This window comes from Bos mutus, chromosome 6, assembly GCF_027580195.1.
Source record: "Bos mutus isolate GX-2022 chromosome 6, NWIPB_WYAK_1.1, whole genome shotgun sequence".
Lineage (NCBI taxonomy): Eukaryota > Metazoa > Chordata > Mammalia > Artiodactyla > Bovidae > Bos > Bos mutus.
The window spans coordinates 84,094,607-84,166,695 of NC_091622.1; the positions used below are offsets into that span (position 1 = coordinate 84,094,607).

General features: G+C 37.5%; 1 protein-coding gene and 2 pseudogenes across 5 annotated transcripts; 1 reads left to right on the plus strand and 2 right to left on the minus strand.

Moving 5' to 3' along the window:
* The first annotated feature begins 17,335 nt into the window (after nucleotides 1-17,335).
* On the plus strand, nucleotides 17,336-55,530 carry YTHDC1 (YTH N6-methyladenosine RNA binding protein C1). Of its 5 annotated transcripts, none has more exons than XM_070372480.1 (17): nucleotides 17,336-17,685; nucleotides 28,434-28,535; nucleotides 28,901-29,022; nucleotides 29,354-29,780; nucleotides 34,887-34,976; nucleotides 35,444-35,497; nucleotides 36,075-36,169; nucleotides 38,295-38,403; nucleotides 38,513-38,630; nucleotides 45,573-45,657; nucleotides 46,835-47,001; nucleotides 49,525-49,607; nucleotides 50,757-50,793; nucleotides 50,866-50,929; nucleotides 51,033-51,095; nucleotides 52,577-52,711; nucleotides 54,525-55,530. In XM_070372480.1, exons 1-17 carry the CDS (start codon nucleotides 17,658-17,660, stop codon nucleotides 54,747-54,749), a joined length of 2,004 nt encoding a protein of 667 aa, XP_070228581.1. In that variant the 5' UTR covers nucleotides 17,336-17,657; the 3' UTR covers nucleotides 54,750-55,530. The 5 variants fall into 5 exon arrangements, with proteins under 5 accessions (XP_070228581.1, XP_070228578.1, XP_005908560.2 ...); XM_070372477.1 differs by having other exon boundaries at nucleotides 17,337-17,685; nucleotides 28,901-29,229; XM_005908498.3 differs by having other exon boundaries at nucleotides 17,337-17,685; nucleotides 28,901-29,229; nucleotides 50,890-50,929.
* A 146-nt stretch (nucleotides 55,531-55,676) lies between these two features.
* On the minus strand, nucleotides 55,677-56,950 carry LOC138988231 (large ribosomal subunit protein eL33 pseudogene; annotated as a pseudogene).
* A 12,151-nt stretch (nucleotides 56,951-69,101) lies between these two features.
* LOC102278018 (UDP-glucuronosyltransferase 2B15 pseudogene) overlaps nucleotides 69,102-72,089 on the minus strand; it is a 4,154-nt pseudogene continuing 1,166 nt past the window's right edge.

The following is a 72,089-nucleotide window of genomic DNA, read 5'->3' on the forward strand; positions in this document are numbered from 1 at the left end:
TCTTGTTTGGTCTGGTCCATTCATTTGACTTCCACTAAAGGTTTCTCAACTTGTTTACTTTCTTTTCACAGTACTTGAATTTTTCCTACTTTGGTATTTTCTCTTATGTCTCTTAGGATCTGGAGTAATACCCAAATGATTTAATAAGCAGACTTCATGGACTAATCTTAATAGAATTTTGAACTCATTTGAGCAGATGGATGCCCACTGCAATGACCATATATAGGCTCAGTACTGCATGTCAGCTTAATCTGAGACTATCAGCTACCTTTGCTAGTTATAAGTACTACTATATCCTGATTAATAGCCCCAGATTACAAAGTTCTTGTACTAAAAATATCCTGCCTAGTGTCCCAATGCTGATTTTGATTTTCTTTAAAATTGCTTGGTAATATATTTTCTAAACCTCCTTGCAACAGTTAAAATATAATTTGGCATTTTCTTAAGAACAATAAGATTTTTAAAGTCATAAAATATTTAAGATGTTAAGAAGAAATGCTTTCAAGATAAGGCCTGTAGTTACAAATATTTTGTTTATCATCCCGCAAGAATTTTCATTTCCAAATTAGATGTGTTGACACAATATCAAATTACAATCATGGATTATTTTACATAGCATTTTAATTTATACCAAAATTTAACAGAACAGTGGTCAGGTTTATTTGATGCTGTAAATACTAACTGTTCTCTTTTTTAAAATATAAATTTATTTATTTTAATTGGAGGCTAATTACTTTACAATATTGTATTGGTTTTGCCATACATTGACCTGAATCCGCCACGGGTGTACATGTATTCCCCATCCTGAACCCCCCTCCCACCACCTTCCCCATATCATCCCTCTGGGTCATCCCAGTGCACCAGCCCCGAGCATCCTGTATCATGTATCGAACCTGGACTCTTTTTTAAATAATATTTCGCTTTAGCATTCAAGTGTCAGAGTATTTCTTGCTTTCAATTAACCTATCTTGCCACTAGATGGAGAGTAATGACCGTTTAGGGACTTGTGGTAAACAGCTTTTGTGTTTAGTTGCTTAGTCATATCTGACTCTGTGCAACCCCATGGACTGTAGCCCACCAGGCTCCTCTGTCCATGAGGATTCTCCAGGCAAGAATACTGGAGTGGGTTGCCATGCCCTTCTCCAGGGGATCTTCCTGACCCAGGAAACCAGGGTCTCGATTACATTACAGGCAGATTCTTTACCAGCTGAACTACCAGGAAAGCCCTCAAACAACTTTTAACGATAGCTATTTAATGCCTTTGTACAGAGTCTTGTCTTAATCTGGTGAAAAGTTAATATTCTAGTTTCAGAGGTGAATTTATAACAAGTTCTTCCCCTTCTAATTCACTAAATATTAATAAAACAAGCCATATCTTTAATGCCTTCACTAAACATCCCTATGTTTATTTTGGGAAGAAAAGAGAGGATCTTTAACCTCAAGAATAGTAAGAAATCAATCAATTATTCAATCTCTTACCAATAGGGACAGAATAAAGGAACAAGGTGGGTGATTAGAGTTAATCCCACTAGGGGATTGTAAGTACAGAAAATATGGGAGACTCTATAAGTTAATGATTACTCAAGAAAGCAAGTTTGCTTAACTGCAAAACCAAGTAGCCTTGCTTAGCAACAAAACCAAGCAACAGAAGCATGAGACATGCCCCCAAACAATAAAACAATGGTGGCATGAGACATACAGCCTGCTCAGTGAGCTCAGTAGGTTAATGATCCCTAGGACATGCTCTCTGCACACATAAAAAACAATAATCTAGCTATAATAATCTAACAATAATCTAGCTGTGTGGACCTAGCTTGACCACACAGGGACAAGAAAATTCCCCTGCCCAATCTGGAGGAGGAGTTGATGCTGGAAGCACGATGATCACTCAAGAAAAAGAAGCTCTTCTTCTCTTCCCTGCTTTTCCTTTGATTATTATACTATAGCCCAGGAAATTCTCAAGGTATGGCACTCTTTCGCTTGCCCACTTGAAATCCTCATAAGCGTCCTTTTCTGATAAATCACTTCTTATCTATTGCTTTATCTCTTGCTGAATTCTTTTCTGTGCTGAGACATAAAGGACTCTGGTACCAGAAGCTCTTTGGAGCCCCTGGAAACGACACCAAAATTTTCATTACCATTTCAGAGTGCATGCTGTACATGCTACTTGCTGGAAGAAAATGATGTGGGAACCAGTATCCTGACAGCCCAAGGGTTCCTGGGGAATTCATCATGCCACTTTAAATCACAGAAGGGTAGTGACTCTGTCAGTGGATTCTAGCTGATGGAATGACCTTGGACCTTTCAGACCTCCCTGAGCTGTAGACTGCTTCCTCACAGAGCTTCTCTCCTTCCATGGTTCTTACTGCGAATGGCAAGAATTTCAGAGCCTGGACGTGTAACCCACAGATTTCATAAAATTCTGAGATACATATACTCATAATTATATATATATATACATATATATGTATATGTATGTGTGTGTATATATATATATATATATTCATCATATACTTATATTGGTAGGGACTTCTCTGGCAGTCCAACAGTTGAGACCCCACACTCCCAATGCAGGGGGCCCAGCTTCAATCCCTGGTCACAACCTGCAACCAAGAGTTTGCATGCTGCAGCTAAAAGATCCTGCATGCTGCAACAAAGATCAAAGATTCAGCATGCTACAACTAAGACCCCCACACAGCCAAATAAGTAAATATTAAAGCAAAAAAATCATATTGATGGATACTCAGATACTTACAATTCAAGTCTAGTACTCGTACCTAAAGTGGTTGTATCATAATCAAGTTATGATCTACAGGCTTTGTGTGAAAGTCGCTCAGTCATGTCCTACTCTTTGCAACTCCATGGACTATATAGTTCATGGAATTCTCCAGGCCAGAATACTGGAGTGAGTAGCCTCTCCCCTCTCCAGAGGATCTTCCAAACCCAGGGATAGAACCCAGATCTCCTGCATTGCAAGCGGATTCTTTACCAGATGAACCACAAGGGAAGCCCAAGAATACTGGAGTGGGTATCCTATCCCACCGAGAAATACTGGGGTAATGGGTAGTCTAAGGACTTCATTGTACTTCACCTACAGTAAGAACTGAAATGTTCAAACTTACTAGAAAAAAAATTAGAAATTTTAAAATGATGTGTCATTTTCCTTTTTAAAGGAAATTAAATTATGGAACAGGACGGTTGGAAAGAAAAAAAAACTGGTATAAGTTTTCAAAAGGGGAATTTTGCAATAATTATAAAACCTTGAAAAGTATACCATTTGCCTGAGATTCCACTTAGAGGAATTTATTTATTTATCAAATAGATAAATATGTAACAACCTAAAAGCCTAAAATTTAAGGAATTTAAGTAAATTATAACAATGTTCTACTTGCATTCCAGTCTGCTTCTAGTATTCTTCCTGTGCCTTCGAAGTTGGAAAGTAAAAACTACATTTCCCAGATACCCTAGCTGTTGGAGATGGGATGGGTTTAGGATCTGCCACTCAGAGACCGGAGATCAGTGAACTGCCGCGCAGCCCAAGCTGGTTTTGATGCTGAGAACCCTGGCGGAGCCTGTATTGTTCTGTACCCCACAACCTCGCGCTTTGATGATTTCCTAATGGCAATGCTACTTGGGAGTAAGGGTTGGCGGTGTGGTTCTGGTGAGTGGAAGTAGTCCTTCCCGGAAGCTCCCGGATGCCAGAGTTTAAGCCACCTAATACCGGGTAATAAATTTCTCCTACTTGGGCCAGATAGAATGGTATGCAACCATAGCCAATAGCTCATTCATACGATGGAATACGACACACATCAATTTAAAAATTACATAGTCAAAATTTGATCACATAGGAGTAAATTCTGTAATTTTATTTTTACGGCTCAATCGTTCATTTTTTATAGCTTAATCGTTTGCCTCAAAAACTGTTTACTTCAAGGCCCTCTATAGCGTTGCTGCTGCTAAGTCGCTTCAGTCGTGTCCGATTCTGTGCGACGCCATAGACGGCAGCCCACCAGGCTCCCCCGTCCCTGGGATTCTCCAGGCAAGAACACTGGAATGGGTTGCCATTTCCTTCTCCAGTGCAGGAAAGTGAAAAGTGAAAGGGAAGTCGCTCAGTCGTGTCTGACACTCAGCGACCCCATGGACTGCAGCCTTCCAGGCTCCTCCGTCCATGGGATTTTCCAGGCAAGAGTAAGAGCTAACAATTGAACGTGGTTGTAGGAAAATTAAAAATGATTTTTTTAACACAGCACTTTAAAAGAGTTCCCTTCTGCTTTTCAGCTAAGCCACGATTCTGTTGCTGTACCACTCACTTTCCAACAAAAGCATTTGTTTTTAGGTATCTGTCTGTCCTGTATCGTTCAAACAAATTTAGCTAAAATCCACATAAATGGTAGAAATACTGCTCTCCTCCATGTTGTTTTTGCTCATCTAATTCTTAGGAGAGAGAAGGAATGTGGAGGGTAGGTTTAATTTTTTTCTGAATAATTTATCGGTGTTTTTTCTGCTTGTTCTCTTGTGTTAAATTAATTAAACAAGGTGACCGTTAGATGTGTGAGTCACTCAGTTGTGTCTATAACTCACTGCGACCCCATGGACTGTAGCCCACCAAGTTCCTCTGTCCATGGGATTCTGCAGGCAAGAATACAGGAGTGGGTTGCCATTTCCTTCTCCAGGGGATATTCCCAAACCAGGAATCAAACCTGGTTCTCGAACATTTCAGGCAGATTCTCTACCGTCTGAGCCACCAGGGAAGTATGTCCTACTCTTCTTCCCTCTAAAAAATAAAACTGTGGTAAAACTACTATCAATAACGACAAGAACAACAACAATAAGGACTTCCATTTTTTAAGTACTTACTTCTGTAAGGCCACATATGCTTTACTTGCTAAATCTGCAAGGTAACTCTTTGAGGCAGATACTGTATTCTGATTCCCACATACCCTCAACATTAGGACACAGAACAGAAAGGGGTTAATTTAATCAATAGCCAAGTGGCAGAGTCTGGATTATAACAGAGAGCCTGATTCCAGAGTTTTTAAAGAGAGAAAAATTTGTAGACTCAGGCCCATTGAAAAACAAATTACTAGATAGATGCATAGAGAAGTTGATAGATTTATCATATTTAAAACGATCCAATCATGTTATTCCCATCAGTCACTCAAGATGCCTGTTAAAGTTTCAAGTTCCCAGGTTTATAACAATCTCCCGAATCTGATTTCTGGGTTCGAGGCCAGGAATCTACATTTTCAATAAATCTTCCTTATGAATCCTATGCACAGTATACTTTGAGAACTCTAGATCAAGAGGGTCAAGTTCAGACTCTGTATTTTGGGACAAAAACCAATGTCTTGGGCAGGACTTGCTGTGTAACAGACGTACAATAAATACTTGTGGGAAAAAACCGAAGGGGCAAGGAGGGGAGGAAGTAGGTTCGGCTACTTAAGTTTTGGATAAAACTAAGGCTTAAAATGGAGATAGGAAGATAGGATTTCTTGCCGAAATCCTATACATATTCCAGGATTTGTTTTGTGTCTTGTTTTTCTTTCTCCAAAAGATGGTAGCCCTTGAAAAACAAATGCATTAATTTAAGCATAAATGTAACTACTTACTTTTTAAATGCCTTTCATTCTATTCCTTTTTATTTCCCCTTTCTCTGCTTGCACAGGCATGCAAACTGGTTGTTCCGGTCAAACGAGTCAGTTTGGATGGAAGCAATGAGCTACGGGAGCACAGCTTGTGTTGCCATCCTGCTCAGACATTTACGAAAGTAGTGACTGCAGTCACTACTATTGTGCAGTCACTACAACTAGAACAGTAGGCCTGTTCTAGTTAGTCCATGGAATTTCTAAAATGTTCCTGGACATTTGACCTGAAAGGTGTTTCAGAAAGGCTGGCACAATTTTAGTCCAAACTTACCCAACTAAAAACTGTCCCAGTTATCTTGACTTTATTATTATTTTTTAAATATTTATTTGGCTGCACTGGGTCTTAGTTGCAGCATGTGGGATCCATTTCCCTAATCAGGTGTCAAACCTGGGCCCCCTGCTTTGGCAGCATGGAGTCTTAGCTGCTGGGCCACCAGGGAAGTCCCTAAGATGACAATATTATTTTTTAGAGTAGTTTTAGGTGCATAGCAAAATTGAGAGGAAGGTATAGAGGTTTCTGTTTAACCCTTGCCCACCCACATGTATAGTGTTTCCCATTATTAACATTCCCCACCAGAGTGGTAATTGTTATAATTGATGAATCTATACTGAAGCATCATAATCACTCAAAGTCCATAGTTTATCTTAAGCACATCTTCAGTGTTGTACATGCTTTGGGTTTGGACAAATATGTTAATATAATGACATGTATCCATCATTATAGTTTCAGATAGAGTAATTTCACTGCCCTAAAAATCCTCTCTGATCCACCTAGTCATTGTTTCCCTGCCTTCAACCCCGGATAGCCACTGATCTTTTTACTGTCTCCATAGTTTTCTTTTCCGTACAGTAGGTAGTCTTTTCAGATTAGCTTCTTTCCCTGCCTTCAACCCCGGATAGCCACTGACCTTTTTATGATTCTTTTACTGTCTCCATGGTTCTCTTTTCCGTACAGTAGGTAGTCTTTTCAGATTAGCTTCTTTCACTTACTAACACGCATTTAAGATTCCTCTGTATCTTTTCATGCATAATACTTCATCTTTTTACAGTGCTGATTAATAATATCCATTGTCTGGATGTACCATAGTTTGTTCATCCATTTACTTACTGAGGAATATCTTGTTTGCTTTCACATTTTGGCAATTATGAATAAAGTTATTATAAACATCCATGTGCAGGTTTTTCCTTGGGCATAAACTGTCAACTCCTTTGGGTAAAAACCAAGAAGGATGATTGCTGGACAAATGCCAAAGAATGCTCAAACTGCCGCACAATTGCACTCATCTCACACGCTAGTAAAGTAATGCTCAAAATTCTGCAAGCCAGGCTTCAGCAATATGTGAACCGTGAACTTCCTGATGTTCAAGCTGGTTTTAGAAAAGGCCGAGGAACCAGAGATCAAATTGCCAATATCTGCTGGAGCATGGAAAAAGCAAGAGAGTTCCAGAAAAACATCTATTTCTGCTTTATTGACTATGCCAAAGCCTTTGACTGTGTGGATCACAATAAACTGTGGAAAATTCTGAAAGAGATGGGAATCCCAGACCACCTGACCTGCCTCTTGAGAAATCTGTATGCAGGTCAGGAAGCAACAGTTAGAACTGGACATGGAACAACAGACTGGTTCCAAATAGGAAAAGGAGTACGTCAAGGCTGTATATTATCACCCTGCTTATTTAACTTATATGCAGAGTACATCATGAGAAATGCTGGACTGGAAGAAACACAAGCTGGAATCAAGATTGCCGGGAGAAATCTCAATAACCTCAGATATGCAGATGACACCACCCTTATGGCAGAAAGTGAAGAGGAACTCAAAAGCCTCTTGATGAAAGTGAAAGTGGAGAGTGAAAAAGTTGGGTAAAGCTCAACATTCAGAAAACAAAGATCATGGCATCTGGTCCCATCACTTCATGGGAAATAGATGGGGAAACAGTGGAAACAGTGTCAGACTTTATTTTTGGGGGCTCCAAAATCACTGCAGATGGTGACTGCAGCCATGAAATTAAAAGACCCTTACTCCTTAGAAGGAAAGTTATGACCAACCTAGATAGCATATTCAAAAGCAGAGACATTACTCTGCCAACAAAGGTCTGTCTAGTCAAGGCTATGGTTTTTCCTGTGGTCATGTATGGATATGAGAGTTGGACTGTGAAGAAGGCTGAGTGCCGAAGAATTGATGCTTTTGAACTGAGGTGTTGGAGAAGACTCTTGAGAGTCCCTTGGACTGCAAGGAGATCCAACCAGTCCATTCTGAAGGAGATCAGCCCTGGGATTTCTTTGGAAGGAATGATGCTAAAGCTGAAACTCCAATACTTTGGCCACCTCATGCGAAGAATTGACTCATTGAAAAAGACTCTGATGCTGGGAGGGATTGGGGGCAGGAGGAGAAGGGGACGACAGAGGATGAGATGGCTGGATGGCATCGCTGATTCGATGGCCATGAGTCTGAGTGAACTCCGGGAGTTGGTGATGGACAGGGAGGCCTGGAGTGCTGTGATTCATGGGGTCGCAAAGAGTCGGACACGACTGAGCGACTGAACTGAACTGATAGTAAGAGTATGTTTAATTTTGTAGGAAATAGCCAAACTGCCTTCCAATGGCTGTACTCTTTTGCATTGTCACCAATGTAAAAAGAGAAACTGAGGCAAATTAAAAATCCTTAGTTTATTTGAGCAAAAAATAGATTCAAACTGCAAGTAGTTAGGAGCACTTGGCTGAAAAGAGTCAGGGGAAAGACTTTATATAAGAAAGCACAGAAGCAAAGAAAGGAAAATATTTGACCGCTATAGCTTAAGGCCTAGATGGTTATTTGTGATGGGTTGCACTTAGTGGTTTGATTTCGTAACCTTGAGACATTTATAGGTTCAGGATTTGGTTTGCTTACATCAGCCCCTATGGTGTTAGAGCCATCTAAATATAATGGCTTCCTTGTTTAATTAATTTCACAAAGGTAAGATTATCTGTCCAAATGCAAGGATAAAATGCAGCCAAGTCTCAGAAAGAATTGCAGCTGAAAACTAGAATGCTGTAAGACAACCACGATGGGTATTTTCCTTTTCTGCTTCCCCTTTGCATTCCTTCCTTATTAGAAGATCAATCTTACCTGCTACTCAGTCCATGTTATGGTGATTAGATCAAATATTCAAGTGTTAATTATAGCTCAGTCACACAAAGAAAATGACCCTCGGTCTTAATTCACTCCTAAATCCTGCTTTACTCGCATCACCTGTGGCCAGGAGCGACCATGACATTATACAGAGATAGCCACTGGGAGTTGTATATGTGAAAGCAGTGGTTTGTTAGAATTGGCTTATAATGACTTATGTGCGTGTGCTCACTCAGTCATGCCCAACTCTTTGCAACCCTATGGACTGTAGCCTGCCAGGTTCCTCTATCCATAGAGTTTTCCAGGCAAGAAAACTAGAATGGGTTGCCATTTCCCACTCCAGGGAATCTTCCTGACCCAGGGATTGAATCTGCATCCCCTGCATTGGCAGGCATATTCTTTACCACTGAGCCACCTGGGAAGCCCTATACAAGAGCCAATTGTGAGATTTTCAGAAATTTTGCAAGCTGGTTGTTAAAGGGATTATTTAAAATTAGATTATATATGGAGTCCTTCAAGACTGTATATTATCACCATGTTTAACTTTATGCAGAGAACATCATGCGAAATGCCAGGCTGGATGAATCATAACCTGGAATCAAGATTGCTGGGAGAAATATCAACAACCTCAGATATGCAGACAATACCACTCTCATGGCAGAAAGTGAAAGGAACTGAAGAGCCTCCTGATGAGGGTCAAAGAGGAGAGTGAAAAAGCTGGCTTAAAACTCAACGTTCAAAAAGCTAAGATTAGGGCCTCAGGTCCCATCGCTTCATGGCAATAGAAGTGGAAAAAAGGAGAAGCAAAGACAGATTTTATTTTCTCAGGCTCCAAAATCACTGTGGAAGGTGACTTCCTGCCATGAAATTAAACATACTTACTCCTTGGAAGAAAAGCTATGACAAACCTAGACAACATATTAAAAAGCAGAGACATCACTTGGCCGCCAAAGGTCTGTATAGTCAAAGCTATGTTTTTCCAGTAGTCACGTATAGATGTGAGAGTTGGACCATAAAGAAGGCTGAGTGCCAAAGAATTGATGCTTTCGAATTGTGCTGGAGAAGACTCTTGAGAGTCCCTTCTCAACAAGGAGATCAAACAAGTCAATCCTAAAGGAAATCAACCCTAAATATTCATTTGAAGGACTGATGCTGAAGCTCCAGTACTTTGGCTACCTGATGTGACAAACTGACTCAATGGCAAAGACCCTGATGCTGGGAAAGATGGAGGGCAGGAGGACAAGGGCTGCTAGAGGATGAGATGGTTGGATGGCATCACCGACTCAATGAACTTGAGTTTGAGCAAACTCCAGGAGACAGTGAAAGGGAAGCTGCCTGGCATGCTGCAGTCCATGGGGTCACAAAGAGTTGGACACAATTTATCAATACTGAACAAACAAGTTGTAAATAGATTATTTTAAAAACAAAAGTAATAAATTTCAAAACTCACCACTTTAATTCTTTCAACCTAAAGTTAGTGCCGTCTCTGTTCTTGGGCTTATTTATACTTTCATGTATTGCATCTGTGTTGTGGAAATACTACGCAATTGTGTTACTGCACACTTTTCAACTGAACATATCACTTTGTTCATGATATGGTCTTACTTTGGTAGCTTGAAATAGGTCACCATGGAATTATCTATACCATAGAAATTGGCAAACATTTTAAAGATAGTTTTCCCTTCTGGAGAGCTGGTTGTTAAATATCTACCAGCTCACCACCAATTAAAGGAATCAAAACCCTTTATTACCTCCTTCTATTGTACTAGAAGACAAGTTCTTTCAAACTAACTGTAACACAATTGATAATACAATTGATGCTTTTACAGTTTTTTAAATTATTTTTTTAATTGAAGTATAAAGTGAAGTTGCTCAGTCATGTCCGACTCTATGTGAACTTATGGACTATAGCCTGCCAGAATCCTCTGTCCATGGGATTTTCCAGGCAAGAATATTGGAGTGGGTTGCCATTTCCTTCTTCAGGGGATCTTCCCAACCCCAGAATCAAACCCAGGTCTCCTGCACTGCAGGCAGACTCTTTACCTTCTGAGCTAGCAAGGAAGCCCAAAAATTGAAAATAAATGGAAGTATAGTTGGTTCAAAAAATAAAATGGCGGTTTTAAGGTTGTTACTGCTAAGAGATGACTATGAGTTTGGATAGCTAGATAGCAGTTTGCATAGCCATGTTCACAAGTGACCACAATGAGAACAGCAAGTGTCATGGGACTACAGGGTAGACAGTGATTACCTGAGACAGGCTGGGTGATATTTAAAAAAGAAAAAAAAAGGAATATATAAATGTTTGTGCTCAGATGCTCAGTCATGTTCAACTCTTTGGGACCCCATGAACCATAGCCTGCCAGTCTCATCTGTTCATGGGATTCTCCAGGCAGGAATACTGGAGTTGGGTACCATTTCCTTCCCCAGGGAATCTTCCCTACCCAGGAATTGAACCAGTATTTCTTATGTCTCCTGCATTAGCAGGTGGATTCTTTACCACTAGCGCCACCTGGGAAGCCCAATATACAAATAAATACATAGTTTTCCTTTATAGGGTTACATTCCCTGGTGGCTGAGATGGTAAAGAATCTGCCTGCAATGCAGGAGACCCAGGTTTAATTCTGGGTCAGGAAAAGTCCCTGGAGGAGGGCATGGCAACCCTCTCCAATATTCTTACTTGGAGAATCCCATGGACAGAGGGGTCTGATGGGCTACTTCAGTCATAGCTGGACATGACTGAAGCAACTTAGCACACACACATACATGTATACTATGAAATGATTCCTGCAATCAAGTTAATATGCATCTCTATCCGTTCACATAGTTATAGTAACTTTTTTTCCCCTTTGGTGTGGTGAGAATACTTAAGATCTACTCTCTAAGAAAATCACAAGCATGTGTAAAATACTATGAACTATAGTCACCATGCTGTACATTAGATCCTAGAACTTAGTCATCTTAAAGCTGTTGTAGCTCTCCTAATATTGTATTCTCTTATTTTATTAAACTTCTTTTTTAAAATATGTGTGTATGTATGTGTGTTAGTAACTCAGTTGTGTCTGACTTTTTGCTGCCTCATGGACTATTTAGCCCACCAGGCTCCTCTGCCCATGAAATTCTCTAGGCTAGAATACTGGAGTGGGTATCCATTCCCTTCTCCAGGGGATCTTCCCAACCCAGGGATCGAACCATCTCAGCCACCAGGGAAGTCCCTTTTTAAATAGATGTATATATTTGTATTTAGCTGTGTCAGGTTTTTATTGCATCACGAGAGATCTTTCGATGAGGCGTACAGGTTCAGTAGTTGTGGCTCACTGGGTTTAGTTGCTCCTCATCATGTGGGATCTAGTTCCCTAACCAGGGATAGAACCCAGGTCCCCTGCACTGCAAGGAGGATTCTTAACTAGTGGACCACCAGGGAAGTCTCAGTTATACTAAACTTTTTGATGTTATTATTTTATAAAGATACATCATGCTTACCAGGCATAGGTGAAGATGGGAAAATACAGAGGCAGGAGCATCAAATCAGGTCCTATTAGATTGGCTCACATAGTACTTTACAGAGGCACGCAGGCTGGCAGTAAATAGAAAAGAGGGTGGAGGGTGAAGGCACGCTAGGCTTTATGCATCTGGAAGTCCAGATAAGCATTTTAGTAAAAGACACAGACTCCTATCTCCTGCTCTCCTCTCACCTACATGCACTTGCTTAGAAATAGGAAATGTTCTCGTCTGCATCAAACTCTTCAGAATGAGCAGAAACAAGGCCTCTAGTGGAAAAGGCCTCGAAACAATGACAGTGGAATGCTCGACTTCTTTACTACTGCCTTGAGCAACTATTTTAAACACAATTGCATGATCTGTTCAATGATAAGTTCAATTTAGAAATTTGCCTAAAATTCTTCATATGTAATTTTTAAAAATGAAATATTTCAAAGACACTGAAGACAGTAACGTAACCCTCATATTAATGTATTAATAATTAATAATACTTAATGTAGCATGTGTTAATGTCATTGCTTTGACATGTATTTCAGTTCTTTCTTGTCTTTAAATAAAGCATATCTGATGAGCATTAAATCCTCCTTATACCCCTTCTCAGTTCTATTCCTTCCTCACGTGCCATAATTTTGTATTTTTCATACATTATTTCTGTATAAAATAATACATTACTTTTATGTGTTTTTTACATTTAAACAATATTACAATAGCGATCTGAAAGCTCCTGTTTCACTTAACATTATGTTTTTGAAATTCAGCCATGTTTTAAATGTAGCTCTTGTTCATTTTTAATGCTGTATTATGTAACTGTGTATGAATATAACACAAATTATCTAGACATTTAATTCTATATTCCATGCCTAGGTATGATCATATCATACTTTCAGTTCAGTTCAGTTCAGTCGCTCAGTTATGTCCGACTCTTTGCAACCCTATGAATCGCAGCACGCCAGGCCTCCCTGTCCATCACCAATTCCTGGAGTTCACTCAAACTCACGTCCATCGAATCAGTGATGCCATCCAGCCATCTCATCCTCTGTCGTCCCCTTCTCCTCCTGCCCCCAATCCCTCCCAGCATCAGAGTCTTTTCCAATGAGTCAATTCTTTGCATGAGGTGGCCAAAGTATTGGAGTTTCAGCTTTAGCATCATTCCTTCCAAAGAACACACAGGGCTGATATCCTTTAGAATGGACTGGTTGGATCTCCTTGCAGTCCAAGGGACTCTCAAGAGTCTTCTCCAACACCACAGTTCAAAAGCATCAATTCTTCGGCACTCAGCTTTCTTCACAGTCCAACTCTCACATCCATACATGACCACTGGAAAAACCATAGCCTTGACTAGACGGACCTTTGTTGGCAAAGTAATGTCTCTGCTTTTGAATATGCTATCTACATTGGTCATAACTTTCCTTCTAAGGAGTAAGGGTCTTTTAATTTCATGGCTGCAGTCACCATCTGCAGTGATTTTGGAGCCCCCAAAAATAAAGTCTGACAGTGTTTCCACTGTTTCCCCATCTATTTCCCATGAAGTGATGGGACCAGATGCCATGATCTTCGTTTTCTGAATGTTGAGCTTTAAGCCAACTTTTTCACTCTCCTCTTTCACCTTCATCAAGAGGCTTTTGAGTTCCTCTTCACTTTCTGCCATAAGGGTGGTGTCATCTGCATATCTGAGGTTATTGATATTTCTCCCGGCAATCTTGTTTCCAGCTTGTGCTTCTTCCAGCCCAGCATTTCTCATGATGTACTCTGCATATAAGTTAAATAAGTAACTTGACAATATACAGCCTTGACGTACTCCTTTTCCTATTTGGAACCAAACTGATCTATTAGTCTATCTGTCTTACTTTACCACACTGTGTTACTATAGTTTTATGATAAGTGTTGAAGTCAGGTAGTGCTAATTCTCCAAATTGTTCTTGTTTTCCTAAATTATTTTGACTCTTCTAAGTCCTTTTCACTTCCCTACAAATTTAATTTCACCTTGTCAATTTCTTTTAAGAAACTCCACTGGGATTTTGAATGAGATTGCTTTGAATTTACAGATCAATTCAGGGAGGGTTGACATCAATAGTGAGTCCTTCAATGCATGATGAGTATCTTTTCATTTATTTAGGTCTTCTCTAATTTTCTGTCTACACTGTTTTATAGTTTTCAGTATTCCTAAGTATCTTATATTTTTAATGCTATTGTAAATGTTTTTAAATTTTATTTTCCAATTGTGTGTTGCTATATTTAGAAATACAATTGACTTTAACATATGGCATTTTATATTACTTCTCTAAGTGCCATGTAACAACATACCCTCAAGTTTAGTGGTTTCAAGAACAACCTTTATTATCTTTTGTCATTTCTGTGGGTCAGGAATTTCAGAACCATTTAGCTGGGTAGTTCTGGCTTAGGAAATTGAGGTCAGATTAAGGCTGCTGTCATATGAAGGCTAATCACCTTGAACTTCTGTAGGTTGCATATTTATGTTTTTTAATCTTTTCTAATATGAAAGACTCAACTTCCACATTTTGTTTCCTCTTGTGGCTCATTCTGGACCTTGGTTTTAGTCTGTTATACAAATTAGCAACCATTAATAACTACTGTCTTGATCTGTTTATCTCATTCATGGTTATAAAATGATGACATCCTAACTTATAACATTGCTTTGCCCTGGACACATATTAGCTTGAATACCTCCCTAAAGAGAAACTTTCTTTCATCAACTACTTGCCTGGTAACCATGAGATACAGTTCTAATTTGAAAGACAGGTTAAATGATTACTTCTCTTGTTTACCATTTTTCAAAATAATGAACTGGTTCCCTAGCATAACCCAAAGGGGACTGAGAGATTTTTTTGAACTATGATGAATTCAAGGATTTAAACATATTTGGTATATTTCAGTCCACTGCAATTTTATCTTTACAGCTGCTCAAAATGCCTCATAGTTTGATAGGGCCCTAGCATTCTCTCTCTTCAGAGAAGGCAATGCCACCCCACTCCAGTACTCCTGCCTGGAAAATCCCATGGATGGAGGAGCCTGGTAGGCTGCAGTCCACGGGGTCGCTAAGAGTAGGACAAGACTGAGGGACTTCACTTTCACTTTTCACTTTCATGCATTGGAGAAGGAAATGGCAACCCACTCCAGTGTTCTTGCCTGGAGAGTCCCAGGGACAGTGGAGCCTGGTGGGCTGCGGTCTATGGGGTCGCACAGAGTCGGACACGACTGAAGTGATTTAGCAGCAGCAGCAGCAGCAGCATTCTCTTATTACTCCTTTCTAATATGACAAAATGTTCTAGGTTCATATTGTATATTCCCTTTATTGATATTCTCTAAGACTCTGTACTGAGTTTCCTTTACTCTTCACTCTACATAACCTTCCCAGAGCAACAGAATCCAACTACCATTTTTTTTTTTTTCTGAATCCACACACTTCATAGATACATACTTCAGTCAGTAACACTGGACAAAGGTAAGGCAGTTGAGAGGGATGGTGGAGGAAGTCTTACTGGAAAGTGCCTGCCCCAATTAAAGGAATTAAGCTTCAATAAAAGCACAGAAACACTGATGGTTCAAGATGTCTTAGGTTAGCAGGCACCAGTTTGCAACGTGTTCTATAGGACCTGGCCCTGGTCTGATTTAATAGTAAACATTGTGGAAAATGTTTCAGAGATGTTTAAGATTTTGCTGTTTTCCTCCTAGGTGTGCTGCTCATCTTGAACTTGTGTTGGCTTATTTTCACATTTTATAGGTGTGGATCTGTGGAAAGCCAGAGGTGTTTTCCATCTGCCTCCAGTGGGCTCACCCCTGAATTTATGTCTCTCTGTAGATACTGAGCTGCTTTTGTTTTTGGTTGGGTCCTGATTAGGCCCTTACTCCTAAAGATGTGGCCTGTTTCTCAAACATTATCTCAGCCACTTGCTCTCTCACTATCTGGGTGGTAGCTCAGTGAAGTTCTTTGTGGATCCTTGACCACACCAAGGCCTCCTTCCTGATCAGAGCCTTTGGGTGTGCTGGTCTCTGCCTGGAAGACCCTTATCTCCACCTTTTACTGGGTATCAGTCTCAACTTCATCTCCTTAGGACTTTATATAAAAAGCCTTCACCTAAGCCCCCTGCCTTGCCATATTAGCTTTTTCTTTCATAGAATTCATCATGATTTTTAATTTTTTACTTATGCTTTGTCTTCCTCAGTAGAATATAAACTCCTTGAAGAGAGAAACCAATCAAGGTCAAAGAACAAGGGAGCATAGATCCTGCCTTTCTTTGAATTTGTTATTAGTTTGATTTTATATCTTAACAATGTTACTTTTTTTTTTTTTTGCGTTCAAATTTTCTTTCCCTTGTAAACTCAGTTATGGAACAGTGAAGCAAAATTACATTTTCATCCCTTTGACAATGAACTTTAGGCAAGTGTCCTCAAAGATCTTACTCTATCATGTAAAATGATTTTTGGTCACTTTCGTAGTTTTAATTTCTCAAGTCTATTTAACTCAACTGTGTACCCTAGGAGCTCGATACATGTTTAAATCAAATTTACGTGACTTTACAAAGCTATTTTAAAATACAATACAATTCCTTTCCCCAGTAAAAAACACAACTAGCAGGCTTTTGTTACAACTGAGCTGATCGCATCCTGCGCTGCCTTTCGGTAAGCCTTCAGCACCAAATCAGAAAGTACATCTTGTACTTAGTGTAGAAAGTGGTGGCCGCACAGGGGCTGGCCCAGACTTGTCCTAAATAAGCCTTCAATTTTCAGAACTGAATCAGGTGTCCTGCGGAGAGACAGGAAGCATCTCTGTCTTGAGGCTGGAAGGTACTTTAATAGGCGCTTCAGGTGAGAAAACAGAAACCTGGGAGTACGCAAGATAGCATGTAACTTGGAATACTCGATCCCTAGAAATGAAACTCACTCCAGAGACTTCCGGGGTGCAGGGGGGCGGCACGACGTGCGGACGTTACGTCACGTTCCCTCGTCCGTCCCGCCTCTTCGCCCCTCTCCGCACTGTGACGTTCCCAGGGAGGAACGTAGCGTAAACAGCGCAGGGCACTTCGGGAGCTGGATTGTTTCACGCAGGAAGCAGGCTCCATTTTAGCGCCGCCCGCCGTCGCCATCTGTTTCCCTCCCCCCAACCCCCGCCTTTCCCCTCCTCCCGTCTCTAAGCCCCAACGGGAAGGCTGGGCCTAAGCTGCGGGTGGCTAGAGTGAAAGGAGGGAAGGGGAAAAGAGAAAGGGAAGAAGCGGGGAGAAAGGGTGAATCGGGAAGGGTAAGTGTAGAGGCCACGGTGCCGAGCGCGCAGCCCAGCGGACGGACTGACGGACGCGCCTGTTTTGCTGCCGCGCCTGCGGCACCCGCGCGAGTCGCCTCGAAGCCGCGGCGGCGGTAGCAGCAGCATCGGAAACAAGAGGGGAGCAATGGCGGCCGACAGCCGAGAGGAGAAAGGTTAGTGCGGAGAAAGGTGACGGGCGGAGTCGGGGCTCTGGAGTGGTCGCCCGAACCGTGGTCGTCATTGTGAGTTGGGGGTTGAGGAGGTTAGCTTGCTCCGCGCGGAGCCGGTCTCTCCATGGAGACACTCGAACTCACTGGCAAAGACCAGGCCTGCCCTTTCGTCCTCGGTCTCCACATGACCCAACACTTCATCTAGCCTTGGATTTTTTCTTTGATCCTAATTTCCTTCTTCACGTAACGTTTATCCGTCCTGGGCGCGGCTGAGAGAAGGCCTTTCTTGAGTTGCAGGCCCTTGGGTTTATTTCCTGGTAGTATTATGCGGAGGTAATGCGTATTTTTGGAAGTCTTTTCTCTTAGGCTGAATTTCGAAAACCCTTAATGCCACGATTAAAGCTGGTAGTCTAGTGGATGTTTAAGACGTGGTATAGATAGATGATTAGTCCGGGGAAATGTCGACAAGTAATTTCTGTTCCTGTTAAGTAGGCAGTGGCAGGAATGGCCTATTTGGTTACATATTTACTTATTTTGGGAAAGGTAATGTTTGAAAAGAGGATTATGTGGTTCAGGCCTGGTAGAAAAAATCTTGGCCGCTATTCTGAAAGACACACGTTTTGCGTAGTTACTGGAGGGTAACTAGGAACAAATGTAATTTATAGAGTCGGAGGGATACAGTTGCTTTGAAATCTGGGAGGAACTGATGTTGCCAGAATGAAATATCAGGTCTTTTGAAATACTGGCCTTCCGGGGCCTAGATGTAGATCCAGACTCAATACAAGTTTGAAGAGTGGTCTAGATTGGATGGTGCGTTAAGGTTTTTTTTACAACCCAAAGATTACTATAATAGTTTTGGGAAGGATATAGCTGATTATTAAAAAATATATACATATATGGCCAGCTGTTGCCCTTTATTTCTCGAATCTACCCTTTTGTGTGGTGAGGGGAGCAATTTGTTAAATGGACTGCAGAGTCAAGTTCCATTAGATTTGTGATCTCTAATTTTGCTCCTTAAAAGAAGAAAGAGTCAATGAACTGGAAAAATCAGTGAACTGTTCTAGGGAAAGGGACAACCTTGAGAGTTGGACTGGGTGGGAATATGTTTAAGATAACTGCTCCTGGTTTAAGCAGGAGATGGTGACTGGGTTTAGTAGTTGAATTTTCCTTCCTTAAAGGAGTCCTAAAAATCCTCTCCCCTGCTTTTGAGCAATCCAGAAGGAATGCAATCATGGGATTGATTAGGTTTTAGTAGTTTAATTTTCCTTCCTTAACGAGCTCTAAAAATCCTCTCCCCTCCTTTTGAGAAATCCAGAAGGAATGTGATCATAAGATTGCATGATGTTAGTAAATAAAACAAACTGCTTTTAATTAGAAGTATAGTAGTATTAAATAGATGATTTTAATCAGTAAGAATTAACTCAGTCAACGATTGTTTCAAGAGTGTTATCTATGAGCTGTGTGTGTGGGATGGTGGTTGAGGTATGAGAGATGAGCTAGATGAAAAATGAGTAAAGCTCGGTACTTTCAAGAGTTCATTGTCTCAAGATGAACATAGTTGTAAGTCAGTTATGGAGTAGACACAGTTGTACAGGAGGAAAAAGAGGTGCTATATTGAATTTTTTGCTTTAGAAATGGATTTAGAGGTGAAAATGTCTACATGAACTTTGTCACTTACTGGGAAGTAGTAATGCTACCTAAGAGCAATACTTAGGATAAATTGTCCAGCTTTTGAAAGGCCTCACATTTGTGTAGTTTTTAAAAACTTAATTTTCATAATTCAGCTTATTTCAAAATTTATGATAAAAGTGCTTATCTTATAGTTTAAGATTGTCTATAGTTTACTGGCAAAGCTAGCAGATACATACCTACTGGAGTTGCTTATATAATTTTGAAATGGGAAGATTTCTAGAATAGCCTACTTTGCAAATAAGGAAATTGAGGCCTAGGGTGTCTTACTTTCTTGATATTTGTCAAACAGCTGGAAAATAGCTAGAATTAGAATTAATACTTGACTTTATTTTCACAGTGAACAAGGAAAAATGAACAGCAGATGTCTTGAATGAAACGTTAAGAAATTATAAAGATAAGCCCTGTAAGAATCTTAGACATGCCCACACACCTTAGGCCTTTCTTTAAAGATTCTGTAAGTGGTGTAAGATCTTGATAAGAAATGAGTTTAAGTTGCAAAAATTTGCTGTAAATAACAAAACAGTTAAACTTTGGTCATAAACCCCTTGTATTATTGGGCTTTGCACATTAGCTATATAATAAGCAGACATTACCTTGTATGAATGCTTATGTAATACCTGTACTTGAAAGCTCAAGCCTGTAATTGGAGAAATTGCCTGCTTAATTCCTGTGGTGATTATCCAAAATGGAGATTTGGAAGATGTTGAAATGTTGGTGGTATTATCGAATGTTATTTGCCGTTTTTCTGTATAAACATCTTTGCATTTTATTTCAGTTCTTATAAAGTTCTTTCTGGAGAACAGTTACACAAGTTTAATATATCTAAAATGTGGATAATTAGGTACCACTTTAAAAAGTAACATGTTTTTTGCGTGTTACCCAACTGGAAGCTCCATGAGGGCCAGGAATATGTCTGTCTTGTTTACCCGATTGCTGGTGTACAGTAATTGTCTCAGTACCTTGAATAAATGATTTAGAAAATTGTAAATCGTTAGTTCAAAGTTGGACTTCATTAAAAACTATTTATGTGATATTTGCTATTGATGTCCAAAGTTAAGAGTTTCTCAGTTTATACATAACACACGTTCATGCAAATACATACAAATATGTGCATTTGGTAACACACACACACACAAACACATGTCCTCACTCTAGTAAGTCTTTAGGGCTAGATAGTGTTCGTTCACTTTAGGGCTTTATAAAGCGTAGAGTATGTTTGATATTCCAATATATTTGTTTTATCCATAATAGAAGTAGGACAGAAAGCTACACATGCTCTCCGTAGACTTCAGTTGTTTGTTTTTTGAGAGGCAGGAAGTTTGGATGGGACGGGAAATCCAAGTCTCTTCTTTTAGAAGAATGACAATTTGAATGACAAAAAAATAACTGAGAGACTGGTCTAATCTAAAACAAAACAGAATGGGAGGCTCCAGGAAATGTTGCTCCATCGCCAAACCCCACTATATTAACTGAATTAAAATAACAACTGTAATGTATTGGTGCCCTATGTTAGACACAAAATGCACAATATATTTAACTGCTCAGTTTTTTTTTTTTGTCTGTTTTTCCTCCCTTTAAATACTTAAGGTCTTAGTCTGAACCTGGATCCTGAAATAAACAGTACTCTGTATCTCCTGATCCAGAAGCTTCCAGAGTCCAAAAAACAAACAAAAAGCGAACCATTTCTCAGATAAATATTATTTTCAACACTGGTATCCCTGGAGTTAAGGATTGTGGCCTTTCAGGCCAGGAGTTTCAAGGTTGAGGTGTAATTCTGGCACAGTGGAAAGAGTACTAAATTTGGATTCAGAACTGTGAGATTTTATTCACAGTACTTGAATTTATTGGGCTTCTTTTTGGAATACTTGTTTCATACATAACCTTCTAAAGGTTAGAAACTACTTTGAAAGCCAGTTAGATTTTAAAGTTCCTGTGTTTATCTTATCCAAACAAATACTCCCATCTACAGAAGACAAGCTTTGTTGACTAACACAGTTTTGAACAGGTTCTCTAAAAACAGTGATTTTTTTCTTTCTTTGTTTTGTTTCCTGTATTGTGGATCTGTATATTTATCCCAAAACTCAGTTTGTTAATAGTTTGTGATGGTAACATAAGATTATGCTTGTTTAACCAGTGATGATAATGAAGTCCATGTATGAGCATCATATATTGCGAATGCAAAACGTTCACAGATGATTGTATTTCCATAAAGGAATCAAGCTAGCAGCAGCCTGCTTTGTTTTGTTTTAAATCAAGGAGTATTTGAAAGTCAGACAATTCAAGTAAAAATCTGAATTTAGAAATCCTCTTGAAAATTTATAAGATCTGATAGGGTACTTGGCATTTCTCTTAAGACAGTGAATCCACTGGAGTTGAGTAGGCTTGTCCCCTGTAGCATTCCTACTCTTTCACAAGGTATCCTGTGTAGTAAAAGTATATATGTTTGGTGTTCCTGTTACCTCAGTGTCTTGAATTGAACCATAAATTTTTTGGTAGTTACTTAATATCAGTGTTGTTTAAGAGTTATGGGCATATGCATTCTAGGGTCAGGCAGATAAAATGCTTTAAAAATAGATGTGTGTGTGTGGCAAATAGATGGAGAAACAGTGGAAACAGAGGCTGACTTTATTTTCTTGGGCTCTGAAATCACTGCAGATGGTGATTGCCGCCATGAAATTAAAAGACGCTTGCTCTTTGGAAGAAAGCTATGACCAGCTTACACAGCATATTAAAAAGCAGAGACATTACTGACAAGGGTCAGTACGGACAAAGCTATGACTTTTTCAGTAGTCATGTATGGATGTGAGAGTTGGACTATAAAGAAAGCTGAGCGGTGACGAATTGATGCTTTTGAACTGTGGTGTTGGAGAAGACTCTTAAGAGTCCTTTGGACTGCAAGGAGATCCAACCAGTCCATCCTAAAGGAAATCAGTCCTGCATGTTCATTGGAAGGACTGATGCTGAAGCTGAAACTCCAATATTTTGGCCACCTGATGCAAGGAACTGACTCATTTGAAAAGACCCTGATGCTAGGAAAGATTGAAGGCAGGAGGAGAAGGGGACAACAGAGAATGAGATGGTTGGGTGGCATCACCAACTCAACGGACAGGAGTTTGAGTAAACTCCGGGAGTTGGTAATGGACAGGGAGGCCTGGCGTGCTGCAGTCCATGGGGGTTGCAGAGAGTCGGACACGACTGAGCGACTGAACTGAACTGTGTGTGTCTTAGTCGCTCAGTTGTGTCTGACTCTTTGCGACCCCATGGACTGTAGCCCACCAGGCTCCTCTGTCCACGGGGATTGTCCAGGCAAGAATACTGGAGTGGATTGCCATGCCTTCCTCCAGGGGATCTTCTCAACTCGGGTCGAACCCAGGTCTTCCATATTGCTGGCAGATTCTTTACCATCTGAGCCACCAGTGAACCCCTATTTAATACAATAGGTAATGGCAAGTACGGAGAAGGCAATGGCACCCCACTCCAGCACTCTTGCCTGGAAAATCCCATGGATGGAGGAGCCTGGTAGGCTGCAGTCCATGGGGTCGCTAAGAGTTGGACACGACTGAGCGACTTCACCTTCACTTTTCACTTTCATGTATTGGAGAAGGAAATGGCAACCCCCTCCAGTACTCTTGCCTGGAGAATCCCAGGGACGGGGGAGCCTGGTTGGCTGCCATCTATGGGGTCGCCCAGAGTCAGACACGACTGAAGCGATCTAGCAGCAGGAATGGCAAGTATTGAGGTAATAGAGAATAGAGGGATAAGTATGGTCTATGTTCAGGAAATACTGGTAAATACCCTGATGTAAAAAACATAAAGCTAGATTGTCTCATGCACAACTTTGACATAAATTACCTTGTGTGTGTCTTTACCAAAGACTGTCAGGACTGCTCCAACTGGTAGTTTTCAGGTAAAAACCTGGGACCCTAGGGAAATGGCCACCCACTCCAGTGTTCTTGCCTGGAGAATCCCAGGGATGAGGGCGCCTGGTGGGCTGCCGTCTATGGGGTCGCACAGAGTCAGACACGACTGAAGCGACTTAGCAGCAGCAGCAGTGATCAAATAGTCTTTTTTTAAAATGTAGAATATATGTTCTTACTTTAAACCCTTGGAGCTTTCAAAGACAAAGCATCCAAGAGCTAAATTCTACAGGCTCTTAGTGTATAACTTTGAATGGATTTGAACTTTAACTATAAATGGGAATACTGTTTGTGTTTCATTTGAGTTATTTTGTTGCATCGACACATTGTGAAAAATTCATTTTTTGTTGGGACTTTAAACGGGTTTTTTTTTTTTTTTAAAGACTCTATATAGATTTCTCAAAAAATAAATAAAGCACTTTAAATACTGCATTTGAGGGGCTTCCTTTGTGGTCCGGTGGTTAAGAATCCACCTTGCAGTGCAAGGGACTCAGGTTCAATCCTTGGTTGGGGAAGATCCCACATGCCACAGAGCAGCTAAGCCCATGAGCCGTAACTGTTGAGCCTGTGCTCTAGAGCCCAGGAGTCTCAACTGCTGAGCCCATGTGTTGCAGCCGCTGAAGCCCTCACGCTCTAGGGCTTCTGGTCCGCAACAAGAGACGCTACCGCAATGAGAAGCCCATGCGCCACCACTCCTGAGCCCAAATTCTAGAGCCTGTGCAATGAGAAGCCACCACAGTGAGAAACTCAAGCACCACAAAAGAGTAGCTCTTGTGCACTGAAGACTCACCACAGCCAAAAAATAAAAATAAATAGATCTTTAAATAAATAAATTCATCTAAAAATCCTGTTAGGAAATGCTGCATTTGAGTTATATTTTATATAGAATTCTTAACCAGGCATCTGCTAACCTTTGTTCATTTTATTGCTAATATTCTTATGGTGCTGCTGTCAAACTACTGTGATGAAATTGAACATGTGCATATCACTGTGCAGAATAATGTTAAATTTCAGGATAAAATGAGTGATTTAAAGCATAAAAGAAGTCACACTGGAGAACCAGTGGATGCTACTTTCTCTCTTCTTCCCCAAAAGGATGTACCAGGGGTAGGTTAATCTTTCATAGTGGTAACTTCTGAGATTACTAAAATAATCCTTTATAGCTAATTCATTTTAAATTAAAAACATGAATTAAAACACAAAGTGTACATTTTCTAGCCAGTGAATGGTCATAGGAAGCAGTTAGCTTTATAACCCAATACTCTTATTATTTTAAGAATACATCTTAACATTTATAATTAAATAAGCAAAACTAAGCAAGTGGTGATAGTTTGGATAACACCTTCCAAGTATTTGGAACATTTCTTCCACAGTAGTTGGAGTCCCTGGCTCCTCTCTTTGAACCTGAGTAGACAGCCCTTTTTCTTTTGGGCTGTATTAATGTATCTTTAGAGCTCTAAACCACCATGAAAGAGGTTGACCTATGCTGAAGCTGTCATGGTAGAGGGTGCCATTGAAAAGCATGGCCTAGGAGCCCCAGCTGTTTTGAATCTACCCAGCCAGTGTGAATAAACAAGCCTTCAGATGGTTTTAGCCAGCCTTTAACTGCAGCCACATGCGAGACTTTAGTTGAGCCTCAGAACCATAAGCAGTAATAATAAATGACTATTGTTTTAAGTCACCAAGTTTTGGGATAGCATGTTAAATTTACTGCAGTAGTCAGAATATTTATGTATTTGTGTTATTGAGAAAAGAGGATTTTGTTTTATATTCAGGACTGTATTTTGTATATCATGTACCTAGTCATTATTAATACAAGGTTCAGGAGGGTCAAATACCTGCCCCCCCCCCCTGCCGCTCCCACCCCAAACAGTGATCTTTTTATTCTAATTGCCTCTTATCAGAGGTGAAGAAACTGGAGCTCAAATTGGGACTTCCCCAAAGATACCTAGCTCTTAAATGATGACCTGGATTTTCTTCCTTCCAAACACAAATCTCGTCTGTATCATATTTCAGCAAATAAAAGATTTCAGTGGTGGAGAAAAGTAACAAATACAATCTTTTATATCAGGGAGTCAGAAAATATTTTAGGCTCTGTAGGCCTCATAAGATCTTTGTCATATATTCTTTTCTTTTTTAAAAACACAACCTTAAAAATGTTGAAACCATTCTTGTCAGTCAAAAATAGGCTGTGGGCTGAATTTTGTCTTGCAGGTCTTAGTTTGCCAGTTTTGTGATTAAAACCAGTTACATTTTTGTTGTCATAGAGTATAAAATGGGTAAAAATTTGTAGACATCAAATGAGGATATTGTGGTTGAACTTAAAGTAAATTTAAGATGCTGCAATGTTTAGGATGCAAGGCTTTCTGATGCACTAATTTGAAATTAATTACTAGTGCACCCAACCTTTCAGTGATGTTTTGGGTTTTTGTTTTCTTACACTTTGTTTAAAGGTACTTCTATTGTTTACATGTAATTTAACCATATATTTAGAAAGCCTGGACTCTAGACAAGTGAATTTGCGTAACTTGAACTTCTGAGCTTCTATTTCTTTATCTGCAAAGCAGTCTAAAATATAGTTTATGTGTGTCATGTATGATATGTATGAAAGTGATAAAATGTTAGAAAAGCAAGTATTGATTAGTATTTTAAAAATTTGTAGATACTTTCTAAAACTGCAACTAATCTTTGGATTTGTCTAATAAAATTATTTATTGAAGTTTTTAAAGAGAGTAGTACCCTTTTTGTAGGTAAACCATGATTTAGGCATGTCTGAAATTTAGGTTGATATAATCAGCTTCACAGTATTTCTTTCTGTGTTAGATTTAGCATGTATAAAAGTATATAATTTCATGTGACTGTCCAAGCTTTTGGGTGGATATTTCTAATCAAGAACTAGCAATTTGCAAAGATTTAGGTAGCACTGTATTGATTGTCTTATTTGCTGTCATGTCATAGTTTTTTTTTTTTTGTTTGTTTTGTTTTGGTTCTACAGATGTCTTATCTTTCAGGATTTGTTGGACCCACTTTTTTACTGACTAGAGAACTTTGACCCAAAGATGGCTTAATATCTGAAAAACATGGATGTCTAAAAATCAAATTATATGTTTTTATTCTTTATTTATGATATAGTATCCAAAAATTGTGTTTGCACTGTTCAGGTTTCAAGGGGATTTTCTTCAGTGAAAACATGAACCCAAAGGATGAGAGAAACCATTTTGGTTTACATATCTTGATTTTCAGTAACATTAAAAAAAAAAAAAGGAAGCAGTCCATATAGTATATATTCATTTAAGAAAAATAGTAAAGTACAGGTAAGCATTTTTATGGTTCAAGGAAATCAGTTACTATTCTATTTCAGGCATATGTAATTTTCAGTGTTCTAAGTAGCAACTGTGGCTCCAGGTACAGAAGATTTGTTCTGTGTATCCTGTGTCACCTTGCTTTTCCTCTTATTTACCTACATTATCTGCTTTAGTTCTCTTCAGTACCTGATTTCTGTCCCTTTTTGGGGAAATTTGAGTTATATCTAACCTGTTCAAAGACCTCAGGTTAATAAACCTTGTTATACTTTGAGTGGGCTTTGCTTTTTGGCTAGAGCCATGGGTACAGTTGTCCTGTGTCATCAGTTTTTATGATTTTATATCTCTTGTTATGGCACCTTAAATTTGGAAAGATATTTTTGATGCTTGTATGCTTAGTGTTTAAAACATTGACCATTAGCTTTAGTGCTTTGTTTGGGGGGAAAAATCAGTTTAAAGTAGTAAATACATAATTGCATATATTTCTAAGAATTTTTTTGTCCTATTAGACAGGATGGGGGCGGTATGAAGGAGGGTGGGATGATGAAACTGAGTTGTAAGTTTTCATGATCATTGAAAGTATCAGTTACAGTCAATGGTTTCTTTGGACAAGTTACACTTTTTATAGTCCAAACCAGCATCACTAATTTTCTTCTTTTAACCTGCTTCGATGTTATTTCAGACAACAGGATAGCTGTAGGGATAGTATGAAGATTTTGCTTTTCAACCACATTTCACATGTTAACATTTTTTACCATATTTGTCTTTCTAATTCATTCACACTCCATCTTTTGTCTGTTGCAGACGAGTCCTAAATACTTATGTATGTATTTTCTAAAAAGTAGAATTCTCTTTTACTTAACGGTAGTACTATCAAATCTGCAGACCTTATTTAGATTTCACTAGTTTTTCCAGTTAAGTTTCAGATCATGTGCTGTATCGCGTATCTTTTAGTCTCCTTTAATCTGAAGTGTTTCCTTAGTGTTTGTATTTCATGATATTGATGTTTTGGGATGCCTCTAAATTTGGGTTGGTTTTGTATTTGTTTCCTTATGTATAGGTTTAGGTTTTGCATTTTGCATAGGAATATTGGAGAAGTGTTCCATGAGTAGTGCGTCATACCAGGGTCCATGATACTGATTTGATCCACTGTGGGTGGTGATAACTTTGATTACTTGTTTAAGCTGGAGTCTGCCAGAGTTTCTGAATTGTAAAATAGTAATCAGTAAGTATTTTTCCCAAAATTCACAGTCTTTGATAAATATGTGTGCTGTCGCTTCAGTTGTACCTGATGCTGTGTGACCCCATGGACTGTAGCCTGCCAGGCTCCTCTTCTCCATGGGATTCTGCAGGCAAGAATGCTTGAATGGGTTGCCGTGCCCTTCCCCCAGCGATCTTCCAGACCCAGGGATCAAACACACATCTCTTCACATCTCCTGCATTGACAGGAGGGTTCTTTAGCACCACCTGGGAATCCCTTTGATAGATATGTTTATTTAAAAGTTATGCACCTGTATTTTTTTTTTTTTTTATTGTGCACATTTTAAAGCAGTTGACAAAAAATTAGAGATGAAAGGATGATGCACAAATAAGTTCTGACTTTTTCTTTTTGTACCCCAGTATATATCCTTTCATAGCCTAGGCTTTGTAGACCAGGGCTCTGTATCATATCCTCTGCTTTGTATGGTTTTATAGGAATTATTCTTTTGTCTTGATCCTGAAATAAAAACTCCTTAAAGGTTATGTTCTCATACTTAAATAACTTCACAGTAAGTACTCAGAAATAAATGCTTAATGGTAATGATTTTTCCCCATTACTTTTTAATTTCCTTGCTTTCAGATGGAGAACTTAATGTTCTAGATGATATTTTGACTGAAGTACCAGAACAAGATGATGAACTCTATAATCCAGAGAGTGAACAAGATAAAAATGAGAAAAAGGGTAAGATTTCTGTTTATTTTGTTAAAATAACAGTGTACATAGAGATAAATATCTTAAGTCTTTGCTTTTGTGCTTGTTCCTTGAGGCTCTTAACACCAAAAGCACAATCATAACAAGCAGTGGTACCCAATTCCACATGAAAGAGAGTAATATATGTTTTTTCCAAACATGTGAAATGTCTCAGATAAGTGAATTTATTCCAGTATTTGAAAGCTGTGTTTTCTTTATAATTAACTTTGGAGTACAAATATTTCAGAAGACATTTTAAAGAAATGAGGCTTTTTTTCTCTCTGGTGTATTTACTTGTTGAACTTTGGTGAAATAAGTCTTAATACCCAAACCTTTTTTTTTTTGGTATTTTTAAGGTTCAAAAAGAAAAAGTGACCGAATGGAATCTGCTGATACAAAGCGACAAAAGCCTTCTGTTCATTCAAGACAGTTGATTTCTAAGCCACTGAGCTCATCAGTTAACAACAACAAAAGAATGGTTAGTACAAAAGGAAAATCAGTCACAGAGTATAAAAATGAGGAATATCAAAGATCTGAAAGAAACAAGCGGTTAGAAGCTGATCGGAAGATTCGTTTGTCAAGCAGTGCCTCCAGAGAACCTTATAAGAGTCAGCCTGACAAAACTTGTCTGCGGAAAAGGGATCCTGAAAGGAGGGTCAAATCCCCTACACCAGATGATTCTGAGGTAGTCAATATTATTGCAGATATAATACAGAGAGCAATTCTTTCATTTCTGTGTGAGGCTAGAACTATTTATTCACTCTGACCTTGTTGTATGACTGCTGATTCCCTTTTTCTTTAAACATCAGAGAATTGGGCTTGAAGTGGATAGACGTGCAAGCAGATCCAGCCAGTCTTCTAAGGAGGAAGTGAACTCTGAAGAATATGGCTCTGACCACGAGACTGGCAGCAGTGGTTCTTCTGATGAGCAAGGCAACAACACTGAGAATGAGGAGGAGGGGGTGGAAGATGTGGAGGAAGACGAAGAGGTAGAAGAAGATGCAGAGGAAGATGAAGAGGTGGATGAAGATGGAGAGGAGGAGGAGGAGGAAGAAGAGGAGGAGGAGGAGGAAGAAGAGGAGGAAGAGGAGGAAGAAGAATATGAACAGGATGAGAGAGACCAGAAGGAAGAGGGAAATGATTATGACACTAGAAGTGAGGCTAGCGACTCTGATTCTGAATCTGTTACCTTCACGGATGGGTCTGTCAGATCTGGTTCAGGAACAGATGGATCAGGTACTAATTTTTATATGTTAAAGTTTGTCTTTATTTTTTAGTTGATTGGTGTTCTTCTTGAATATTTTAAAATTGAATTATGAAATTTGAGGCACTGTGGCGAGGCACTGTGGGATGTTAGTAAGACTGTGCTGTGTTTTTGTTCTTTTTTTTTTTAAATATGGTGTGTTTTGGAATGTATTATGCACTTGAATAAGATTTACATATCTTAGTAAAGGTGTTTCTCAGCTCCAAATTAATTGTATTGCAAATGCACATTACTTCATTTGTTTCTCTAATAAGGAAATATATCTGAGGTTTTATTGTTATAAATTCTTAGATTTACATACTAGTCGACACTAGCTTAAACACTGCTGTGCTTAAAGTATATTCATATGGAACCTATCTGCTAGGTATTACAGTATTTTCATGTTAAATGCCTCTAGATTTCCATCATGTGGCAACAGAAATCAAAATAACTTTGTTTTTCTCTTGGGAGCATGAACTTTTATTTTTATACCTTTGGGTTGACTGACTGAGGCAATGCCTCCAGAGGGCTGGGTTTAAAAGGTATTAGATGGAAAATAAGAGTATAAAATTTTTGTGGAGAGACTGGGAAAGAATATTAGATGCTTTGCCACTTTCTCTGACCCAGGAGACTTAAAGTAGGAATGGTAGATAGTTGTAGTCACTAGGCTGAGGGGACCCTCTTTTGGGGAGAAATTCAGAAGGTAGAGTAAGGAGAGGTCAGGGTCCTTAAAGATCATTGGCCACTATATGATGATTATAGTGCCATGGCTGTCTTAATGTAAAGGTGCAACCAGATCTGCTACATAGGCCAAATGTAACAAACATTGGAACACAAGAAAAGTTCTGTTCTTTTGATATATGTGATAGTTACAATGTCATTATAGAATTTTATCATTTTAGTAGTACATTGTTGGTTAATCGTATTCTTGATAGTGTAAATGTTAGAGCAGATCGCCAGGTATTCTCCAGTTGACAGCTGAAGTGCTGCTAGCCTTCTACTCACCAGAGTTCTAGGTTTGGGAGGTAGACAGGTTTTTGAAGGTGGTTAAAGAGTTAAACTGAACAGATGGGTAGTTGGGTTTAATACAAAAAAACTTGTGGAATCTATTACTATTATTCCATCATACTTTGCACAGACTGATGGGATATGCATTTATAATTTATGATAATGGATGGAGAACAAAAATTGCATTCAAAGTTTGAATGAATGTTCATTTATTGTGGAGAGTGTGAAAATAGAAAAGTAGGGGACATTTTATTGTAGGAATCTTCTTTTTGGTGTCCACATTAGGAATGATATTTCTTTGACTTGAATGTTTATCTTGTTTAAGTTAAATAGGGGAGACTTATTTGGAGAAGGGAATGGCTACCCATTCCAGTATTCTTGCCTAGAAAATCCACGAACAGAAGAGCCTGGCAGGCTACAGTCCGTTGGGTTGCAATGAATCAGACACGACTGAGCGAGTAAACACGCATGCCAAGGAGATTGTATAAATAGATCAGACCTGAAATCGTGTATTTTTAATAAGCTCCTAGATGCTGATACTTAGCAAGATACTTATTCATACTTTTTATGTTTTTTGTAGATTAGATATTTTGTATTGAATACTAACCAATGGTTTTTAGAAAACCTGGATATTAAAACTGTTGAGATTTATTGTTAGAGATACCTGGAACTCTTACTTTCCTTATTAAAGGAAGCTTTGTGACTTTTACATGGAACATGTTTTAAAGACTATTTAGTATGCAGGATATTATTATTTTTATCACGGAGCAGTTTCTATTACTGTGAAAGAAAAAGAACCTGAAACTTTAAAAGAGGGGTACCAGTTTTTAAATACAAAGAATGACAGTTTAGTTTCCTTGTCATGAATTTTCTAGCCTCTGGTTTATTTTACCTTATTTTTTCCTCTGACCTTTAGCAACTTCCTTTTATAATAAAAGTGACACAGTTGGTGCTTGTTAAAGGTTATTTTTTAGGTGACTTTTTTTTGATCTGAGAATAATAGTCAGGAGAGGGGATCATAAACTTAAGAACAATGAAAGTTAGTTGTACAAAAAAGATAAAAACTCCTTGGAGATTTTTCATGGTAATACAATATTTAACATTATATAAAAATTGTTGGGCAAGATCTGCTTCTGTTATTTTTCCTGCATCATCTTAGTTGAGAGATTCTTTTAGTACTTATAATCATAAAGTATTATTTTTAAACAGCAGTAGGAGTTGTATTATTCTTTGTGATCAATTTGTAATGTGTGGAAGTGGAAGTGTTAGTCACTCAGTTGTGTCCGACTCTTTGCAACCCCATGGACTGTAGCTCCCCAGGCTCCTCTGTCCGTGGAATTCTCCAGGAAAGAATACTGAAGTGGATTACCATTTCTTTCTCCAGAGGATCTTCCCGATCCAGGGTTGAACTTGAGTGTCCTGCATTGCAGCCAGATTCTTGACCATCTGAGCCACCAGGGAAACCTTGTAATGCTTAGATTCCCTAACTGTTCAAATAGGAAAAAGTAAAAGAAACATGTTAGACATTTTGAAAGAAATAATTTAGAATGATTTTTTAAAAACAAAGTTTATTTTTCTAGTCTCCTTCATGTGCATGTCAATTGAGTCAATGAATTCAGTTCCTTCTGTATGCTAGATGCTATATAAGAATGTGTAGTCAGTGAACAAAACAGGCATGATGAGAAAAGAGATTTGGGATGTGACAAAAACTCCTGTTTCTCATCTGTTTGGTTGAGGTTTTCAGTTATTTTGTACTAAAACTTCAGTTTAATTTCTTTTCATGTCTTAACAGTTTACCCTGAGGGAGAAGATTTTAAAACTTGAAAGTTAGGTCTTATTCAAAGCCGGCAAGCCTAGGAATACTTTTTTCTATAGCTAGCTATATGAATATCAGTATGTTCCCCAGTTGCTAGCTTTAAATGGGCTCGGTTTTGAAATTGTGTCAGTATGTACTGCCTTGCCTTTCTCTATTTGCCAGAGTTAGAAACATCAGCATCATTTATAAACTTGTTAACAGTCTTATTTGGAGAAGGTATTAGTAGTAAATTACAAGGGGGAGAAATGCTTACTTAGAAGGAACTTATTACCTTGTAGTTTTCCCTCTTTAAACTAGCTTAAACTTAGAATCCCCTTTCAAGAACAGTAGTAAAATATCTTTTCTACTCTCTTAATAAGAATAGAGCTCTTGTCTTGTACTTTCAAGTTAGAAACTAGGATCTGCCACTCAGGAACCATGGGACCCTGGCCAAGTTTCCTAACCACACCACTAAGTTGAGGTTTCCTTTTCTATAAGTGAGAATAATGGTATTATGTATCTTACGAGTTTGTTTTAAGGTTTAAGGGAGATAATCTATTTAAAGCTTTTAAAAAGAAGTTTATATGAAAGATCGTTGATTACTGTTATAACATTCTCTTATTTTTATAAAAATAAGTATATATGTTTTCTCCCATCATATTCCTTTTTTTAGCTGTAAAGGTGCTTATCATGAAGTAATTAAAATACTGATAAACAGAGACAGGAGAGCCTAATTCCATTTTAGGTCTTCATTTATATGCTTATAAAGTTCCAAATTAAGCTTGAAGTTGTTTTTATAAGTAATGCAAACCTTTTCTGTCTATTGAAGATTCCCAGCTTTTTAATAGCACTATACAGACCATCACTGAGATTTTAGAGATAAATTTTGAATTGAATTTGAAAAGCAGTAATTCAGGAAGGAAATGGTCAAAAAGAATGTATTTGAAGACACAGAAGCAAGCAGTGACAACCAGAAGGGACTTACTAGTTTAGTGTAATTTTTTTTATTTGAACAGTTGAAAACCTTTGAGTTCTGGGGTTCATTGGACATCTCAAATCAGACTTGGAATTTTGCTGAAGAATGATAGTAAGCTTTTTAAAAGAGGACTTAAAACAGTGATACTTGGTGCATAGAAGGGAACATTGTAATTTTTTTTTAACTTTATTTTGTATTGGGGTATCGCTGATTAACAGTGTTGTGCTAGTTTCAGGTGAACAAGGAAGGGACTCAGCCATAAATACACAGGTATCCATTCTCCCCCAAACTCCCCTCCCATCCAGGCTGCCACATAACATTGATCAGAGTACCTACTCTGCTATACCGTTGGTCCTTGTTGGTTACCCATTTTAAATACAGCAGTATGTACATATCAATCCCAAGCTCCCTGACTATCCCTTCCTCTCATTCCCCACTCCCCACCCCCAACCATAAATTGGTTCTTGAAGTCTATGAGTCTGTTTCTGTTTTGTAAGTTTGTATCATTTCTTTTTAGATTCCACATATAAGGGATGTCATAAGATATTTTTCTAGGTCTGATTTCATTCAGTATGACACTCTCTAGGTCCATCTCTGTTGCTGGAAATGGCGTTTTCTCATTCTTTTTTATGGCTGAGTAATACTCGGTTGTAGATATGTATCACCTATTCTTAATTTATTCCTCTGTTGATGGACTGTATGTTGCTTCCATGTCTTGGTTGTTGTAAACAGTGCTACGATGAACATTGAGGTGTATGTATCTTTTAGGATCATATTTTCCCCCGGATATATGCCCAGGAGTGGGATTCAGGGTCATACTAGCTGAATGTTTTTTAAGGAACATCCATACTGTTCTCCATTGTGGCTGTGCCAATTTGCATTCTCAAGAAAAGTGTAGGAGTGGTCTTTTCTCCCCACACCTTCTCCAGCATTTATTATTTGTGGATTTTTTGATGACAGCCATTCTGGCTGGTGTGAGGGAACACCATAAATTTAATTGAAAGAAAAGTAGTGTTTGCTTTGCAGAATTTTTTTTCCTGCCTTTTAAAACTTTTAAGACTTCCTTTTATATATAGGGTAAGTAGTTTTTAATTAATGGCTGTGCATTTTTATTTGATTCAAATTGGTGGGAGAAATAAAAAATGTGCTTAGCTTTTGAACAGTGTCTGGATTGGAACACTTTCTTCTGAGGAAGTTAAGTGGGTCAGGAGAGGTTAGTAATGAAAATCCAGAGGTTAGGGAAAATCCAGACATGATACATCCTTATTTGATTAATTTACATTGTAATGTTTTTAAAAATCTTGTCTTATTCTTTCTTAGATGAGAAAAAGAAGGAAAGAAAGAGAGCTAGAGGCATATCTCCTATTATTTTTGATAGAAGTGGAAGCTCTGCATCGGAGTCATATGCAGGTATTCTCATTTACTCTTATTTGTGATCATATCTGACTGATTCTAATGTAATCTGCTGTAAAAAGTGTGGAGGCTGTAGTTTAGCGTGAACTTGTTGATGTTCATTAGTATTGATTTCTGGCATGTTCAGTGTAATAATTCTAGAAGAAACTAAGCTTTTTCTTATTATTTTAATCCTGTTCTGTTACTGCTTAAGTGGAATTTCACTTTTTTTTTTTTTTTCTTGGAAGATGATGATTCAGTGACTAGTTTTCTGAGTGAGAAATTGTTCAAATATTTTTAAAAACATCCAAACAACCCCAAAAGCAAAACACTCGTACACATTGAGAAGTATTTTTTTTGTGTGTGTGGGTGCGCCAGGAAGAATAATTTGTCTTGAATGAGAACTTTATGTGACAAGACTGTAGAAATTTTGTCTTATCTCTATTAAAGCCCAATCTGAACAAATGTACTTTGGCTAAATACAGGTTCAGAAAAGAAGCATGAGAAATTATCATCTTCCGTTCGTGCTGTCCGAAAAGGTATCATTTAAATTTGAAATTGTTTTCATTGCATGCTGCCTTAAAGTCATTATTTTGCCTTATTGGTTCTCCATTAATAGTTGGTTTTAATGTAGTAATGTTCTGATATATTGCATTAAGGGGGGAAAATATAATGTCTTACACAGAGCTCTGTATTCACTTTTTGCTGCCATATCTTTTAGAAAAATAGCAAACATCTTCAGCTACCTTAGTTTCTGGACAGAGTGGATGATGTGTGTGTAAAAAATATGTATATATTTTAATAGCATAAGAATTTATTACAATTTTAAATGGTTAATGTGATAAAAATCCATAAAATTTATAGCTATTTTCACACAAAATATGGATCTGATATATCGGAACATTACTATATTAGGTTTGCCTTCTTGCAAAATGCTGGTGTCTTTTCTTAGCTTTGCTTTACTACGTGTTGTGGCTTAGCTTTTCAGGTTGAATGGGTGATTATGAATTTTAAAAGTTTAGCTGGGTTGCGGAGGGCTAATTTCAGTTAGTACAACTTAAATTCCTCTGTGTGATAATGGCCTCTGGTTAATCAGTTTGGATTTCTTTTTTTCAGATCAAACCAGTAAACTCAAATATGTTCTACAGGATGCAAGATTTTTTCTCATAAAGAGTAACAACCATGAGAATGTGTCCCTTGCCAAAGCTAAGGTATTAGCATCAGTTCTGTTGAAACTATCCTAACCTTGAAAATTTTACATGTGAAGGTGGACTTAACTATCACTTGAGTACATGAGATACTGTAATATTCATTAAAGCTTTAAAGCTCTTTCCCACAGTTGCCCTCAGGGTCTGCTTTTTTTAACTGGTTAAGCAACCCAAGTAGTAACTTTAAGTTTTATTTTAAGTCTTCTGAAGATGAGTTTAGAAGTAAAATTATTCAATATTTGAAGAATATATTTCATTATACATTGTACTGCAAAAATGGTTCAAGTTTTGTGTTTCTTTATTCCAGTTGCTAGTTTATTATACCAACACTTTTTAAAAAGGTTCTTTAGTCAGCCAGTTTTTGTTTTGTATTACTGCTTGTTTTCCACCTTGAGGTTTTCTTGCAAAGAAGGTGTTCCTCTATGGAGAATCTCAAAAGTAAGATCACTTGGATTTCAAAGAAAAGAGAAGACTCAGTTTACAGGCCCACCCTAGCCTTTACAAAAGGGATATACCTGGTTGCTGTCAGATGTTGTAAGATTAATTTTTTTCTAATGTTTTGTTGTAAAATACATCTACTTTTTATACAAACTATTACAGTGTTTTCATATTTTTGGTTTAAGACAGTTTCCACTGACTTCAAGAAAGGTAAAACTAAACATTTTTTTAAAGATATTTCTGTCAGTATAATGATTCTGTATTTCTGATTTGCGGTTAACCCATTCAATTTTACAGATGGAAGGAATAATATGCCAAATAACTATGTAATGGAAATTTATTCTGTTCCTCAGCTGGAGTGGATTTAGGCAAAAGTATTTAAGCATCTAGTGTGAATGAGATCTAGTATGTATCAGCAGATCAAACTGAATTGGAGCTTCTGCTTTACTTTACCATTCTGCCTCTTAATCTTTCATGAAGAAAGAATTGATTAAAATGCTTTGGAAATGGTAGCTGTGTTCCAGCTGTACATAAAACACAAGTCTCTTCAAACTATTGGTATATGAAAATTTGAACTTAAATTGAAAAGAAAAAGGATTCAAACTTAATAGAAATTCTTCCCTGTGATTTACTCACATATTTTTGCATCATTAGGCAGTTTTTATTTTACTTATTTTTATTTTATTTTTTAAATTAAAAATTTTTTTGGCCCTGATACACTACATGTGGGATCTTAGTTCTCTGACCAGGAATTGAACCTGTGTGCCCTTCAGTGGAAGTGCAGAGTCCTAATCACTGGACCACTAGGAAAGTCCTTGAGCAAGTTTTGTTTTTGTTTTTTCAAATTATGAAACTAGGATAACACATTTATTGGAAACTACAGAACAAAATTACATATAATTCCACTACAGATTACAGTTAACTTTTTAAGTAGATGAATTAAGATTTTTTTTGTTGGAGTTTCAGTATCACACTCTAAAATTAATAGAGTGAATATACAAAAGTAGAACAGTATAGTAGACGTGCAAAGCACTATGAACCAATTCAACATAATTAAGATTTTATACAGTTTTCACACAACAGCAGGGTACAAATGCTATTCATGTTACCATAGACTGTAATCCAGGAGACAATTGGAACATATCCACGGATGTAAAACAAAGTGAAAAATTTCATAGTCTAAAGGTATTGAAATCATACAGTCTGTTCTCTTATTGTGGAATTATGTTAGAAATCAATGTCAAGAGATATTTGAAAATAATACACATATTTTCAAGTGTATTGTGACATTTACCAAAAGAGATCTCTGACTTAGCCATTGAAAGTTTAGACACAATTTTTAAAGAAGAAATGTACACATTGTGATTCACTTTCAAACAAAATGTTTTTCTGGTAGTAAATGGTTCTAATTTAGAGTAACTGTTGGTGATTGTTGTTATTGTGTAAAATTCTAGCTCATATGTTTTGGTCAGCTCCTGCCCTCATGTGTTTCACTCATAGTTTTAATATTTTTGTTAAGTTTGGTTAATTTTCTCCATATTTTTCCCGAGTATTATATTATTTTGACTGCTGATAAATAGGACCTTTATTCATAATAGCTTATTGGTAGCCTTGGTCTTTTGCAAATATAATTGGAAACATAAAAGATTTATATTAATTTCAATCTGTGATCTTCACATCATTTATATAGGGTGTATGGTCTACACTGCCTGTAAATGAGAAGAAATTGAATGTTGCATTCAGATCTGCAAGGAGTGTTATCTTAATATTTTCTGTGAGAGAGAGTGGAAAATTTCAAGGTAAAATTTCATTGTTAATTTTTCAAGGGAAATTTCAGGGTAAAAATAAATTGGATATGTAAAAACATTAATTATATTTGCATGAATACATTATAACTTCTTCCCTTAGGATTTGCAAGACTTTCTTCAGAATCACATCATGGAGGATCTCCTATACATTGGGTACTTCCAGCAGGAATGAGTGCTAAAATGCTGGGAGGTGTCTTTAAAATTGATTGGATTTGCAGGTAAATTACACACTTCACTGTAGATAATTAAAATTGCCCTTGTTTTAAGTGGGCTACCAGTTGATAATGTTAACATGTATGTAGTTGTAATTTATTATCCTAATTATTCTCCCCTTTTTTGGTCTTACTCCTAATCTGATTGGGACCTGTGGGGTTTATTCAACAATATTGAAAGTAAAAATAACATTATATACTTTGTTTACAACCTTTATAATCTAAGATGCATAGGGCAAAGATTTAGTCAAGAGTTTTATGTATTTCATTGGTTCTCTGTGTTAGTAACATAGCAGAATTTATGAACCAGACAAATGCTTGGAATGTTACTTAACATTTATATTTAGTGGTTTAACTTGGCATTTTATTACTGTAAAGTAGGAAAATAGTCACTCTTTGGCTTGGCTGAATAACATTTTGGAGGTGACTGATTTAGTTGTGAACAAGTAGTGTTTTTTAAGGAAGTTAGCAAAGTCATGTTAGTTAGCATTGTGATTCTTGAAACTGAAGTAATTAAGATTTAAATGTTTGTTATAAAAATAACTTACTTTGAACTCAGAGTTATTTACTACTTTTTTTGATTTTACTGAATGATTTTACATTGTTTTAAAAAAAAAGATTAAAACAGTCAGTTTAGATAATGCAGAAAAACTTAACACTTCAGGAAATGGACAGTTTGTTGTCTGGAACTGCCAGCTGGGGTGAAGGCAGAAAGCTTTTATAGGATAAATAGTAATGAATAAGAAAGATACTAATAAGAGATTATTTGACTGGGTGGGGTAGCATTGTCAACCTTGCTTGGAATGAGGAAGCCCAGAGCTGGCTTCATGTTTGGGGACTGGCTGGTAGGACATACTGCATTTCTGGTCAAATGGAGCATTTATAGGAACATGAAAGTTACCTAAATTTCAGTTTGCTGGTTTGGCACCTTGGGCAGGAGTGACTCCATCTTGGGCCTAAAAAGGTATTTCAACAGTCTGAAAAGCTAGTTATTTAAGTGATCTTGGCATGCACAAATCTACTACTTGTAAAATTAATTTTAGTTAAATAAGAATTACCTGAAAGGAACCATAAGGATTTTTTGGTATTATAAGTTGACTTAGGTGGATTTTGAGGGGGATAGAGGAATTAGATAAGAAGGAAAAATGCTATTTGTTTTCATGAAGGCAAACTAACACACAGAAGAACTATGAAATCAGAAACCTTGGGGGTGGGAGGTGTTGGGTATGTTGGGTGATAGAGGGAGCCACCTTTTCAATGAAGCAGAGTCAGTAAAGAGAACAACAAAAGGCAAAGATTATTATTAATGTGGGTCAGCCTAAGGAGTTAAACGTTTACTTTGGGACACTGAAGAACTATGAAAATACATGGGCAGTGATACAGCAGACTATGCTGATATTTAATGGAATAGCAAAATGCTAGAGAGATATATATATATATATCACCATTACTTTCTATAGGGAAAAATTAGAAGCAATCTAAATTCTCTTGTACAGGAAATTGGTTAAGTAAATTATGGTTTGTAATGTAATACATGTAACATGAAAAGATTTAACAGATGAAAGGATACATAATTACATTGAAATGCATTGTTAGCATGGTGAGACTATAGATAATATTCCCATACTCCATTGTACCCAGGGTTTTAAAATGAAGTTCTTTATTTCTAAAATTAATCATAATCAAAATTACAAAGTTTAGAAATCTGGTGGTAGTTTATAGGGAAGACAAGTTATTTCTTAGAGATGAGACATTTTTACTTATAATTTTTTTGATAGATAAAGGCCAAAGGAAAGGTTTGCTAAGTCTATGGTTTTATGACTAGAGACATTACTGGTGTCACTGAAAGATATTTGGAGATGATGCTTTCTTAGGAATAGAAGAAAAGTAATTACCCAGTTTTAGATTGGTGGTAGCAAATTTTATTTTGAATTTTACTTATTTAACTTTTATTTTCAAATTATTGATAAATTTCTCAATTTTAGAAAATTAATTTATACACAGATTATTGTGTCATTTTCTTCTTCATTGACTTACTGGCAGTTTTACTATCTTATTTATATTAGCAACAGAAGAGGGAAAAATTCAAATAGTCCATCCTTCTAGCAGTTTGCAAAATTTGGGGTAGTAATTCTTATTTTTAAGTAAGTTTTAAGGTTTACCTGAAAAGAATATTTTTAAATTAAAAAAAATACAGCTTTAAAAAGAAAAAGTCACAAGTATGTTCAAGAGTAATTTTATAGTACTTAAAAGTTCTGAGGAGGCACATGATATTATTACATTGATATTTCCTTGGGTAAGTCACTTGAACTGTTCTCCATATGAAATGAGAATTACTTATAACTGTTAGTGTTAAAATGATTCATCAGTTCAGTCACTCAGTCGTGTCCAACTCTTTGCGACCCCAATGAACCACAGCACACCAGGCCTCCCTGTCCATCACCAACTCCTGGAGCCTACCCAAACTCATGTCCATTGAGTCGGTGATGCCATCCAACCATCGTATCCTCTGTCATCCCCTTCTCCTCCTGCCCTCAATCTTTTCCAGTATCAGGGTCTTTTCCAATGAGTCATCTTCACATCAGGTGGCCAAAGTATTGGAGTTTCAGCTTCAATATCAGTCCTTCCAATGGACACCCAGGACTGATCTCCTTTAGGATGGACTGGTTGGATCTCCTTGCAGTCTAGGGGACATCAAGCATCTTCTCCAACACCACAGTTCAAAAGCATCAATTCTTTGGCGCTCAGCTTTCTTTATAGTCCAGCTCTCACATCCATACACGACTACTGGAAAAACCATTGTCTTGACTAGACGGACCTTTGTTGACAAAGTAGTGTCTGCTTTTCAATATGCTATCTAGGTTGGTCATAACTTTCCTTCCAAGGAGTAAGCGTCTTTTAATTTCATGGCTGCAGTCACCATCTGCAGTGATTTTGGAGCCCAGAAAAATAAAGTCTGACACTGTTTCCCCATCTCTTTCCCATGAAGTGATGGGACCGGATGCCATGATCTTAGTTTTCTGAATGTTGAATTTTAAGCCAACTTTCTCACTCTGTTCTTCTTCGCTTTCTGCCATAAGGGTGGTGTCATCTGCATATCTGAGGTTATTGATATTTCTTCCTGGCAATTTCGATTCCAGCTTGTGCTTCCTCTAGCCCAGCGTTTCTCATAATGTACTCTGCATATTAGTTAAATAAGCAGGGTGACATTATACAGCCTTAACGTACTCCTTTTCCTATTTGGAACCAGTTTGTTGTTCCATGTCCAGTTCTAACTGTTGCTTCCTGACCAGCATACAGATTTCTCAAGAGGCAGGTCAGGTGGTCTGGTATTCCCATCTCTTTCAGAATTTCCCACAGTTTATTGTGATCCACACAGTCAAAGGCTTTGGCATCATCAGTAAAGCAGAAATAGATGTTTTTCTGAAACTCTTTTGCTTTTTCGATGATCCAGTTTAAAAGGATTAAACTTTAATAAATACAAATCAGATATGATAGTTACTAGAGTTTTATTTAAGTGCCTTTTGGATTTAATAACTGGCTCTGAGTTTTTTTTAGGTGTGGTCCTTGGATCACTTGCATCAGCAGTATCTGATTATTAGAATGTAGGATTCTGACATGTGCCTCAAACCTGTATGCACACACTCATGCTCACTCACTCAGTTGTGTCCAACTCTTTGTAACCTTTTGGACTTTAGCCCGCCAGAATCCTCGTTCCACAGGATTATTTTCAAGCAAGAATACTGGAGTGGGTTACCATTTCCTCCAGGGGATCTTCCCAACACAGGGATCAAACCTGAGTCTCCTGTATCTACTGTATCTTCTGATTTGCAGGTGGATTCTTTACCACTGAGCCATCGGAGAAGCCCCATAGGCACACTTGAGTTTTTAAGACTAGATGGTGCATGGTAGCACATAAGGAAGGAAGCATGCATAAAAAGTCCCAGTTGCCACTGGGAGTTAGATCAAAATAAGACTAAAATTATAAAATATTATTCAACCAGAATTAAATCTGTGTTTTAACCTCACCCCTATCGGGTCCATTCCAAATAACCCATTTCTCTTTTCTTTCATGGTTTCTCTGCTATTCCTGTTAGCTTTAATGACCAACTATTTAGTACATACAGAGTCTTTGTACAGTTCATGTTCTTTTTTTAAATATGCCCCATTTACTAAGCTCCTTAAAGTAGAGAATCACTGCCATGTTACCTAGAATACTCACAGTAGAGATAAACATCTGTAGGCCTCTTCCTTACATGTCTGCTCAAAAGCTAGTTTTTAGGATGCCTGCTATATACTCGTGATAACCACAGATGTACCATTTCTCTTAGTTTTAACCTGAGCCCTGTTGTACTTAAAGCGTCAAAGTTCCCTGTGATATTCAGGCTGAGATTAAATAATTTGTCAAAACAGTGGGCATATGTCTCTGGAATTCAGTTAGAACCAGTGCCATCAAAGAACCACCAAAGAATTTTAACCCCAAGTGACTCAACCAGCTCAACATAATGCCTTTTTTTGGGACCAAGGGTAATCCATGGCTAATGTTTAAATAGCAGTGATAATTCTGTGCAATAATAACTTGAAACCTTCCTGTGCTTTGGTAGTTGAAAGTGAAAGTGTTAGTTGTTCTGTCGTGTCCAACTTTGTAACCCCATGTATTGTAGCCCTCCGGGCTCCTCTGTCCATGGAACTTGAGGCAAGAATACTGGAGTAGGTTGCCATTCCCTTCTCCAGGGGATCTTCCTGACCCAGGGATCGAACCCAGCTGGGTCTCCTGCATTGCAGGTGGACTCAACCATCTGAGCCACCAGGGAAGGTTGTAGGTTATTCCTTTCTGTAACTTATTAACTGGCAATTTAGAAGAAAAATATAAGAAACTTAAAATACAGTTTTTAACTATAGATCTGTGTCTGGATATTCTAGGCTTTGCTATGGCTTTAGTTTAGCTTAATGATGATCTCTTTCCTCCCAGCCCTCCCTGAAGTGGCGGGGTGGGGATGTGTGTATATATGTATATATGTACACATATATTTTTGTTTGTATACACTCTTGAACCACTCTTGATGTGTGAGGTAAGATGTCTTTTAGATGAAGATTCAGGCCTTTTAGTAGTACCTAGTGGGCATTTATTTCCACCACTCACTGCTCACTTTTCCCATACATTGACATCACCACCACAACAGATCATGCCACTTTGTAACTTTAATCTTTTCCTGTAGATGTTAAAAATATTTTCTGAGGTTTAAAAAAGTCCAAACTTTGAGCATTTAATATTCATCTTTAAGAAAATTCACATAAGGCTAGAAGTAAATGGTTGTATAGCTTGTCCATTGGACCAGGTCATTTGCATGTAATTTTTCTTCTCTGTTATGTCTTCACTCAGGTCCTTTTCATTGCTTCAGAAGTATCTCTGCTTTACCTTTCTACCTATGACTTTTCCTGAGTCACTTTTCTTTCAGGCTTATCCCTTATGCCACCTTTACCAGGTGGCATATAGAAGCATTTTCTATTTGTTTCTTTCTTGCTTGCCAAGACAAATACGACCATTCACATTAAAAGCAAAAGTTCTATACTCTGTTTATGGTACTCATTCTTTTTACAAAATACTTGTGTGTGCTTATTTATTGTTTGGTGAAAGCTGTTTAAAAAAGGTTAGGAATTAAAGCTTTTTATCTTACTCATCTTTGTATGCTTTTTGAGCAGTTTTATTTGTAGATATAGTTCTTTAATTAAAGCATTTCTTTAATTTGGCATTACTTTATACACAAATAGATGAAACATTATTGAATGATGTTAATTTCTGATTTTTTTTGGCAACAGGTATTTATTACTTGTCATGTTTATGTTCATTGTTGTGCTATAAAAATGCAGGGTATCTTTTTTTTTTTAAACTTGGCGAGACTATTTTGCCCTGTGGCTCAGAAACTGGAGCCTATAATATAGAGTGAAGTAAGTCAGAAAGAGAAACACCAATACAATATATTAATGCATATATATGTAATTTAGAAAGACAGTAACGATGACCCTATATGCAAGACAGCAAAAGATACAGCGATGTAAAGAATAGACTTGTGGTCTGTGTTGGAGAAGGCAAAGACAGGATGATTTGAGAGAATAGCATTAAAACATGTGTATTACCATATGTAAAATAGAGGACATGAAGCAGAGTACTCAAAGCAAGTGCTCTGGGACCACCCAAAAGAGGGTAGGGTGGGGTGGGAGGGGAGGTGGCAGGGGGAGGACACCTGGGAGGACACGTACATCCGTGGCTGATTCATGTCGATGTATGGCAAAAACCACCACAATATTGTGAAGTAATTAGTCTCCAATTAATAAAAAATGAAGTATAGCATTGTAGTGTAAGAGGAGAGATAGTGCATAATTAATACATGCAAATATGTAAATTTATAAGTATAAAATTTTGTATTATTGCTTTAGCAAAAGGGGAAGATAATTGAATCTGGGAAAGCAGTCTTGAACCAAGGGTAGGGGACATGTATTCATGTGGTATTAACTGCCTGGTTAAAGTTCATCTCTTTATTGATCAGTTATTAAAATATACAAGATTTTTAGTACATAGATATAAGATGTAAACATTTGATGTGTTATTTCATTTGCAAGCTACCTAAAACAAGTTTGAAGAGAGTGGCACTATCCTTATATTTATAAGATGAAGAAACTCAGGTTCAGAAAAGTTGAGAGAGACCAAACTGTCTTGGTGTCTTAGCTCATATTTTTAAGCATATTTAGCTTTTTTTTTTTCTTTTTGAGAATACAGGAGAATGTGAAAAGTGTGTCTCTGAATGTGGCTTTGTTTCTGGGAAATAATCTCTATCAATCTTATTTAGTCGCATTTAAGTCATGATTAATAGGAATTCATTACTAAAGTAGTATAAGGTCTTTAAAAGATTCTGCAAAATAGTATAATTGATATCACTTTGTGTTTAGGCGTGAATTACCCTTTACTAAGTCAGCTCATCTCACCAATCCTTGGAATGAACATAAGCCGGTAAAGATTGGACGTGATGGACAGGTTTGTTGTTTTAATTGATTCTAAAAAACATATATTTAATCACTCTTATAGAAATCTTTATTGAAAGATATTTTAAAACCATTTTTGAGTGAATTTCTGAGGATGATTGGGGAAAATATTCTTATTTGGAGTTTGTGATTACTGTAATTATGACTGATTTGATATGACCTCCGTTAATGTAGAAAGGTAGATTTATTTGGTACTGGATTTATACAATTGAAGGAAAAGTTTTTGAAGAGAACTGGCACGATTTTAAAAACCTTTTAGGTTTAGGTTTTTCATTGTATTATTACTGCTTAACAGATTCTGATACATTTTAGAAATGCCACTTAACATCTTTACTGAAGTTTTCTGAATAGAAAGAAACTATTAAAAGGAGATGAGTATGTGTATACGCAGGTTGTCGAGTCTGCAGATAAAATTAAAAATGTGCAGTGATTTAAAATAAACCTAGGCTTGTGACCCTTAGTTTTCTAAATGTAATTTTGAACCAAGTTTTTATTGCTTGTAAGTGAAAATGTTGGTAATTTAAAATAAAAATTATATAAAGCTCATAGATTAGTTTGCCCTTGTTAATATATTTCAGTGCATTTAGCAATTCATAACCATGAAAATTGTTGACACACTAAACATTTTTTCTCCATTGTATTAAGATGGATGACTTCATCCTGATACTTAATGTATTTTGCACAAAGAAATATTCCTTTGTTACAGAGGGTGACTGTCACAGATTCTGTAGTTAACCTTGGAGATTCTGTGCTGTGCTTAGTCATTCATTTGTGTCTGACTCATTGCAACCTCATGGACTGTAGCCCACCAGGCTCTTCTGTCCATGGGAATTCTCCAGGCAAGAATACTGGAGTGGGTTGCCATGCTCTTCTCCAGGGTATTTTCCCAACCCAGGGATCAAACCCTGGTCTCCCGCATTGCAGATGGACTCTTTACTGTCTGAGCCACCAGGGACACCATTTTTCCCCTTACATAAATACGTGAAACACTTTTGAAAAGCTTTTTAAAATCTTTCAAGGAAGTTGATTGGAATCTCATGTGATCATCAACCTTGGGAAGGAAACCTCCAAGTCAGCCTATTTTTGTTCTGTACATCAGGAAAATACAACAACTCTATCGAAAGTTTCTCCTTTTTTTCATTTTGTAAATTACTGCTTTCTTATTCCAGGAAATTGAACTTGAATGTGGAACCCAGCTTTGTCTTCTATTTCCCCCTGATGAAAGTATTGACTTGTATCAGGTCATTCATAAAATGCGTCACAAGAGAAGAATGCATTCTCAGCCCCGATCAAGAGGACGACCATCCCGTCGAGAACCAGTCCGGGATGTGGGAAGGTTAGAAACGTTCTTTGGACTGATAATAGGCACATATATCAGAATAACATGATGGAGGAATATGATTCGTCAAAAGTTTGTCCTGCGGTAAAGAAGAAAGAGAAAATCCTCAAATCAAGCTGCATGGACTAGTTTGTGGCTTCATTGAGGATTTCAGATGGTCACCTTGGTCTCAGTCATTTTTCAAGAGGAAAATGGGGATCTTTCCTTATGCAGAAAAAATTATCTGCTAAAGAGTGATAACCAGTTTAGATTAGATAGTAATCTGATAATACAATGTATACCATTGAAATGAGGTAGGCCTTTGTTGCTAAGAACAGGCTAGAAAGGAGGAAGAGGAGGAAGTCTTTATTTGCAAAAATTGTTAATATTTTGTAAAAAGCCTTTTCTTTCAGGTGTGTCTCTGGATAAACCTTATCAGATATGGGACTTTTATAAAGGATCACTATTATTTTTTCAGAAGATGACGCCTCATTTATTAGAGGATAAAATATTTTAAGTTATTTTGATATTCAAGAGGAGCATTGTTGGGACTGTTTCAGATTTTACCATCGTGATGTGTTAACCCCATTCTCAATATTGTCTAACATGTACCCCGTGAATTCACACATCTTGCTGAGCTTCTGAAAACTAGGTTCTTTCCAAAGGGGATCAAGTGGCCCTGGGAGACCCGGCAACAAACCAAAAAGAAGGGCTGTTGCTGTGTCTGTTTACAGCTTTTCCAGATGCTGGCAGTACCTGTGGACTTAAAGTGTTTTTTAGAGGATCGCCATGGTTGTTGATCACTACTTTATGAACTAAACAGCATTTTCCAGGAAAAGGGGTTTTAACTTGTTACAGAATTGGAGAAGTCTTTGCAAAGGACTGATTTAAGCCCTTCACCCAACACCTTACCCTGAGTAGATTTGCATACAGCTAAATCTAAAATATTCTGCTAAAGACTGTTGGATGTGTGGTTGATGGGATGAAACCTTTGGTTAAGTTTCCTTTTGGTGGAAACATCCTGTGGTAGGTACAGATAATCCAACAAGAGTCCCCTTTTCTTTGAGCTTAAGAAGGACACTGTCAAGTAGGTAGGAGGAAACCTGGCAGAGCCCCCTTACTTTTGGCCTAAAAGGACTGATCACCAAGATGTCTTTTGAAGTTTTAAGCTAAGAGATTTCCAGTGCAATACAGTACATACAAGTGAAGTTTTTACCTCAGATTTGCAATGGACTGTAAACTATACTTATTACACCACTACTCCTCTCAAGCCTGCCAGGGCCTCCATATTTGTATGTGGCTTACAGCTTAAAGTCAGTAGTTGGACTACTTTATGAACTGTTACTATCATGTTTTATACCGGTCGTAAATGCACTCCCCAAACTACAGGAAAGCGGTATGTTTATTTTTTAAACCAGTTTTTAATTTTCTTAGTCTTATTTATTGTAGATGCAACTGTTTTTATTATGTTGGGGGGCTTGGGTTTATTGCAGCTTTGTAGTTTGAGTGAACTTGTGTTGCAGAAGTTTATGAAAGCAGTAAACATTCAGAAATAACTGGAAAGCTAGTGATGCCCAGGTTATTACAGAGATTTTGACAAGGGTAAAAAGACATATTTATTATTACCTTAAAAAACCTGAAATTTTGTTTTTTAGTTTGTATAGCTCTTTATTAAATGCTAAGTATAATGAAGTGTATTTCATGATGTATATACGTTAACCTTAATGGTTACATTAACCGTTGAGATTTATGGAAGATAGTGAAGAGCAGCCTGCTGCAGATAGTAAAGTTTCACCTTCTAAAGAATACATTTTGAATTTGTATTATGAAACTCTGTTAAAACTCTGCCCCATTATTTGCCAGTTTATTTTAAGGCATTGTTTCTGGGAAAAAATTCCCACAATTTGTAAATGTTATTAACTTTAGAAATTAGTTTTTCAAAGTATTTAAACATTTTTAAAACTTTCCTGTAAAATAACTTTTAATAAGTATCAAATTTTCTGTATGATCATGTGAAAAGTATAATTTTGTACAAAGCAGAAGAAAAATATTTAAGAAATACATAATTTTATTCAGATTTAACCTAAAATGACACTAATAAGTTTAAATATATAGATTTTAGGGTTACCTGTTGTGTAATGATGAGAAGTTTTTTCCCCTTTATTTTACCTGAATGAAGACTTTATTCAGAAAAGTGTTTTAATTGTTAAACTGGATATTTATATTAGCTTTAGCTCATTTACTTTTGTTTAGATAACTAAAATGTGATTTACGTATTTTGAACAGATTACTTTTAAGTGTCTGATCATAGCACAAGGATTAGAGAATATATTTCTTTCTAGCAATACATCTAAAGATTGGTGTATAAGAATTTGAGGAATTAAAATTTAGAGATTTTAAGATGTTCACGAAAGACGAGGCTGTTATTCTAAAGGAAATAATGAGCTTTTTTTTGTACTTATTTCTGTCAGAAACTCTTGCTTTGCTGTTTGTTCTCCTAGCAGTTTCTGGTTTAATTTCTAATGTGTCTAATTTATGTAGGCGTCGACCAGAAGATTATGATATTCATAACAGCAGAAAGAAACCAAGGATTGACTATGCCCCTGAGTTTCATCAGAGACCAGGTTAATATTTTATAATCCTGCAGATATTTGACTTGAAATGATTAAAAACAACAACAGCACAGAATCTTCTATCATGACCCTATAGTTTTAAAAGTGAGAAAACTTTAGGATGCAGCTATTAATGACCTGAAATTGTAGGAAATGGAAACTGCACTTGTGTTTTAAGATTAAATAGGGAAAGCAATGAACTTACACTCTTATTAGGATTTTTATTCTCTTTGATACTTAGTATTTCCTGTGGTAGAAAGCTTTAATTGGAAACTGAAATTATGCTGTATTTTTCTAAATACATCTTTGATTTTCATATTTTTAGAGAGGAATGGGAAATGCTTGGTTTGTAATCTAAAAGCAGCTTTTCAGTTAACCTTTCCCTTACTGGAGTTGAAAAAGGCACACTGTAGTTAAAGAGAAGATATTTATTTAAAACAGTCAGTGATACACTTATAAAAATCAGACCATTTGGAAGTTGGTGTTAGTGAGCATTACAGCCTTGTTACATGACAGATGGCTTGATAAGCCTCATTCTTCTCCAAAATGGGATATTCTGAAGAAGTAAAATTTTTCCCCAGTAACTTGGCCACTTAAACTTTTTCACATTTTAATTTACTAAGTTCTTATGAGAAGAAGAGGGGAGAGTATTTCTCTGATTACTGTGGTTCTTTCATTTAAAATGTATATATTTTAATTTTTACAACTTTCGTTAATTTTGTTTTTCTCCCCTTAAGTTTGCATTTTTTAAAGCTTTGGTTGACTTAGCAAGGCTTATGTATTCTCAAGGTGGAAGGTAAACATTTGTTTTAAGGAAGACCTATTACAGTGTCCTCAAGATAATTCCTCTGTCCTTACCTTCCTATGGTGCAGCATGAAGAAATTTCTGTCTAGCAAGAATTGGGGTGTGGATTTAGAAGATCCATATGCAAACCTCTCTAACAGTTTATAATTCTGTGATATCAGTAAGTTATTTAGTTACTTTCTAATTATCATGTAATCCGAGAAGAAAATCTGAAAATGGAACAGTATGATAATAGTATCAATAGCTTCACTATTATATCATGGGAAGAATTGAAATGAGTGGTAAGGAAGGTTTAATTATGATGCCATAATAAAAAATATAAGTTTGATATACTAAAATGCTTGATGTTTGAACAGGGTATTTAAAGGATCCACGATACCAGGAAGTAGATAGGTAAGTTGGGTTCATTTTTGTTCAGTTTTGAATTACATTCTTGGAACTAGTTTATGAACCACCTGAATTTAGTTTCACAAATCTTATTCCCAACAGACGGTTTTCAGGAGTTCGCCGAGATGTATTTTTAAATGGGGTAAGCATTTCTTTTTTTTTATTTAATGCACATAAAATCAGTATCTGCTTTATTTTGTAAGTTCTGGGTTTTTATTTATTGACATTATCATCTTTCATTTTAGTCCTACAATGATTATGTGAGGGAATTTCATAACATGGGACCACCACCACCTTGGCAAGGAATGGTTTGTATTAATTCTGTTTTTGCAAGTTATATAATTTCATTTGCAGTTCCATACATTTTGAATGCTTACTTGGAGTATGATTGTTACAGTTACCCATTAAGAGACATAAAATACATGTCTGGTGATAAGTAAAATTGCATGCTGTTTTTAAAGTAAAGGCTAATGAATGATTGGATTTGTATTAATAGTGGAGGCTTAGTTGATAAATGTTATGATTTATTATTGTGGTGGCTAGTAGTGTAAACTCTTCAGGGTTCAAATACCTTCCCGTCTCAGCTCTGACTTTAGAAAAGTTTCATAATACATTTTTGTCTTAGTTTTCCTTATCTGTGAAATTTGGATATCCATTCATTCTTTGACTCATCAAACTATTTAGTACCTACTCTGCACGACCCTGTTTGCTCTGGGTGTACCTCAGTGAATAAATTGGGACAGTATGCCTATGCTTGTATAGTTTAAAATTTAATGGAATAGTGTCAACCTTGTAGGATTGTCAAGAAGCTAAGTTTGCAAAATACATGTTAAGTTTAGCATAGTGCCTGACCCTGATATTCAGTAAATTCTCTATGTTAAATAAGGTTAACTAAATCTTGTTCCTGACCTTTAATTTTTTCCTTTTTTTAAGAAAACTGGATGTTCTTCTTAAAGTATATTTTAAAGTATTAAAGATAGCTGAAGCATTAGTTCCTAATAAAATAAAACAGCTTAGAAGTTTAATTTGTTCTGATTGTTTCTTACCTTTTTATCTTAAAATGCTGCCTGTAATGTGGCCTTTTCATCTGACTTTTGTTTCACTTAAGGTACTGTATACAGACAGATGAATTATTTCTTTCCTTTAGAGTATGACATTTAAAAAATAATAGTAATATCTTGGCCCTAACTAGGGGGAGAACTACCTTGATTTTCCATCATTCATTTTATAATTGCATTATTCATTTTATAATTTCATTAGCTCTTTAAATACATTTGTGCATAGTATTAACATGACTGATTCTAGAGTCAGATTATCTGATGTTGTGTCTAACTTCTACCCTCTTTAGTAGCAGTGTGAATTTGAGCAAGTGACCTAACCGTTTGGTGCCCCAGTTTCCCTTTTTGTAAATTAGGATTACATAATAATACTATTACTTATAATTCTATTAGCACCTATCTGTAGGGTTGCTGTGGGGATTAAATGAGACTTCTAAAGTGCTTAGGACAGTGAATAGTAATCACTGTGTAGGATAGGCTTTTGATTTCTAGTGGTATTTTATGGTATGTAACATGTTAGATGATGGGGTTTAAATATTCAGGAGTTTCTTACACACATTTTTTTTCAACAAGCAAATACAGAGGGTATTTTAAAGAATGCTAATGTCATCAAAGTAAATGGCTTCAGCAGTAAATTCTTTGGGTTGGGTGGTTTGGATAGGGGAATTCTAAGAATGGTTTGTTACAAGGATGTTTTTTAGATGCTTATGGAAATGGTTTTCATTTTTTAGACTCCTTATCCTGGAATGGAACAGCCTCCACACCATCCTTACTATCAGCACCATGCTCCACCTCCTCAAGCTCATCCCCCTTATTCAGGACATCACCCAGTACCACATGAAGCAAGATACAGAGATAAACGAGTAGTAAGTGCACAAGAAGGCAAAAGCGTGAGGGAACTACTTAGAATTCTGTAGATAATTTAAATGTGGGGGACACTGACTTATTGGAAAAGACCCTGATGCTGGGAAGGATTGAGGGCAAGAGGAAAAGGGCGACAGGATGAGATAGTTGGATGGCATCCCAACTCAACGGTCATGAGTTTGAGCAAGCTCTGGGAGATAGTGAAGGTACAGGGAAGCCTAGTGTGCTGCAATCCATGGGGTCAAAAAGAGTCTGACATGATTTAGTGACTGAACAACAACCAGATTATGTTGATTAATAGATAATGGTTTCATATTTCTATTGCAGATTGTTTAGGCTAATCTCTTTGATTATTTAAGTGGATTATTTTTGAGTAAATATTTCTGGGTCTTCAATATAATAGTTGGGCTGAGTTTGTTTATTAAATGCTACACACATGATGACTCTGCTGGGCCACATAAACTTCTTTTTATCTTCCCACATGATAAAGAACATGCATGTCTGAGAACCAGTCAGAGCAGTAGTTTCTTATCTTTGAGATACTTTCATCTGTCATTTATTTCCTTATCTCATGAACTTATTAAGCCTTCAAAATAAAGTCACACTAGGACCATTAATATTTAGTAAAACAATCTGAGAATTCTAACAAACAGACTTTTGGAGAAGGAAATGGCAACCCACTCCAGTATTCTTGCCTGCAAAAGTCTGTAGACAGAGGAGCCTGGCAGGCTGCATGCAGTTCATGGAGTCACAAAGAGAGTTGGACGTGACTTCACAACTGAATAGCAGTAGACTTTTAGTAGTTTTTTTTTCCCCCCACCACTCAAGTGTACAGCCAGTGTATGATGAAATCTTAGTTGAATAGCTAGCTTGTGGTGTTTTTGAAAATGCCTTTTTTAAATGATCACATTACTTTCAAAAAGTTTTTCTGAGACTCTTAAACTGTTCTTGTCCTTTTTAACAGGTTGTGCTTCATGCACCATTATATAGTAGCTTTCTGGTTAATACATATGTGTAATATATTTTGTATTTATTTAATCGCTTTTTTTTAATATATGAAAGGTAGTGTGAAAATTTGAATCTTATAAGCTGACTTTTGAAGAAACAAAGTTCACTAAAGATGAGTTGAGAACTGAAAGAGGAACTCTAGAGCAGGGGTCAAACTTAGTAGTAGCCACAGTGACAACCTTGCACCTCACTTAGTTGCTTATCTTACCCTTCACTGTCCTCCTCAGCCTTATGTGTATTATTAGCTCTGTGTGAAATAGACTTCACAGTCTTATTGCAGTACATATTTTTAAAAAATTCTGTCAAATTCCATAAATTGTTAACAATGATTTAGTTTGAAAGAAAATCAGGAATGGAAGAATTCCCAATTTCACCTTTAGAGGGCGCAGTTGATTTGCTTTAGTTTGTAGACTCAAAGGAGGAAAAATTAAGTAGAATCCACCTGTTGCAGAAAAACATTGACATTTAGCATAGGTGGCCCCATGTATTGATGTTATTGATCATGCAGTTGGAGGTCATCATTAGGTGATTATTTGGCATAAATCTTATTAAAGAGATTGGTTAGAGAAATTAAAAACTGACTACAAGAAATGATTTTTTAATGAGATCTGAGTAAATCATCTGTTGTGTCTAATTAGTAAGACATCAGAATCCTTCTTCTAAACAATGTCAAAAGTGCTTTCTGTGAATTTATGCATTAGGGTATTTCTTTAGATTCTTCTCTCTACCAGACAATAATTACTGTAAATGGACTCATAAATTCCATTTGATTTTTGACATACCTTATCCATTTCTTACCTTTTCTAGCATGATTATGATATGAGGGTGGATGATTTCCTTCGTCGAACACAGGCTGTTGTCAGTGGCCGGAGAAGTAGACCCCGTGAAAGAGATCGGGAACGAGAACGAGACCGCCCTAGAGATAACAGAAGAGACAGAGAGCGAGATAGAGGACGTGATAGAGAAAGAGAAAGAGAGCGATTATGTGATCGGGACAGAGACCGAGGGGAGAGAGGTAGATATAGGAGATAATGCGCTTTTGGAAGCACTGATTGTTTAAAGATACAGAATCTTGTATTTTTCTTTTTGTGTGTGTTTACAAGTAGTAAATTTATTTTCAACTGTCTACTTAAAGTTCATTGTGTAGAAGGATTTATTATGACCCTCTTTGTTCCAAGCATGCAGTATAATAAGAACTGGAAAAACTCAAATCCTCCAAAAATGCACAGTTGACAATTTGAGTTGACACTTTTATTGGGACAGAATGGAACAGTCCAAGAATGTAGATACTGATTCAGTCTCTGTAAATCTTCATCTGCTTATAGGGTGTTCATCCTAGAGTTATTTTTTGTTCATTTTCTTTCTTTTGGATCTTGATTGATGACTGCCATGATATTTTGCTTTGATGTATTTCTAAATGTAGTTGCACACGGTTCAGTAAAAATAATGCTGCTATCAAGTATGCAAATATTGAAGTATGATGGTTTGACTCTATGGCAGTGTTGTAGCAGCCTCTTGGTTTCTCCCTTTCCCTCTTTTTTTTAATCTTAAAAAAGTCACTTTTTATTTTTCTTCGTCTTCAATGATGAGAGCAATATTAAGAAGACATTGCTATCTAATTTTTAATCTTTTTAGATAGGAAAACTTCTTATGTTCAGTAGCATGGTTGATGCTATTGGTTTAGCCTTCTCCTCCAAACTGTATACATTGGCTTGGAATGTTCACAACCTGCGTGTGTGGCAGCAGAAGATAATTCCCATATTCTACATTGCTACTGTTTTGTATAAAATAAATTGGTAAAGATTGACACTTATCTCTTGTGTTTCTTTCTTGTCTGAACGCAAGTTTGTTTTCTTGTGTATGATGTATGGGTTGGCCAAAAAGTTCATTTGGCCAAATAGTTCATTTGGGTGTTCCATATGATGTTATGGAAAGACCCAAATGAACTTTTTGACCAACCTATTAGTAGACATAAGAGAATGCTTTGTGCTTAGAAATTGTTGGACCCCCATTTGTCTTTTTTGCATATTTTATCGAAAATGATTAACCTAGGTCAATTATATATAAATGCTTACTTTTGTTTCTAATATAAGAACTAATGGTACATAGTGGAATTTCATTGATATTTTGGTTAAGGTATTCATTTGGTAGCATTTTTGGATCTACTTTGGTTACAGGATTATTTTGTTTTTTTCAGGTTTTGTGTTCATCTTTGATAAGTTAGATATTTCATATTTTACTTTTAAAATACACCTTTAAAATTAACCCTCATTAATCCCTCTCAGTAGTAACAAGCTATATAAAATATAGTTTATAAATAAATAAGTTTATATTTAAAAAAATAAAAGATTAAAAATTTTTTTTCATAAATCCACATGTTTATTTATTTACTTTTTAGTAAGTTTAAATACTTAAAGGATGCAACATCACACAGGTTCTATGTCCAGTAGCAGGAAGGTTGCTTTGAAATTCGGTACGAACCATGCCACTGTTGCTATGAGCGTGAGTTATCTTTTTCCAGATTACTCTGATTTTGTTAGGTTATCTGCCAGGAGTTACTGTGATGTTCTCTGCTTTGTGCACATAAGCAGATCACTTGCCTAGATAGAATTCATCCCAAGCATATACACCTTCAGTTTTCAGCAGAGCTGTGTGCTCCCTCTGGTTCCACAGACCCCACTTTTAGCCAACAAAAATGGCCTTGTACCACAGCCTTCCAGACATAGCTGTTGTTTTAGACATCCTGCTCCCAGCAGGCCTCCACAGGATCCAAGATGGCTGAAAGAACTGTATTTTAAGTTACCATTTTGGCCTTTGTTATGTTGAATATTTAAATATTTGTGATATTTGCGTGTTTGATCACATTTTCTCATTTTCATACACTGTCATAATTCTGTGCTAGATCATGTTCATAATAGTGTCAAAAGAACACAAGAACTTCACTGTTGAATGATTTTTAAAACTGTCAGCTTACTGCTTTCATATTCTCACTGACATTTAGAATATTTTTCCATGCGCTCCCAATTAGTATTTAGGTTGGTGCAAAAGTAATTGTGGTTTTGCATTGTTGAACTTTGTCGTTTGATATTGAAATATATTCTTAAATAAATGTTATGTTTACATCATTTTAGCACATTTCTTGCCTTATATTTCTGCTGAAGATTTATAGCTGTTTAATTTAGACTAGAGAAATGATGTTAGACAAAGAGCAAATTCAAGCGATTTTCTAATTGGAGTTCAAAATGGTTTTTATGCAACAACCAGCTCTGGTTGGACCAAGAAGTTCCAAAACACTTCCCAAAGCCAAACTTGCACGCCCAAAAGGTCATGGTTACTGGTGGTCTGTTGTCAGTCTGATCCACTACAGCTTTCTGGATCCTGGCAAGACCATTACATCCAAGAAGTGTGCTCGGCAGATCGCTGAGCTGCACTGAAAAGGCCCAGTTCTCTCCACAATGTCTGACCGTTCAACCAGTGCTTCAGAAGTTGAAAAAATTGGGCTATGAAGTTTTGCCTCATCCACCGTATTCACCTGACCTCTTGCCAACTACCACCTCTTCAAGCATTTTACAACTTTTTGCAGGGAAAATGCTTCTACAACCAGCAGGAGGTAGAAAATGCTTTCCGAGAGTTCATTGAATCCTGATGCATGGGTTTTTGTGCTACAGGAATAAGCAAACTTGTTCCTCATTGGCAAAAATGTGTTGATCGCGGTGGTTCCTATTTTGATTAATGAAGATGTGTTTGAGTCTAGTTATAATGACTTAAAAATCACAGTCCAAAACCACAATTAACATTTGTACCAGCCTAATAGATATATATTGTTCAGTTGCTCAGTTGTGTCTAGCTCTTTGTGACCCCATGGACTGCAGCACATCAGGCCTCCCTGTCCTTCACCATCTCCTGGAGCTTTCTCAAAAACTCATGTCCATTGAGTTGGTGATGGAATCCATTCATCTCGTCCTCTGTCGTCCCCTTCTCCTCCTGCCTTTCAGTCTTTCAAAAAAAGGATTTATTTTAAATCTCTGCAGTGGGGTTGAGAAGAAAGAACACTTATGTATTAAGAAACCTGGATTCTGAATCAGCATTGCCTTTGATTAAACCAGTTGGTAATAAATTTCACTAACATTTTGTTTATTCACCAGTACATTTTACAAGTTAATATCAGTTCAGTTGCTCAGTCGTGTCTGACTCTTTGCGACCCCGTGGACTGCAGCACGCCAGGCCTCCCTGTCCATCACCAACTCCCGCAGTTGACTCAAACTCAATGTCCATTGAGTTGGTGATGCCATCCAACTATCTCTTCCTCTGTCGTCCCCTTCTCCAGTCTTTAATTTTTCCCAGCATCAGGATATGTGTACATATATTTAATTCATTGACCCAACCATCATAAAAAATTTTGCTTCTTTCCATATCAGCCGTATTTTTTATCTCAATCCCTCCACTGAGGAATTGTGACCACTATCTTTAGCTTCAGAAAAAGCTTTGCTTGTCTCTTCATCTTCCTTTACTGCAGATTCTTTTACTTCTCTCTTTGCCAGCACTTTGGCTGTTCTAAATTGCTAGTCTGATGGGATGACATGAACCTTGACCCTCAAACCACCCTACCCATGTCAGTTCATGGTTATCACTAGCACTGAGTTCTACCCCCCTAAATTTTAGGCACCCCTTTGCATCCTGGGGCTTCCCAGGTGGTGACACTGCTGCTGCTAAGTTGCTTCAGTCGTGTCCGACTCTGTGCGACCCCAGAGATGGCAGCCCACCAGGCTGCCCTGTCCCTGGGATTCTCCAGGCAATAACACTGGAGTTGGTTGCCATTTTCTTCTCCAGTGCATGAAAGTGAAAAGTGAATGTGAAGTCGCTCAGTCGTGTCTGACTCCTAGCAACCCCATTGCCTGCAGCCTACCAAGCTCCTCTGTCCATGGGATTTTCCAGGCAAAGAGTACTAGAGTGGGGTGCCATTGCCTTCTCTGCAGGTGGTGCTAGTGGTTAACTCACCTGCCAATGCAGGAGATGTAAGAGACTTAGGTTCGGCCCCTGGGTTAGGAAGATACCCTGGAGGAAGGTATGGCAGCCCATTCAGTATTCTTGCCTGGAGAACCCCTTGGACAGAGGACTTTGGCAGGCTATAGTCAATGAAGTTGCAAAGAGTTGGACATGACTGATAGATTTTAACACACAGCATAGCATGCCGCATCCTGAGTCTCAGATTAATCCCTTCTTTCCCTGTCATGTAACTATGATCCTATCTCCTGACTTGGATCAGGGTTCGTTGTCCACTCTTAACAGTTACTATTTTCTTTGCCCACCGAGTGACTGGTATGAAGAGTCCAAAATGTGATATTCATAGCTTTATGTTTAGTGGTGACTTTACTGTGACCCCTGATAGAACTGTCTTCACTACTGTACCCCCAGAAGCAGAACCTAGAAGATCCTGGGTATTGAGCATTTTCAGGCTTACTCCCCCAACCCAGGTTTCAAGAGTTCCCCATTTTTCTATCTAGACCCTGACTTTGGTAGGAAAACTGTTGAGCTTGAGTTGAGTCTTCTTTGTAGGCTTCTATCTTAGCAATTATATTCTAAGCCTGGTTTTCTGCTGCTGCAGAAGAAAGAGGCTAAACACTGCCAAGGAGAACTTCTGACTTGCACAGCGTATTTTGATTTGATGTCTACTTAAACTGAGTTTATCATTTATAAGACTTCTAAAACTTTTTGTTTGTTTTAAAAAAAACCCATGTCACTCTGTAAACTGTATTATTACCAATAGTAATTTCCACATAAGCATTATCTGGTGACTCAGATGGCAAAGAATCTACCTGCAATGCAGGAGACCCGGCTTCCATTCCTGGGTCAGGAAGATCCCCTGGAAAAGGGAATGTCTACCCACTCCAGTATTCTTGCCTGGAGAATTCTGCAGGGAGCCAGCCTGAGGAACTCTACCCGTGGCAAAGGTCATGAGGAAGGAGGCTCAGCATACGCAAAGGCGGGATCGAGCCTCAGGAGTCCCCCTGGAAATTCTCGAGCATCTACCCCCAAAACCAGAGTCTGCCTACTTTACTGCTTTGTGCTCTCACCTACACCTCTGACTTTATGGGGGGCTGTCTCCCACCACCATCTCTCTCCTGAATAGGTTCTTCCGGCCACATGTGATTGTTCAGAGCCTCCCAACTGTGAGAGGCATAAGATGTTCTAAACTGTCTACAGATTCCTTTGAGCAGTTAAAAGATTGATTAGAAATTGTATTGGTGAAGGGTTTTTCACTTGTTGGGCCAATGTTTGCTGCTAAGTTTCCATATCCCTTACCTGCTGTGTCCCTGGCAGTGTATTGATTAATATAATTGGTGTAAGTAGTAGCTTTAATGTTTGTAACCTTGGACCCTTGAGTTAATTCTTTTTATTGTTATGGCCCACCACACCTTTGCCCTGTAGTAATGCAACTTTATCTAATGCTTTTGGAGGGTGGTGCCTGACTAATTACCTTTAGAGAAAAATAAGTTTTCTGAAGAAAGGGTCTTAAAATGTTAACAGGCCTCTGGGCCAGAAGATGATGCAAATCACCTAAACTTTTGCATATGATAAGTTTGCAGGAAGAAAGCCTGGCTTGCTGCCTGACTCTACCCCTTCCCCCATTATCCTCTATGCATAACGTAAGGTATAAAAACTACTTTGGAAAATAAAGTGCGGGCCTTGTTCACCGAAACTTGGTCTCCCCATGTCGTTCTTTCTCTCACCTTCTGGCTGAATTATTCAGCCTCTTTTCTCCACTGAACTTCCTCACTGAGCTATCCTTATTTAACCACTCTTTATATCCTTAATTAACATTTAATTAAGCAATTGTTTCCTGATCCTCGCCGACACGGTCGCTGCTTTGAATTCCCTGGATCCACCGGGGCTGGACCCCTGCAGAATTCCATGGACAAACGAGCCTGGCAGGCTATAGTCCATGGGTTGCAAAGAGTTGGACATGACTGAGTATCTAACACTTTCACAGTGTACTGTCCATAAATGAATACTTTTTATCTTCTGCACATACCTCACTGGTTGTACGATTCTTATAAATTGTAATGTTGCCAAATGCTAGGATCTCTCAGTGTTGCACATGTCATCAGGAGTGAGATTGTTATTGCTAGTTATCAATGAGTTAGCCAGTTCCCACGTCTTATCGTGCAGGTCTGCTTTTTAGAGCCAGTTCTGGTGCAGCCTATTTCAGTATATTCTCAGAAAACAGAGCCTGAGATAAGGATCAGAAAGCAGTAATTTATTTTGAGCAATCCTAGGGTACAGGAGTAGGGAACAGGAAAGGATGAAACAGGAAGCGAGAAAAGTTAGTACATGTATTACGAAGCTAATGAGCACATGGAACCTAAGTCCACTGGGACCCAGTAAGAAGCCATGTATAATATACTCACAAATGACCACCTGCACGATGGGAGGGGGCTCCTATTCAACATTCTGCTAGATTATGCTTGTGTGAGATGCGTTCCTTCAGCAGTTGCATGCAGTGGTGTTAAAGAAGCTCTTGTGTAGAAAGTGAGAGATCTGTACTATCCAATTGTAACTGCAGAAGCTCCTTGGCACAGCAAAAGCTAGTGAGCAAAATAGGTTTAAAAAGGTAGGAGATAGGACATAGAGGTGTGAAATATACAAGACCCCTCCCTTTTTCCTCATTTCATTTTGTAGTAATTATGAATGAAATTTTTGATGACCTCTGAGGTTACTAAGGAGAAGGCAATGGCACCCCACTCCAGTACTCTTGCTTGGAAAATCCCATGGACGGAGGAGCCTGTTTGGGCTGCAGTCCATGGGGTCACGAAGAGTCAGACATGACTGACTTTCAGTTTCACTTTTCACTTTCATGCATTGGAGAAGGAAATGGCAACAACTCCAGTGTTCTTGCCTGGAGAATCCCAGGGACGGGGGAAGCTGGTGGGCTGCCGTCTCTGGGGTCACACAGAGTCGGACACGACTGAAGTGACTTAGGAGCAGCAGCAGAGGTTACTAAATAAGGTTAAACTTTATTTTTTAAAATTCTCATTTGTTCATTATGTTTATTCTGGTGTGTGTGTGTCTGTGTGTGTGTGTGTGTGTGTGTGTTGTGTGTGCTGGCCTTAATCTGGCATTTTATAAGCTATCCATAAATGTTTTCTGATCTTTGCTTGTCTCTTCGTATTTAAGAATGAGCAATAGATCAAAGAAATCACTGGGAACGCTCTGTACCTGTACAGGATTTGTTAACTATCTGGCTTTGATTTTTATGCTGAGTGCGTATTACTAGATAGGACTCAAGGGAGTTATACGTGCCAGAATGAGAAATGATTTACTTTGATGTGTTACACTGATTTTAGGTACTTTATTTCTCCCTGGACAATTTTTCAATTTCTTTACAAAAGAACTCTAATTCTGGGAGTTGGTGGGTGGGGGTGGAAAATGGGGGTAGGTAGAATGTAGAAACCACAGTGTTAACAGTCTGGCTACAGATTTTTCTGTTTCTAACTTTTTCTACACCAGGATCCAATCCAGGTTCATAGATTGCATTTAGTTGTCACATCTTCTTAGTCTCTTTTAGTCTTAGATAATTAATCTTTTAATCTTAGCATTTAGGTGTTACACCCTTCAGTTCAGTCACTCAGTCGTGTCTGACACTTTGCGACCCCATGAACCGAAACACGCCAGGCCTCCCTGTCCATCACCAACTCCGAGTCCACCCAAACCCATGTCCATTGAGTCGGTGATACCATCCAACCATCTCACCCTCTCATCCCCTTCTCCTACTGTCTTCAATATTTTCCAGCATCGGGGTCTTTTCCAATGAGTCAGCTCTTTGCATCAGGTGGCCAAAGTATTGGAGTTTCAGCTTTAACATCAGTCCTTCCAATGAACACCCAGGACTGATCTCCTTTAGGATAGACTGGTTGCATCTCCTTAAAATCCAAGGGACTCTCAAGAGTTTTCTCCAACACCTCAGTTCAAAAGCATCAATTCTTCAGCACTCAGCTTTATAGTCCAGCTCTCACATCCATACATGACTACTGGAAAAACCATAGCCTTGACTAGACGGATCTTTGTTGACAAAGTAATGTCTCTGCTTTTGAATATGCTGTCTAGTTTGGTCATAACTTTTCTTCCAAGGAGTAAGTGTCTTTTAATTTCGTGTCTGCAGTCACCATCTGCAGTGATTTCAGAGCCCAGAAAAATAAAGTCAGCCACTGTTTCCACTGTTGCCCCATGTATTTGCCATGAAGTGATCGGTCTGGATGCCATGATGTTAGTTTTCTGAATGTTGAGCTTTAAGCCAACTTATTCACTCTCCTCTTTCACTTTCATCAAGAGGCTCTTTAGTTCTTCTTCACTTTCTGCCATAAGGGTGGTATCATTTGCATACCTGAGGTTATTGATATTTCTCCTGGCAGTTTTGATTCCAGCTTGTGCTTCCTCCAGCCCAATGTTTCTCATGATGTACTCTGCATATAAGTTAAATAAGCAGGGTGACAATATACAGCCTTGATGTACTCCTTTTCCTGTTTAAACCCAGCCTGTTGTTCCATGTCCAGTTCTAACTGTTGCTTCCTGACCTGCATACAGGTTTCTCAAGAGGCAGGTCAGATGGTCTGGTATTCCCATCTCTCTCAGAATTTTCCACAGTTTATTGTGATCCACACAATCAAAGGCTTTGGCATAGTCAATAAAGCAGAAATAGATGTTTTTCTGGAACTCTCTTTTTTGATTACTTAAAATTATGTATATATTATTAAACATATGCATTCTAATACTAATGAAATAAAAATTGATGTAATACTATTAATTTCAAACAAGTAGAATGAAAAACAAAAAGTAAAATGTGATAAACATTTCTATGGGTAGAAGTAACTGACCAAGAATTAACACATAAAAATTGTGATATTTTAATGTACTCTTGGAAACTGATAGTCAAGCAAACAAAAATTAGTATGAAACTTGGATTATTTGAGAAAACAAGTTTCATCCGTTGAATTCTGTAGCTCCATATAGAGTATATACATTCTTTTAAAGAGCACACACATGAAACATTTGATAAGATTGACCTTGTGCAGGGTCACAAATGAAATCTCAATGAATTCTAAAGTATTTATAGAAACATCTCTGACTTCATTAAAATTTAAAAAATAATTAAAAGGGAATGTCTTATCTGAAAATGCTGTAATTTGAAAAGATGGCATCACTCCAATATTCATAGCAGTATTTAGCAAAGACAAGCAACCTAAATGTCCACTGGAGGATGAATGGATAAAGAAGATGTGGTGTGTGCATGCACACCCACACATACACACATAAATATAGTGGAATATTGCTCAGCCATAAGTGCATGCATGCTCAGTCATATCCTACTCTTTGTGACCCCATCCATCTGTAGCCTGCCACGTTCCTTAGTCCATGGAATTTTCCAGGCAAGAATATTGGAGTCGGTTGCGATTTCCTACTCCAAGGGATCTTCCCAACCCAGGGGTTGAATCTAAGTCTCCTGAATTGGCAGCCAGATTCTCTTACCACTGAGCCACCTGGAAAGCCCCACTCAACCATGAAAAGAATGAAATAATGCCATTTGCAACAATATGGATGGACCTCGAGATTATTGTACTAGGTGAAGTAAGTCAGATAAATATCATTTGATATTGTTTATATGTGGACTCTAAAAAATAATAAAAATTTATTTACAAAACAGAAACAGATTCACATAGAAAACAAATCTATGGTTACCAAAGTAGAAGTGGGGGAAAGGATAAATTAGGATTTGGGGATTAGCAGATACAAACTACAAGCTGCTATATATAAAATAGATAACAACAAGGTCCTACTATATAGCACAGGGAGCTGTATTCAATATCTTGTAATAAACTAATGGAAAAGAATATATATATATATATCACTTTGCTGTACACCAGAAATTAACATTGTAAATCAACTGTATGTCAATAAATTTTTTTATTTAGAAAGGCATGTTTAGACTGTTCAGAGATGAAAGTGCAGGTAAGAATGGGTTGGGGTGGGAAGTTGACTATAAAAAGAACCGTTAGAAATTCTAGAAATCAGAAATATATTCATTGATTGTATGAACTAAAATGGAACTGAATGGATGAAGAGAAGAATGAGTATGATAAGTTGTAGACAGAATTAGTGAATTTTCTGTTTTTCTGACTGAATCTTAACAGATAGAGCCTCTAGCTTTCACATCAGAGCTCTCCTGATTATCTATGGTGCTTTTAAAGTTCTTGTGTTTCTAATTGTTTTCCTGGCCATACTTACCCATTCTGTGCTACATTGTAGTATTTGTGATCTGATTCAATGTGTTTGCCTTCCTTTTTATTTCATTCTTTCTTGGGTCATGTAACCTGCATGTCCTCATTATGACTGATCAACCCAGCTCCAAAGCTCAACTTCTCTGACCTTGAATTTCTGGTTAATTTTTACCAGTTAATCTGTCTTTTGTGAGTCTTGTTTCTTTGCCAGTCACTTTCACTCATGGTCATCCATGACTCTGGGATTCTAGATTTTTTGTTTTTACAAATGACAAATTGACCTTTCATACCTTCTCTAAGCCAAGAAAGAGTCAATAGAAAAGCACCACAATAGAAAAGGAGTTCAGTACGTACAAAAAAGAGACTTGAATGGATAAAAAACAACAAAACCACTATACAAAAAAATGGGTGATCGTATTAATAGAGATTTGCCAGTTAAATCAATAAAATACTGTATTTCCATTTATTTTGGATTGTTTGATTTAATATCCATCATAGAGGAGACACCAATTATCTGGTCACTCTAGTGCTGGTTTGATGGATGTTTGAACAGATTGGTGATGGGTTCAGAGATGAAGGCTTATGTGGGCTTTTAGGGGAGGAAAACTTTCCTTCTCTTCCAGGTTCATTGTCTGATCTAATAATTAAATTTATGTAAGACAGATAAACAGGGAAAAACATTTAATTTTGTATATACGAGAGCCCATAAAAATATGAGACTCAAAGAAATGACCAGACAGGCAGATATTATACCTTTTAGACAAAGAAATAATACCTTAATGAAGAATTGACAAGGTAAAGGGGTTTGCCCTTGGCATAGCAAATTCATGAAAAAGTAACAAGTTTTGTTTAAATAAGTCTTAGCCCTAAATTCCTTATCTCTGTTGATAAGGATGCCTTCCACTCTCCTGGAATAGAGGGTAGCCTCACAGGGCAATTTATTTCCTGCTATCAGTGGGGACAGAGGAAAGTCAGAGTATCCTTATACCAGTTTTCTCCTAAGTAACTTTACTTTCCTAAGTATTTAATTCAAAGTAACATGCCAAAGTGGCATAGTTTGGGATGGCATATTCGGCTCACCTTCAGGTCCAACATAATGGATTTCCCATAACCTAGACTGAGCTAGCTATTACGTAGAAAATCTAGTCTATTCTACCATACATTTGGACATTAAAGAAGAAAGTCATCATTTTTGGTTGATGTAAGAGGAAGATGAAATTTGAATTGGGTTTTGAGAGATAGGCAGGATTTGAAAAGTTGAAAAAGAGAAAACATTATTCTGGGCATCATTCCAGAAATAAAAGGCAGTATGAATATTTACATGGAAGGTGAATATGAAATGTTTGGAGGCACAGCGAGTAGATCAGTCTGGCTAGAGGAAATGAAGTTGAGGCATACAGTTCAGTTCAGTTCAGTCGCTCAGTCATGTCAGATACAAGACAGGGCCAAAAAGGTAAGAGATAAGGCTAGAGGGCAGGTGTAGAAAGCCTTGTAATCAGTCTGGATTTTATATAACAGATGATAGGATAAACTAGTTAAAACCAGAAATTAAAAGAAATTAGGAAGATTATCTTTTTTTCTTTTTCTGGCTGCACTGAGTCTACTGCATGCAGGCTTTCTCTAGTTGAGTCATACAGGGGCTTTATGCCTGGGACAGGTGAGATCTTACTCCCAGATGAGGGATCGAACACACATCCCTCACATTGGAAGGCAGATTCTTAACCCCTGGACCACCAGGGAGTTCCCAGGAAGAGTAATCTAAAAGAACATTTGAGATTACTTAAGGGCTAGACTTTCTCCATCTCTTGTTTTTTTTCTTCCTCCATTTCCCTACTCCACTTTCAGTTAAAATTCAGTCTCAAAATAATTTTTTATTGAATTATAATTAAAATAGATAAATAAATTATTAGTTTCAAGTGTGAAAAAAAAAAAAAAAGAAGTGACCACCAGGGGTGCTGCAGACCCGAGGGGACCTAACTTTTATTCATCTTTGTCAGGAGCTCTATCTACTACCACTTCTATGAACTTCATTTTAAAAACAAGCTGTGCCTTTTATTTGGCTTCCCAGGTGACACAGTGGTAAAGAATCTGCCTGCCAATGCAGAAGGTACAGGTTCATTCCCTGGATCAGGAAAATCCCCTGGAGAACGAAATGGCCACCCACTCCAGTATTCTTGCTTAGGAAATCCCATGGTCAGAGGAGCCTGGCGGACTACAGTCCATTGGATCACAGAGTCATACATAACTGAGCACCCACACATGCCTCTATTCACCTGAATTTTATTATGATGCTGGGCCCAAGGATGCAAAAACCTTTGGGATGTTAATGAATGAAAAATTTGAAGTACTATTGTCTGTCATACCAGTTTTCAATTTATTGTTTCAACTCCAAATTCAGCTTTGTGATACAGACGTATTGTGTTTTGCTTTATTATTTATTTATTAATCTGTTTGCTGTAGGTTTGTCATGCTACTACTAAGTCACTTCAGTCGTGTCAGACTCTGTGCGACCCCATAGACGGCAGCCCACCAGGCTCCCCCGTCCCTGGGATTCTCCAGGCAAGAAAACTGGAGTGGGTTGCCAGTTCCTTCTCCAATGCATGAAAGTGAAAAGTGAAAGTGAAGTCGCTCAGTTGTCATGCTGCTGCTGCTGCTGCTAAGTCGCTTCAGTCGTGTCCGACTCTGTGCGACCGCATAGACGGCAGCCCACCAGGCTCCCCCATCCCTAGGATTCTCCAGGCAAGAACACTGGAGTGGGTTGCCATTTCCTTCTCCAAAGCATGAAAGTGAAAAGTGAAAGTGAAGTCGCTCAGTTGTCATAAATGCCCTTAATTATGTTGAATATGCTCCATTGCTCAGTTGTGTCTGACTCTTTTTGCTACCCCATGGACTGTAGCCTGCCAGGCTCCTCTGCTCATGGGATTTTCTCAGCATGAGTACTGAAGTAGGTTGCCATTCCTTCTTCTAGTGGATCTTCCTGACCCAGGGTTCCAACCCGTGTGTCCTGTGTCTCCTGCACTGCAGGCTGATTCTTTATCCCTGAATCACTGGGGAAGCCCCTGTGTTGAAATATGTTTCCTCTGTACCCACTTTGATGAGAGTTTTTGTCATGAAGAGATACTGAATTTTATCAAATTGGTGATATTTGTGTGATTTTTATCTTGCCTTTTGTTACTGTAGTGTATCACATTGATTGACTTTCATATGTTGAGCCATCTTTGTAATCTTAGAATAAATCCAAATTGATCATGGTGTGTGATTTTTTTAATGTATAATTGAGTTCAGTGTACTAATTTTTTTGTTAGCTAATATTTTAAAAGGATTTTTGCATCAATATTCATCAAAGATATTCACCTGTAATTTTCTTTTTTGTTGTAAGTTCAGTTCAGTTCAGTCGCTCAGTCGTGTCCGACTCTTTGCAACCCTATGAATCCCAGCAGGCCTCCCTGTCCATCACCAACTCCCAGAGTTCACTCAGACTCACGTCCATCGAGTCAGTGATGACATCCAGCCATCTCATCCTCTGTCATCCCCTTCTCCTCCTGCCCCCAATCCCTCCCAGCATCAGAGTCTTTTCCAATGAGTCAACTCTGCATGAGGTGACCAAAGTACTGGAGTTTCAGCTTCAGCATCATTCCTTCCAAAGAAATCCCAGGGCTGATCTCCTTCAGAATGGACTGGCTGGATCTCCTTGCAGTCCAAGGGACTCTTAAGAGTCTTCTCCAACACCACAGTTCAAAAGCATCAATTTTTCGGCCCTCAGCCTTCTTCACAGTCCAACTCTCACATCCATACATGATACAGGAAAAACCATAGCCTTGACTAGACGGACCTTTGTTGGCAAAGTAATGTCTCTGCTTTTCAATATGCTATCTAGGTTGGACATAACTTTCCTTCCAAGGAGTAAGTGTCTTTTAATTTCATGGCTGCAGCACCATCTGCAGTGATTTTGGAGCCCCCCCCAAAATAAAATTATACATAAATCAGTATTTTAAAAAGTAGAATTAATTACTGAAAGATTTATGAAATTAGAATTTTAAATTGACTATAATCCACCTTATATTTTTAGGTACCATTTTTCTTTGGTTTGATGAACAGAACTGATCATTTCAAGAGGAATATTTAAGTGTTTATCAAGAAATACACAGGATTTTCATCCTTAGAGTTGAGTGGATTAACTAACACAATATATTCAATCAAGATTAAAATTTTGGGTAAAACAGGAAGACACAGTTCTTGTCAAATATGGAGGAAAATCTGGTCACAACTTGATCCATAGTGGTTGAATTAAATGGAATAACACTATCTATCATGTCTGCTAGCCTGAGATCTCACAGTCTACTTCCTCTTTTTCTTCTTTCCTGTCTTAACAAACTTTTGATAGCAAAGCAAGCAACCTTTTATGAGAAGGAAAATAACAGTTGTCATACAGGCCAGCAGGAACCCAGTCATATCCAGGGAGTGGTACTGGAAGCAGTTGAGGTAGTCAGCTGGCCACAGGTGCTTGGCTCCTTTGTGGCACATGACAAACTCAATCCAGAAGACTGCTCGGTCTAGGAGCTTCATAGGCTGATCACGTAGAATGGTTGATAACCTCATCACATTCTCTGTATACCTAAAGGAAAACCAAAGAGACATTAATTTATACAACAAACCAGAAAAGATAAATGTGTGAAATTTTCATGCAGATGGTATAAATGAATGCCACATAAAGGAAAGAAAATATATTATTTTCCTTAGGGACAATTATAGAGAGCTTATGGGCTAGAATTTATTAAATGAATAGAATTTCAAGCTAAGAGAGAAAAGATGGGGAAGGAGAAACATTGAAGCCTAAAGAGTAGAATTAGTTAAGTCCCTAAGGCAAAGAAAGAGAAAGAAGAGAAGAAATAAATACATGATTTGAGTGTTCAAAGCTGGAATCATCCAGTAAAGAATTTTTAATAAGTTTTAAAATGCTGTCATAACCCAGAGATACCTGGTATATCTATGATGAGGTTCAGAGATACATTCAGGCAGGGATGAGGAGGAGTAGCCCAGAAATTGATGATGATCTTTTATTAGTGAAGTAACAGTTAAAAGTGTGGCAGTGAATTGCCTTGGTTTGAATCCTGACTCTGACACTTATTTGCTGCCTGTTTTTCATTCTTCCTAGTTCACAGTTTTTTATTGTGAAATGGAATGAATGGAAATAGTACCTTATCTGATTATTTTGAAGAATAATGTATTGATTCTTAGAGGCATTCCTAACATAAAGTAAGCTCTCAGCAAATGTTTGCTAATATTGTTTTCCTTGTTAGTTATTTTAGAATCTGGAGAAGGCTCAACATTTCACTTTCAGGCTTTGCAGTTACATTTATTTCTACAGTTGAAATGATGATGGACTAACAGTCAAGAAAGAAGGAGGAATAAAGAAATTCAGGAGCTCTGAATCACAAAGTGCTACAAAATGGCACTGTAGCGATAATTATTGAGGTAACTTCTCTCCCTGTTCTGTACAAAACATATGGGGAGCACTGGGTTTTTGAGAAAAGGTCAGTAATCCAGACACATTTTTGTTATACTCTAGGGAAAGACTATAATGAAAAAGTTACTTAGTATGTGCCAAAAGACTTAGTACACCTTGTAGAGTTTCATAAACATTCAGTATATATCTGGTAATAAATTATTTTCATTTTTGGACAGCAACTTTACAATACTAAAGATTAAGAAATATATAAAGATACTAGAGAGATGTACTTTTACATAAAAACCACCAAATGAAGCCTATAGCTCTTAAAAAAGAAGAAACTGTGATTCTTATGGTACTCATTTATTGTATTTGTGCTAAAATAAAAATAATACTACTTTTAAAACAAAATTGTCCACTGTCACTGTGCTATTATTATCAATATATTCTCAAAATGTTTTCTTTCCAAAGTTACCATGAAGCAAAAGGGGGAAGATATATACATCATAGTTATGATATTAATAATAATAATATTGAAATTAATGCATATCCTGAAATAATTTGGAAATCTAATATTCCTGGTTTAAGAAAATTTGGCTTTTCTACAGGAATGTCCCAATGTATATCTTCTAAATCAATTACATTATGATTTTACATTCTTCTAAATAACATAACAACCAAAAGAACTAAGAATATACCTATATTTATAAGTGATTCCTCTCATTCTAATGAGTAACTCTTCCAAAATTGTTCCACTATCCCTAAACCTGAGATAAACCTTTTCCCTAAAAACCACAGAGAAAAAACTCAATGTGACACTCAAAATGGTTACTGATGACTGTTTTAAAAGTGTTGAACAATCTTACTCCTCATTGTGTTTATATGAAGACTCATTTGTCTTCATATGAGAACTTCTCTAGGAAGAGTAGAAAAACAAAACTATACTTAAAAAGGATTATTAATGACTTGCTTCAAAGCATTGAGCAAATCTGTCCTTAACATTTTCCAAGTCCAATCTGACGGCTGCTCCCTTGGCCTTCATATGAGTGATGTTATCATGTTGATCAGCAAACAAAGGAAGGCCCACCATAGGGATCCCATGGTAGATCACCTTGTAAATGCCACTGGTTGTACCACGAGTTATGAAAGCTTTGGTTTTTGGATGGCCTAGGGTTGAGTGAATTTCAGTAGAATTATTAACTTTAAGTCTTAGAAATAAAATGAAAAATGGATATTATAAGGCACTGAAAGAAGCAGTGTCTTTTAGATAACAGATGATGATACATGGGAAACTGCATTTAAACTGCTTTCAGAACTCAGAGCAAGAATCCATTAAGTCTGCTGAAGAGGTAAGTGAAGACTTTCTGAAAAGAGTGCTTCGTCACTTTAATTCCAGAAGTGAATCCAAGATTGGCAGGTGAAGAAATGGAAAGAACAGTCTGGATAAAAGGAAGCACATGAACAAAAAAAACAGGGAAGGGCATGTCAGAAATATTCTCTCTTAAAGAAATACTGAAGCTATTTATTCAGATAAGAAGGGAGTCAAGGCAACAGGAAGCATAATTGTAGTGGGAATGCAAGCAGAGGGAGGAAAAACCAAATTTTATCATGAAATGTGACATGGAATGCCCACATTTTATGTACTTATTA

Bases quoted from the DNA above. Each gene is read 5' to 3' on its own strand.
- YTHDC1 (XM_070372477.1), top strand. From the start codon at position 17,658: ATGGCGGCCGACAGCCGAGAGGAGAAAG. The intron at 38,404-38,512 runs GTAAAATTTCAT...TTCTTCCCTTAG, and splicing joins AGAGAGTGGAAAATTTCAAG to GATTTGCAAGACTTTCTTCA. The intron at 49,608-50,756 runs GTTAATATTTTA...ATGTTTGAACAG, and splicing joins TGAGTTTCATCAGAGACCAG to GGTATTTAAAGGATCCACGA.